This window comes from Channa argus, chromosome 17, assembly GCF_033026475.1.
Source record: "Channa argus isolate prfri chromosome 17, Channa argus male v1.0, whole genome shotgun sequence".
NCBI lineage: Eukaryota > Metazoa > Chordata > Actinopteri > Anabantiformes > Channidae > Channa > Channa argus.
The window spans coordinates 8,307,498-8,369,100 of record NC_090213.1 but is presented as its reverse complement, the minus strand read 5'-3'; the positions used below and the strand labels follow the sequence as shown (position 1 = coordinate 8,369,100).

General features: G+C 39.7%; 6 protein-coding genes across 15 annotated transcripts in view; 3 read left to right on the top strand and 3 right to left on the bottom strand.

The window, feature by feature from the left end:
* Positions 1 to 13,379: 13,379 nt before the first annotated feature.
* mideasa (mitotic deacetylase associated SANT domain protein a) lies at positions 13,380 to 24,309 on the bottom strand. 2 transcript variants are annotated; one of them, XM_067483010.1, is made up of 13 exons: positions 23,886 to 24,309; positions 21,705 to 23,432; positions 19,870 to 20,082; positions 18,544 to 18,877; positions 18,373 to 18,439; positions 18,063 to 18,205; positions 17,843 to 17,946; positions 17,535 to 17,610; positions 17,330 to 17,418; positions 16,651 to 16,794; positions 16,304 to 16,432; positions 15,718 to 15,884; positions 13,380 to 14,632 (listed from the first exon to the last, which is right to left on the bottom strand). In XM_067483010.1, exons 2-13 carry the CDS (start codon positions 23,169 to 23,171, stop codon positions 14,368 to 14,370), a joined length of 3,198 nt encoding a protein of 1,065 aa, XP_067339111.1. In that variant the 5' UTR covers positions 23,172 to 23,432; positions 23,886 to 24,309; the 3' UTR covers positions 13,380 to 14,367. The 2 variants fall into 2 exon arrangements, with proteins under 2 accessions (XP_067339111.1, XP_067339110.1); XM_067483009.1 differs by having other exon boundaries at positions 18,544 to 18,880; positions 23,886 to 24,308.
* A 2,203-nt stretch (positions 24,310 to 26,512) lies between these two features.
* On the top strand, positions 26,513 to 35,087 carry ttbk2b (tau tubulin kinase 2b). 3 transcript variants are annotated; one of them, XM_067483012.1, is made up of 15 exons: positions 26,513 to 26,852; positions 27,197 to 27,408; positions 27,536 to 27,683; positions 28,359 to 28,432; positions 28,530 to 28,670; positions 28,809 to 28,913; positions 29,193 to 29,258; positions 29,353 to 29,445; positions 29,522 to 29,647; positions 29,738 to 29,895; positions 30,148 to 30,337; positions 30,721 to 30,935; positions 31,023 to 31,485; positions 31,728 to 32,428; positions 33,936 to 35,087. In XM_067483012.1, the coding sequence occupies exons 2-15, from the start codon at positions 27,340 to 27,342 to the stop codon at positions 34,282 to 34,284; spliced, it is 2,898 nt and encodes a 965-aa protein (XP_067339113.1). In that variant the 5' UTR covers positions 26,513 to 26,852; positions 27,197 to 27,339; the 3' UTR covers positions 34,285 to 35,087. The 3 variants fall into 3 exon arrangements, with proteins under 3 accessions (XP_067339113.1, XP_067339112.1, XP_067339114.1); XM_067483011.1 differs by having other exon boundaries at positions 26,514 to 26,852; positions 27,295 to 27,408; XM_067483013.1 differs by lacking the exons at positions 26,513 to 26,852; positions 27,197 to 27,408; positions 27,536 to 27,683 and having other exon boundaries at positions 28,368 to 28,432; positions 28,513 to 28,670.
* A 698-nt stretch (positions 35,088 to 35,785) lies between these two features.
* On the bottom strand, positions 35,786 to 37,799 carry churc1 (churchill domain containing 1). Its single transcript, XM_067483019.1, has 4 exons — positions 37,643 to 37,799; positions 37,270 to 37,405; positions 36,714 to 36,784; positions 35,786 to 36,616 (listed from the first exon to the last, which is right to left on the bottom strand). The coding sequence occupies exons 1-4, from the start codon at positions 37,679 to 37,681 to the stop codon at positions 36,524 to 36,526; spliced, it is 339 nt and encodes a 112-aa protein (XP_067339120.1). The 5' UTR covers positions 37,682 to 37,799; the 3' UTR covers positions 35,786 to 36,523.
* Positions 37,800 to 37,896: 97 nt separating this feature from the next.
* Positions 37,897 to 46,162, top strand: znf106b (zinc finger protein 106b). Of its 2 annotated transcripts, none has more exons than XM_067483007.1 (21): positions 37,897 to 37,987; positions 38,425 to 38,555; positions 38,649 to 38,710; positions 39,201 to 39,404; positions 39,536 to 40,837; positions 40,923 to 41,277; positions 41,366 to 41,426; positions 41,946 to 42,100; positions 42,204 to 42,264; positions 42,348 to 43,125; positions 43,240 to 43,289; positions 43,381 to 43,514; positions 43,695 to 43,829; positions 43,940 to 44,056; positions 44,310 to 44,501; positions 44,663 to 44,725; positions 44,824 to 44,943; positions 45,092 to 45,163; positions 45,246 to 45,317; positions 45,512 to 45,658; positions 45,844 to 46,162. In XM_067483007.1, exons 2-21 carry the CDS (start codon positions 38,427 to 38,429, stop codon positions 45,898 to 45,900), a joined length of 4,266 nt encoding a protein of 1,421 aa, XP_067339108.1. In that variant the 5' UTR covers positions 37,897 to 37,987; positions 38,425 to 38,426; the 3' UTR covers positions 45,901 to 46,162. The 2 variants fall into 2 exon arrangements, with proteins under 2 accessions (XP_067339108.1, XP_067339107.1); XM_067483006.1 differs by having other exon boundaries at positions 42,345 to 43,125.
* Positions 46,163 to 46,175: 13 nt separating this feature from the next.
* On the bottom strand, positions 46,176 to 57,761 carry capn3b (calpain 3b). Of its 6 annotated transcripts, XM_067483014.1 has the most exons (23): positions 57,217 to 57,758; positions 55,348 to 55,417; positions 54,766 to 54,884; positions 54,445 to 54,578; positions 53,741 to 53,909; positions 53,352 to 53,435; positions 53,165 to 53,256; positions 52,850 to 52,927; positions 52,339 to 52,499; positions 52,042 to 52,211; positions 51,926 to 51,937; positions 51,374 to 51,582; positions 51,191 to 51,227; positions 50,576 to 50,599; positions 50,269 to 50,355; positions 49,376 to 49,453; positions 49,227 to 49,284; positions 49,079 to 49,146; positions 48,413 to 48,481; positions 48,240 to 48,318; positions 47,965 to 48,081; positions 47,675 to 47,733; positions 47,062 to 47,447 (listed from the first exon to the last, which is right to left on the bottom strand). In XM_067483014.1, the coding sequence occupies exons 1-23, from the start codon at positions 57,532 to 57,534 to the stop codon at positions 47,421 to 47,423; spliced, it is 2,319 nt and encodes a 772-aa protein (XP_067339115.1). In that variant the 5' UTR covers positions 57,535 to 57,758; the 3' UTR covers positions 47,062 to 47,420. The 6 variants fall into 6 exon arrangements, 5 of the variants coding, with proteins under 5 accessions (XP_067339117.1, XP_067339118.1, XP_067339119.1 ...); XM_067483015.1 differs by lacking the exon at positions 50,576 to 50,599 and having other exon boundaries at positions 57,217 to 57,759; XR_010911335.1 differs by lacking the exons at positions 47,062 to 47,447; positions 47,675 to 47,733; positions 47,965 to 48,081 and having other exon boundaries at positions 48,246 to 48,318; positions 49,079 to 49,142; positions 57,217 to 57,761.
* Positions 57,762 to 60,583: 2,822 nt separating this feature from the next.
* Positions 60,584 to 61,603, top strand: part of nrbp1 (nuclear receptor binding protein 1) — a 10,034-nt gene continuing 9,014 nt past the window's right edge. The window contains exons 1-2 of the mRNA XM_067481849.1: positions 60,584 to 61,186; positions 61,475 to 61,603. The exon at positions 61,475 to 61,603 is cut by the window's right edge and continues 130 nt beyond it. Of these exons, the coding sequence (XP_067337950.1) occupies positions 61,503 to 61,603 (101 nt within the window). The 5' untranslated portion in view covers positions 60,584 to 61,186; positions 61,475 to 61,502. The remainder of the gene's footprint in view (positions 61,187 to 61,474) is intronic.

The window sequence follows — 61,603 nt, the reverse complement described above, 5'->3', positions numbered from 1 at the left end:
GTGCAGGTTTATTACACTGAGGCTGGACAGACATTGCTATTGTGCACGTCCATAACCATTTATTAAAATGAGTGAGTTTGAGTTTCGGGCTGAGCAACATGTAAATCTGTCAGACAAATGAGCACCAGCTGTCAGTGGATGGGTTCAGAACAAAATTTTCTATCAGAAGACAACAGAAACTTGTCTCTAGCAAGTCATATTTTATTTTATGTTTATTTTAGGAAGGACAAGTTCATGGGTCCGTGCCACATACTAAAGCATTTATAGCCCAAGTGTTCATCAGCAGTCCCTCGGTCATGCAAATACACTCAAGCACATAATGGACCTGTCTTTGAAACATATTTTAATCTGAATTTAAAAGAATCCCAGTTATAAATCAGGTTGTGTTTCCCACAGAGTTCCCCTGTGGTTTCATAAAACGCTTTCAGGGTCACTGGTCCAGTAACCCTCAGAGACTTCACCCTGTTAAACAGATGCTGAGGGGCCTATTGGTTAAGTCCTTTACTTAATAATCGGCTAATTTAATGAAACAAAGCATTCAAATGGTAAAATGATGAAATGTTTAAATTGAACACGTTCCCCACCTTTTCTCACTGTCCACCTTCGAGCTTCACCTCAAGCTTTCAACTGTATCACACAGTCTTCATCTGAATCTTGCCCAGTTGCTATGGAGTTGAATGTATAGCAGTTGTTATGATTTTATTTATAGCACTTTAAGGACTTTTTGTTTTTGTGTTGACATAAAATTTAAGCATTAAGGTTAATTTTCACACTCAGAACTTAGAGGATCATCTCCAAGAATTCTGCAGACTCTATCTGATAACATGATTATCGAATGGCTGGATTTATGGTATGTCGAGCATATCAACCATAATATTAGCAGGCAAGCCCGCTTTAACAGCACTGACCATTTTTAGATGTTTCTTAAATTGTCAAAGGTAATCTGACACAAGAATGAAATGTACTTCTGAAGTGTTTTGCTTTTTTGCAAAGTGCAATTGTAGATTCCACGAGCCACAGCTAAAACAGAACATGATGCATTTACCTCCTGAACAATGTGTAATATAAAGTGTTAGACTAGATATTACACATTGAAAAACCATCCCAGATTACAAACTAGACTAAATGTGGCAGTGTAGGACAAGTATGTGAACTCAATTTAATAATACAACTCAAATGTCCTGACAAAAACGACTAGCTATAAGGCCCAACTCACCTTCACCTCACCTTGGACATTGCAGTGTGACAGATCCCATTAAGTAGGCAAGACTGAAGCCTTTCAATTAGTCTCTTTTAGCCTTTATGCCTTTTGGTCCGCCATTACACTCATGAGGAGTGATGTCACAGCAATTATGAAGACGGAGACACGCTGATAATCCAGGGTCCCGCGTGTAGCCTGGTATCTATCTAACAGGGAGGTGGGTCCAGGCCTTTATGCAGCCTGACCTCAGTCCTGTGCTCGCAACTCCTCCAGTTGTTCACTCACAGCAGCATCAGCTCCACCGGGAATTACACTATTTGCCGTTGCCAGATTGATTGGACAGGTTACGTGAGGTTGCAGCCTAAACACTGCAGGGTTGTTGCAAAGCTTTAAACATCCCAGAGAAGGAGGCATTTAGAACTTTACTGTCCACCTTTTGGAGTTGTTTAATTGCATTCCCCACCATCTGACAGTATTTTTTATATAATCTGTTTTAGTGTGTTCTAACTTTGTGTTGAATGTTTTGAGGGAGAATGCGTAATATAGTATTTATCTCTCCTGTGATTAGTTATTGCTTTAATATGCTGGTGAGACACATTTTGTAAAACAGTACTTTTGCTACAGATGTACTCATTATTTGGGAGTTTTGATTCAATCTGTGGACAGAACTTTCTCACTTAGAAGGATGTTAATGCATTTACTTGTTTTAAAGCAATATTTATATTGTTTTCTAAACACTTATATTTCTTTCAGTTTTTAATCACCTTTGCTCTACGTCAGGTACAAGCCCTGGTATACTTGTTTAAGGGTGTCTGAAATATTGTTTCTCTTCTACTGTTAATCACAGGCTCACAGGCATTATATGAGTTGAATTTACATTTCATTAATGTGTTTTAGAGTGACAGAGAGCTGAGCTGTGCTGGGCTGTTCCCGAGTAAAGATAAAGTGGGTAAGATAAAAAATGTTGAGCACATTGCTGCGACTCTTGATGATGAACTGATGCGTTCGCACTCTTTGGGGAGTAGCAAAGAGGAGAGCAAGGATTTAATGGAGGCAGTAAAAGAGGGCAGAAGGGCTACAAGTCCTGCTAATGAATGAGAGGAGGAGAAGAGGAGCAGAGAAAGTGAGAGTGAACAGAGGATGGCTGGTGGAGTGAAAGATATGAGGATTAAAACACAGCGTTCTGAAATAGATACACATGGAAACACAAAACACGTCGTCACATTACATGTACTGCGATCTACTGTTTCATTACCGTCTGATGACCCCTCAGATTTATCCTCTGACCCTCTGTAGCGGTTCCAACATTAGACAGAGGGTAAAACATTCTCTTCCTTGATCTGTCACAGCCACAAAATATTTAAAACATCAGTATCAGTATTAGCAATCCAATAAAGTTTTTTGAATTCAGGACGTTTACTTGTAATGAAAGATAGTATTTGGGTCTTTTAATTAACTAAATGACCTCAGTACTTCTTCCGACACTGCGAGCTAAGCGTATCATAATGCACTGTAACACCATAATAAGCAGAGAATTATTTGCTTTAAATGTTTTAGCCACAATAGCTTCAGACAGCTAGTATGATCCCTCAGCAACCCGTTAACACTAACTTGATTGCAGTAAACTAAATGTACCAGTCAACATACTCAGAATTACTTTAAAAAAACAAGTACAAACACATAATGCTTCACCAAGCACATTCAGAGAGTCAATTAAAGATACTTGTCAATATTTGCACCAGTTAGAGCACGAGATTTCCCTGAGGAGGTGATGGAAAGTAAAACAGATCTAAAAGGAGAAGCTAGTGGACACATTTCAGAAACACAACTCCAAAACAATATAAACGTAACTCGGCATCTGCTTGTTTTATGTGAATGTCTTTACAGTTTGTTTCTTGTTTCTTGGTATAAATATCAATGCTTTTTGTTTTTTTGTTGATTTTACATAAAATCTTTAAAACCTCATTCTCCAGCCTTCACCTCTCCCACACCTATATTGTCACTGACTGCTGAAATATTAAACACAGCAGTCAGGCACTCTGACTCTGACAAGACTCCATCTACACGGCCTCAAACTGGGATCCACTGTGTTCTGTGAAACCTGTCGATCACAGCCAGCATTAATTTTTCCCACACTGACCCCTGTCCACTGTGTTATTCAAACCAATACATTGTGTTCATGTTTTTGCTGATCATTGCACAGACAAACGTCCCACAGTTAAAACCCTGAAAACCTGCTGCCACAGTAGTTATAATTTTGTGATTGAAAAAAAAAAAAAAACAAGTGAAGTGCTCTGACCACGTGCACTTGAGACATAAATATACGATCTTAGCCCATAATGACAAAATGCATCCATGCGTTCATAAAAGCCCATCAGGAGTGAGGCTGAAAGTCACTGCAGCATGATTTTTTTCCCCCTATGAAGCATAAAACGTGTCGTTGATATTAACAGCCTTGGACACGAATCACGCGTGTAAATGTGTAGACTCAGCATTGCAGAGTCTAATAACTCATTATTGTAAATGTATTGAAACTCATTCGATACATGTGTCTAATTTAAAACCTAATGAGCTTTAATGAATTTGATTTTAGCAGCAGTTGTATTGAGATAGCAATCAGCCTTTTGATTTATTGAGACTTTGTGCATTTGTCCTCACTGCAGCGTTTACAGTGAATGAGGGTGGAGAACTGCTGGCTGTTGATATGGTGCGTATACAAAAAAACCGATGGATAGTAGCATCCACCTGATAAATATAATATGGATGGTGTTAATATTAGGACGACTGCCCTCAGCACCTGCAGAAAAAACTGAAAGGCAGACACAGTTAAAAGGTCATTTGTGAATAAGGGCAGTATTTATGAAAATAGGATGAAGAAAAAATGTATACATTCTTTGGGGGGGAGTGTTCCTGTCATTGAATGATAAATGTGACTCTATAAAGACAATTTACAAATCACAAAAAGTCCGTGTGAATGTGAATGAACCTGACAGCTGTAATGATGACAAACGATCAGGCACATCTGCTCCATCTCCTCGCTAACTACAGTAATAATGCCGAATGGAGGAATTGCTGTCCCCATTACCTCCAAAACTTCCTCCTAAAGTTCCTTTCACGTCAAAGTCTGGGAACAGGTTGGCTTCTCACAGGGTTATCTCTCTTTCATACTAATTCACTTTCCTCCCTTTCTGCACGACGCAACTAGATCTCACGGTTGTGTCGCCCTCATCGGGTTTCAGTGCGGCAGAGTCTGATACAAGCAGCGTCGTCTATTTGACATTAAGATGCAGATCGACTTTGCTGTCCTGGGACCAAAAGCACTTAGGAAACCTCTGAACAAAGTATTCAGAAAGTAATTGGCCATTACACAGCTAAGCATTATTGCACCCCAGCAATTTCTTTGATAGGCCTGGCACGACCTTGTGGATAATTGATTTGTGAATTTTATTTCTTGCAGGAAGATTGACGCGCATATAAATCTTATTTGTAAACTTAATTAGTGCATGCATCTTCAGTGTGTTCTTTTTTAACTTTCTGCATGTGAGTTTCTTCTTTTACCATATGATACAGTGACTGAAAAGAGCAGTGTTATTTAAAGTAAAGTCCAAAAACCTTGGAGGGGTGTTCTGGTCTGATGGTCCATAAAATTATTTTTTGGGGGATCTTGCCAAAGAGATTAATCAGTTAATCACGAGGATTTGTAACTGGCCTGATTCTAGGAAAAATGAAGTTAGCAGAAAGCTGATTTCTACTCTCGGATAAATATAATTTAATTTCTCAATTTAAGATTTCATCAAAGTGTAACTGCAATGGACAAGCACAAACAGAGATCGCAACGTTACTGATGTCACATCATCTCATATACAGTATTTTGCTGGAGTAAAGCTCATACTTTTATAGCTTGCATGCTTTGCTTTCATCAAACAACCTCCTGCTGCTTATTATTATTAGTTTCATGTAGAGGACACAGGTGAAGGTGTTGTTAGGACTGTGCAGAACATTTACATGACATTGATAGTGCATTACATAACATGTTTCCAATATAAGTAAACTGGTACAAACATAGAATCTCGTAGGCTGCGGAGAATGAGTGCGATTGTTTATGTTGGAGCCCAGATATTGAAGTTATACGAGCTGTCAGAGCAATTTAAATAAGATCCCAAAGAGCTGAACAAGAGTCTCTGTGTAATGGGCAGCGACAGTGTATTTACCTGAATATGTAAACAGAGAAAGCACTCTTGGACCGAAAAATTGTCTCGTCTAATAACACAGGAGACTACAATGTGGCCACTAAGTAAATAGAAATACCAGCTTTCTGCGTGGTCATTAGGAGACAAGAAGACGGATTTAGATAACTCCCAGATGCCAGCAAAAATGTTCCTATGGATCAAATGTACAATAAAATAAGTCGTTTTTCATTTTTGCATAAACACACGATCACTTCAAGTTGATACTGATAAAATAGACTGTTATTAAAAGTGTTGAAAGTAGTTTCAGTTTTTTTTCTGATATTAGTTCAATATAGCTATTTGTGAATGTGCTGGAAAAAATAAGGAAATAAAGAAATAAGTGTTTAAGACCAAAAGATGCTGCAATGGTGCAAACTCAGTGAATTTTAAATACGTTGGTGTTCTTGAAATGTTTTCTTTTCTGGATTAAGGTGAGAACACTCAGTGTGTGGGTTTGATTCATGAGTATATATTGCTAAAAACATGTAGTCATAAACTTTTTTTGACATCACAATAGAAACATTTTGGTCAAAGCATGTTAAATGGAACTTCTTGTGAAATAATACATTGATCATCATACAGTATGAAAACACATATGTACAAGTCAGTCAATACAATTAACAACAACAACACAAAAAACATACATACAATGGTAAAACTAATTATGTTTTTCAAGGAAAGGTAATTAATGTTATAATGCAACATTTTTTTAATTGTATGACAAGCTGCATTTATAACAGTACACCCACCCTATTTAAAATGAATGAGGTGGCCAAAACTTTAGAACCACTTCTTCTTATATTGCAGTGTAGTGGAGTCTAGTACGATTCCACTACCTACTATGACCTCAATAGTAAACAGAGCAACTGTATTGGATTGCTTTAAATCACAAAGGTGGTCATAATGTTATGCCTGATCAGTGTAAGTCAACATTTTCTCATTAAGTTAACAGAAAACATTACAATACTGCAATTAAATTACCCACAATTTTTTTTTTTTTTTTTGCATTTAAAAATACAGTAAGGTTTTTGTTTCAGAATGTCACACTGGAAGTTTTGGACCCAAACTAAAGGCTAAAAGTCACAGTGCCACTTCTGTTTCAAATTTCAAAAAATACTTTCTTGTATTATATCATATTCTGCCTGGTAATTCGGTTTATTTGACTGTTATTTTGAATTAGCGTCTGGTACATTATATGTAAATGTAACAATTTGAGAAAAGCCCCTGTGAGAAGCAGCAGTGGTCCCTCACTGAAACCCCATCGTGCAGCTCTCAGTACGGCTTGTTCACTAATGGAGCTCTGGCTGCATGCCCGGATCAATCATAAGACCATAATGTTGAAGAATTCCTGATTTCAACAAATCAGGATCCCACCCCCCAGTTTACATCCCTGCTGATGTAGGCTGACACTCCATCATGTCTGGATGTCAAAGTGCTGCTTAGTCACGTTGGTGGTGGCAGCGCAGGTGGGGGAGGGTAGTTCCAGGTGAGACAGATGGGCCGGGAAAACACAGGCAGACCAGAGCAAATAGTGATTCATGGAGGTGAATCTGAGCATCCTGGACTCTACATCACCTCCAGTCTAAGAGCAGAACGCTGCGCAGTTGTGACTTTCTGATGGATGATGGATTCGGTATCCTTCAGATCTGGTGATGGATCACAGCAAGAGTGAACAGGACAGTGGCCAAGCTAAAAACTGTTGGCTCAGGGGTTTGTAGGAAACATCCTCATGCAGAAAGAAAAACCGCTGATGTGGTTTATGTCTCTGAAATGTGTGTTCAGTGGAGCGTTTTTTTTCTTTTAGGTCATTGATCATATTTCAGCTCAACAAATAGAGTTAAAATGTGGTAGTTACTAATATAAATCTAAAGTGTTTAAGTGTTGTTTTATTAAAAGTATAATTTAACAAATCTATAAGCAACAACACTGACACTTTGAGAATAACTTAAACTTTGCTAAACAACATCACACTTTTATTTGCAGACATTCTTTTGTTTGCCATAATTAAAAACTACATCCAAGTAAAATTATGCATGCAATATGTGTATGTGTGTAAACAAGATAAAGTACTGCTTTTTAAACAGTATGGTGGCTGACAAACACATGATGATCAGCAGTGGATCCAACAGCTGCCTTTATTTTAATGGCACATTTGATGCACAAATTTAAAGTGGTTTTCAAAATGCATTAAGGACATTAGGACTAATGCCACCAGTGTCTTTAGTCTATTAGAACTCTTCGTCCATCTGTTGAATAGCTTTAGTTACCTTCTCCACCCACACTCTTCTGATGTAGAATTTAAAGAGATTGCGTCTGACAATTTCTTTAACTTACAGAGACTGACACACACAATATAGCATTCATGTGTCAAATTAACCAGGGATGTAAATTCAAGTTATTTTTATTAGGGGGCCATTCTCTGGGGACCATGAATATATGTTTGTTTTGTGGCAATCCATCAAATATTTATTGCAGTTCAAAGTGGTGGACCGTCCACCACTGGACAGACATTGCGATAATGAAAGAGGCATCTGCCTGATTTGCATTCATTCAATTTTTTTCTTTTTTTTTCAGTTTGCCTCTTCTGGTCTTTTTTATGTCTCCTATTTCTTTGTTACTGTGTGTCTCTTTTTTGCCATTTTGTGACTCTTTAACGATCAGAAATATATAGATATATATCTATATCGATATCTATATCGATATAGATATAGATAGATAGATAGATAGATAGATAGATAGATAGATAGAATATAAAATAACAGCTGGACCATTTAGTAATTTGTCCTTGCATCCAACACTATAAATGGTAAATGATCTGCTTTTATCTAAAGCGCTTTATAATGTTGCTTCTCATTGTTCCATTCACATGCAAGGTGCTCACCTGAGTCACTTGACTTGAAGTCAGGAGGGACTAGGAACCGCTGACCATGTGGTCTGTGCACAACTGCCTTGCCAACTAAGCTACAGTCACCTTTGTACACTGCTGTACTTTTTTATTAAAAGAGACATTAGGTAAAGCTTTGCAAGGCCCATTTATTATATTTAATAAACAGTTGAGCATGTGTATCTGTGCTTATCTGAAACGTTACGAGTTGTCCTGATGTGGCAAACATTCACTGCATCAAGCAGCTGAAAGCAAACATATGTTACATATAAAAATGTAATGTCATCACTACACTACAAATGTGTCTTCGTCATGTTCTTTGCCCCATTTCTAGTGAAGCAAGCTTCTTTTATTGGAGGGTAAGCAATAAATAATGCCCTTGTATAAAGACTGCCTTTGTTAAAGCATCGACTCAGTGAGGATGTGCCAAAAGCTCTGATTTTCTCATGGGAATATTGGCAGGCTCCAGGAAATGAGGACTGATATGAGAGCACTTACAGCGACTGAGTGCATTTGGCAGGGCAACTGCCACCACCTCTTTCACTGACAGATGATTTCAAATTTCAGCAAGATGGCCTCCCACGCTGCTCATTTTGCAGAGTCATAACAAAGGAAGAGTTCCTGTAATAAACAAAGAGTGACTTTATTGGGGAGGTGACAGGCAGATGGGCACAGCTTCCCTGATACAGTTGCAGCAGTGATTTAATTCCTCCTGTTTCACCATTCGCCATTCAAGCTAGATTAAATTCTCATTCCCACATCATCCACACCTGGTGGCTGCATTTTATGATTTAAATGTCTCGAAGCACCTTCTTCCTATCGCTGCCCATTAACTCTGCAATGTCATAATTAAAGGAACAGTTTGACAGTTTATTACAGAGACGGTAAAGAGAATATTAGGAAAATTATATGGTCTAAACTCCAGTTATATGGGGATTATAAAAGAAGCTTCTTATCTTTCCAAAGATGATGATGATGTTGATTTTTCTAGTAACTAATTTTTTGTAACTAACTTTTTTCTCTGCAATTATTTGACCTTTTGATTGTGCTTTGTTGAGAGTAGCTTAAAAACCTAGGAAAAAGCATTGTTTCGGCCTGTGCCACTAATACTTTCACTGTGAGCAGTTTTTTATTATTTGACTTGTCAATATGGTTCATTGTGTGTGATGGCTAAGGAATAAACTGAACTAAACATGAAGTTACCACCCGAGAAGAAGAATCCACCCAACAAGATACAGCTTTTCAGTGCTGAAGCTTTATAGATTAACTCATGTTGTTTGTTAAACTTATTTGCCCCTGTTTCCAGTCTTCATGCAAATTAAGGCTGCTGTTACTTCACATTTACTGTGCAAACATTAGAGAGGTTTTAATTTTCCTGTCTAAGTTTTGGCAAGGAAATTGAATGAGCATCTATTCTAAAATATTGATCTTTTCCTTCAAGCTGCTGGGTTTTAATATTACCCCTTGGGAAGGGCATAGTGGACAAAATCTCTTCTTGTTGTAGCTGACAGGAGAGAAAAAATACTCTTCACAATAAAGCCTGAGGGCAAGATGCACTGTGCATGTTCAAAAAAACGAGTAGCAAAAGCAGACTTCTCAAAACATGTCAACTGGCAATGAATGGGCTATCATGGGGGAATATTTGGATAATGATACGAGAGTGACGCTGCTGACTCCAGCTAAAATACTGACAAATGGTTTTAATTCCATTAAGTGAGCTACAGTGTAGCAACAGACCAGCCTCTGATCTATGGCACAGTACTGTGAAATGCTGGAGAGCTGTGGATAACAATGAGGGACAGATAACCAATCAAAGTGAGGGGCGTCACAGGCCAAGGGGTCAGCCCCTGCAGATGACACCCCTCAAGGTTGGTGACCACACATTGAAATCGGGCTGAGTGGTTTGTCAGTTATATGGCCGCCGTCATCATTACAGGAAGTGATTTTAGCTCTGCACCAAGGACGGCTACATGCAAACAACAGCGGAGAGATCATGAGCAATATAATGAGCATTACACAGAGCAGATTGCATTCAGAGGAAATTAAAGAGAGGCTGCTCATGTCATAACATAACGTAATGAAGATTATCTGTGTAGAAGGCTGTAAATGTTTCTGATAGATAGGATCTTAATTTAGAGTTGTGTTTGCGTTTAGTGTACAAGAAGTCAATGTACATTTTTGCACATAAAACCAAACGATTTGTTCATAAAATCATACAAAACTTACACAACCAATTAAATCAAAAGTTTGCAGCCATTTGTAATGGTTTTTATATGTTGTAGCTAATAAGGTCTAACAATAATAAATAAATGATGCTAATATTTTATATTGAAGCTAAAATCCATATTTTGGGTTGATTACAAAGGGGTTTAAATATATATGTATATATTAGAAAATAAATATCAATCAGGCTTTTATTTACCAATTTAAATTAGATAGACTGGTGGCCTGTACAGGATGGACCCCGCCTCTCGCCCGACGACAGCTCAGATAAGCTCCAGGCCATGGATGAACTTCAGTATTCTAAGCAACTTATTATTAAATAATTAAATATCACATGATAGGTGTGCTAGGTTTAAAGCGGAGCCTCTCACCCTCTTCTAATCTGTAAATAGACAGTAGTTACACTGTAATTACAACAAATGAGGGCAGTAATTTAAAGTGGAACCCTGTGTTTATCTGTATCTGTAAATATTCACACCTGTCATATAATATTTAATAAGTATACGAACTATAAAAAACACTGTAAGTATTTTTCCCATTTTCATCTTTTTACCCAGTTACTCCCCAAAGTTTGCTTACTGTCATCAAGTAACAACAAATATGTATAGTTACTGTGGAGGTACACCATTGTTACTAATAAGTACTAATACACCACACAAGCTTATAGTTACTACACACAACCTCTTTATTAAAGGTATCTTTCAGAACACGCTACTTTCTTTGGTTTCTGAGGTATTTGTGAAGCTATTTCACTTCCCCTAATAACGTGTGTTGTTTTCTAGTTGTAAATAGCTCACTGAGAAAATACTGTACACTGAATATAATGCTTTTGAAAATGTCCATCCGTCCTTTGATTGATGGATCAGACTGTACAATATGTGTTAAATGCTAGCATCTAAAACAAATGTAATCTTTAAATTTACCATATATTACTTCCTTATATTTCATTATTATTATGCTTTAAGTATCAAATTCTGATTTTCTGTGTGTCTTTAATATTGTGGAGTTTTTGTGTTTTTTAGTTATTTGTTTCCGCACTATTTTGGTGGCCAAAATTTCAAAATGTAAATGATTAGTGTTGACGATTGCAATATTCATCATCAATCATTCTCATAATTTATTTTAATTATTTTTTTAACTCGGGAAATTCAACACCTGTGTGCTTCATTAATGTGCATTTCGTAAATGTTTGACAGTCAGGCTTCATTTTCTTTTGTACTTTACTGTTAGGGTGACATTGACCTGCAGCTGTAAAGGTCATACCCAGAAAATAATCAAAGTTCTGAAGCTGAGTGGCTCATCATAAATATTCTTTATGAACATTTATGTTTTGCATTAGATTTGCCCCAGTCCAGGTGGAGAAGAACCGTCGATTTTCTCATTTGTCTTCCAGACATTTAGTGACATTGATCCAGTTTTGTCCCAGTCTGCATTGCTTTTCCCCAGTCTGCCTTGTAATGTCTTCATCTCCTCTTCTATCTCTAACTTATCTTACTGTGTCCATGTAGCCAGGGTTTCTAATGGGACTTTATTAGCTTGTCCAGTGCTTAGGAAAGTTATTTGATCCCACTGTAAACCTCTAAAAATGGACCCTCTAAGGACATTGAATGCACCACATTATCAGCTGCATTTAAGTGCTAACAGCAGATCCATAACGTAGACAACATGTCGATAAGGAGCAGCTGTACGTTTTAAGTGAAAACCATAAATTTCCAAAATTGTTTGATGTTTTTTAGGGGGAGAGCAGAGGGGTTATGTGTTTTTAATACAAGACCGCTGGTTTAAAAATGATAAAATGGTAAGAGAGAACAGAAAGATTCAAGGGCTTCAGGAGATAGAACGAGTCCTGTGGTTGGGTCCCTGGCTCCTCCAAATGCTTTATTATTGTTCAGAGATGGTTGCAGTCATTATTTAAGGTCCAAAGAATATACAAATGACATTGGTGAAGAATTTAGAGAAGAAAAGAATTTATTCCTTATTTCCAACAGGCAAATTTCTCGTCAAATGTGACCAAGTTTTTGGCCAAAGAGTTGATAGGAGCAGGGGGAATATACTGGAATGAATATTGTAAACTATCTGCTACTCAGTGATTATTTTTTGTCATAATAGTGGGTTGGCTCAAAAGATGACAATTTCAGTCAGTGAGTTTGAAATATCTCTACAAGAATTTATAATACTTTATACACACATTTGTGGTTCACAGAGGATGAATCATACTGACTTTTTCTCTAGTGCCACGATTTTGACATTATTCCCTTCAGGAACACTAAACTTAACATGCTGACCGGCTCCTGTTATTCTTTAAAGTGTAAAAGTGAGAAACCCCTAAAAAAGACATGAATATTTGGGAGAATATGTAACCACGAGTACTGTTCTTTTGTTTGGATTAGCATTTAGATCGACAGATAACAAACTTCCATTTTGTGATAAACTATTGTATACTGGAATACTTGTTCCTCTTGAACAAAGTCAGTGGATTTTCTCTTTGTTTTTGTCTTGGCACAGGAAGTTGGGTATAGCCCAGCTTTGCCAGTTCATTTCTGCACTTGCAGGAACGTAAACGAGAGCTGTCAGAGGCCAATTTGTCGGAGTGGGAGACAGAACCAGGGCCACTTTGTCCTCTGTGATCACACAGCAATAAGCCTCGCATTTCATCTCCTGAGGCCAACAAGCTACACATCCATTTGTTGATAATGTTTTCTAAACGGCTGAGTTATGTCAACCTGGATCGATGCCAAATATGACCACCTCCCCCCATGTCTTGAGATGAGCTGGCATCTTAGGCCTTAATCTAAGAATGATTGTTCCATAAAACATTTGTAGCAAATTAAATACAAACTGATTAGAGAACAGGGAATTCCATTTTATTGTAAACTTTGCTTAGCAGATATACAGTAGATACTTGTTTGGAATAGCATTTTAAGCATGAAGAGTTATGATTTAAGGAGATAAAATGACAAACAATTCTGGCCCAGTTTAGCAAACAATAATGTGAGTAATTCTCCAACAGAATAACCTTCTACCTCCACCTGCTGGTTCACCAGGGCCTTGCAGTCATACAGTACATGTGGCTGACAGAATTAAGAAAAAATAATAATTTCTTTCAAACGATATGAGAGATTTTAATAGACTTTTCAATTTACAAGTCTTATTGCAGATGAAATGATTAGTTTTCATATTACCAAATTATTGCAAAATGCAACATCATAAATATATGGCAATCTCATATATACTTTTTTGTACATATTAATTTCAAAAGTCACTTAGTTGTAGAAGTGCACAATGAACCAACAATCCTGAAGGACATCTGCAAAATTCAGCACAGTATTTTCATAAGAAAAAGATTTTAAATGCCAGCTCTCTTTACGTAAAAGGGCGGCTACTACAAAACGAGAGATGGATTTGATCTTGATGTTTTATTGCTAAGACGATATCCTTATTATGAAATATATAACCAACAAGTCTGCTCATGAAACTGTGTTATATTTGGACATAAATTCAATTAAATAAAGGATATAAAAAGGCAATGTTGGCAAAAGCAGAAGCACACAGTATAAGTGCATTTACAAAAAATAAACATCCTCTGAATTCTTAAAAGTTACAAATGTATAAATGAGGAGTGTGACTGCCTGGCTGATCGGTATAAAGCTGAAAACAGATTTACAAGCAGGAATGGAGTGAAGAAGAACAGGAAGACACTTGTGCCTGGTCTGCTCTCTATGGAGCAATATACGTTTTTCATCTCCTTTTCTGATTCGTTGGCCATCGCTACCCCTCCATATGCCCATCAATCCATCTCCTCATTGAGTTATTTTTGTTAGTTTTGTCACTCAGTGCCAGTCTTCATCATCATCATCCTCTCCATCAGATGAGTCTTCCTGGCTGCTGACCCCCGCCTGCTCTGTGACTCCATTCCCACTTCCCCCTTGATGGGCAGCTGCTGCTGAGGCTGCTGCCACCGCTGCCGCCTTCCTGGCTCGAGCCTCAGCAGCTGCCTGCTCCTGTTCCTCTTTCTGACGCAGCGCTGCAGCCTTCTTCTCCTGCTCAGCATGGCTCTTCATGTGGGCGCTTCGACTCTTGACTTTGTAAAACACCCTTGAATGTGGGAAGAAAATTATGCAACATTTTACACACACACACACACACACACATAGCAGCTGTTTGTAATTGTGCAACACTAAATGTAGACAAAAATCTAACAAAATTATACTACAAAGAAGTACTCTGAAGCATACTTTTCAAAAACCCGGTAAACAGTGACACATGCCTTTAACTAGAGCCTATCCCAAGCATCATGTGTGCATCAAGCTCACTCATCGGTCAAGTGTATACATTGTTTGATACCATCTCTGTTAATGTGCACTGGGTTATAAAAGGCACACAAAGGAGAATTACTTCTGTGCACTTATTCTAATGAAACCATAACTGAATGTACGAGGTAAATGCAGACAAATTTTAATATTCGTAACTCACATTTGTTAGTCATCTGTCTGCAGCCTGGATTAGCTTATTAATCTGTGACGCAGAGCTCCACTGTTGTCCAAAAACTATTAAAAAGGCATGAGGCTGACACACACCTCCACTGGGAGACCAAAATGTGTGGTAAACATAAACACATAAATATTGTCCAAACTGATATAAGCTGCAATAACTTGCACGTGTGCAGTTGACTACCTGCGGTACAAGACAGGTTTTGTTTAAATAAAAAGATAAATAAAAATGTGAACCACACGATTTGGAATGAAGAAACATGTCCCCCAGTAGAGCAGCTGATGAGATTTTAATCATTTTTGGACATCGACAGAGGTCTGTGGAACAGACCAGGGCCAAATTGCTGGACAAACAAAATTAGAGAAGATTCTATGTTGGTTTTAGCATATGTATGTTTTTTGTGGACAACACGATTATTTAAAAAAAAACAAAAACAAAAAAAACCCCAACACTAAAGTTATCCTTTAAACATTGCTTTATAAGATCACATTTTTGTTTTGAATCACCTAAAATTCAGGCTCTGACCAACACTCACCAGTCAGTGAGAGTTGTAAAATAAATGACTGAATTCAGGAAAGAAAATAGTAAAACATTTCCCACAAACCACGTTTTTGGAGAAATGTTGACCATATATTGATGACTGCAATATCAAGACATTAAAATGCAATGTAATGATAACAAGACAGTACCTGCTACATTTCTTGCATGGAAATACTGCGTCTGGATCCTGCGGTGGCTTTGTGGGCACTTTGCTCTTCTTTGCCGCAGGCTCGGCTCGAGGCCTATGGTGAGCTAACGGGGGATTACTTTCCTTATTCACACTGTCAGGCTCTTTAAACACCAGCACTGTTCCTGCCTGCAGCACCCAAAAACAACAGATGTTGGAATGACATGTTTTCTTACATACATACACTTTGATGAAACGAGTAACAAAATCACTGAGATTAGTGCTATGTTCAACTTCAATCCAACTGCTTTTACTCAGTCTATAGAAATCTCAGTGATGTACCAGATGCAATATTTGTGAGTGAGTGAGTGAGTGAGAGAGAGTGAGAGCACATTTAGATAACTAATTGAATCATTAAGTGACAATTGAAATGAACATTTTCACAATTTTACTAACAAAACATCCAACTGATCATTTGAAAAAAAATGTTTTTTGTCCTTTTCGGCTTATCCCTGGAGTTCAGGGTCGCCACAGCGGATCATTGTTCGCATGTTGATTTGGCAAAGTTTAAATATAATAATAATAGTAAACAAATAGGGAAAACTCACGTAGTCATGAGCCTGTAGTGACTGAGCGACTCTCGCCTGATGGCTGCTGTCATGGCTCTGGTCATGAGAAATGTATTCCTTGTTGTCCCCATCGGCATCTCCCTGGGCTGGTTTTGATTGCTGTGAACCCTATGAAACACACCACACAACTTACTCAAATGTTGAATTTAAAATTTTCGATGCTTAAAAAACAAAAACAAATAATTTCTTTCCAATAGTTAAGACAAAAAAAAAAAAAAAAACCCAAAAACAACAGACACAACCCACACATTTTTATATGACCTGAATAAATAACTTTTCATAACAAATTATTGAGGTACATTTGAGCCATTTTAGCTCCACTCTACCTTAACCTCCACAACAGTCTCGGTTTGCTTCTCCACTGGTGAATTCGGAGGGCCGAAGGTTAAAATCCCATTGCGACCAATCTTCACCTGTTTCTTATATGTGTAGTAGAACTCCACACACTGAGCCACAGTCTTGGTCTGAACCTTTAAACAACACAAACACATTTTGCCATGTAGAGTTTGTGTTTGACGTGCATGTGACATTCAACATTCTACTGCTGCACTTACTTCTGTATACAGAAATAATAGTAATAATAATAATAATAAGAAGAAGAAGAAGAACACTGACAGTTCATGTCCTATGCCAGAAGTGAGGTGTCTATAAATAAAAAACAAAAAACAACATTCCCAAGAATCCTGAAACTTTCTGCCACAAAGAGAACGTGGTCTTATTTTCTGCTCTTTTCATAGTTCTAGCTGTCTGTGTTGAAAAGAAGAGCGACCACTTCCTGTTCGCTATCAAGCACTTTCCATTACATTCAATTCTACTGCTATCAAGCAGTCAGAGCCCAGTGAAGCCTGATGCTGTCATTATGATGGTTTGTTTGTTTAAATACCTTCAGCATAAATGTCAAAGCAGATTTGTGATGTTACACAGAGCACATTTAATCAATTTCTTAAATCTTTCGATTTACAGTGATTCATGATTGCTCATGCTGCACGATAAGACTAAGCATACCAGTTTCTGCACCAGAAAAAAGTCCTTCCTGTAGGCAGAGATCCCCTTGTTGAAGTAACGCTTCTCCTCCGCAGTCCAACTGTCAGAGCCTGTAAGGAACTCATATGCTTTAAATTGTAATGTGTTCTTAGGAGAATCATAAAATCTATGAGGGTTGTAAAATATAAATTTCCAACTTTTATTCTCCTGCTGGGTCAACACTGACCTGAGTAGTGATAACCAGTGAGGTGATGGCCTTTGGGGAAAACGGGGTCCTGAAGCATCAGACGCTCCAGTGTTTCCTTAAAGTCAACATCAGAGTTAGTGAAAGTGTTTTGAAGTTGTTCTCCATCTGAGCTCATCAAATATTAACACTTCCTACAGTACCACATACAAGTGAATTTGCAAAATGTTCTAATAATGTAAATTAATGAATACATTTTAGGTTTGATTCAAATTCTGCTTCTATCACTCAAACATTTACATTGACTGAATTTCAATATGATCATCAAGGCTGCAAATCCCTATACTCACAAGGAAATTGCCTCCACATTCATGTAAACAGTGTAAAACCAGCTCCTGGTTGGTCCCCCCCCCTCTGAGCACACTGGAACAAGCCATGTTCATCAGATCCTCGACTTGAATGAGAAGGGGAAAAGAGTTTAAAAGATTAGGTGGGGAGGAGGTGGTGAAAAAAATGCTAACATGAAACAATTGGCTTGCGAGTAGATATCCCATAATGTGAGACACTAACTGCTTTCAGTCTCATTGTGTTTCAGGGGGGAGTTGTCCACAGGGAGCCAAACCAAGTCGGCCTTGTGCTCATCAAACTGGGAGGAAGGCTGAACTTGCAGCTCAGGAATTTCTGCTTGGTACTGCTGCCCGATGTTGATACGGCTGAACAATGCAACAAAACAGGACACACACACACACACACACACACACACACACACACACACACACACACACACACACACACAGCATTAAAGAATGGAGATATAAGTAAAGCTACAATACAAAAAAAAAAAAAAAAAAAAAAACCCTCAGCCTGAAGAAATACTCACGGTTCAAGGCTAACAGGTGCAGCATCAGTGATCAAGGGCAGGGCAGGAGGTGTAATTTCTGAACTTGCTATAAGATACAATTCAAAAAGCTACATTTTATCTGACAGACTCTCAATAGCGGAATTAACCTCTGACTGTTACTATAGCGGCCAAAAGGAACAACCAACTTACTGGAGCGCAACAGGCTGCGTGTTGCAGACTTGGGTGTAGGAGCCGGTGGCAAGATTTGGTGGCTTGCTATGTTGGTTAGGAAGGTGGAGAAGTAGAGTCCTGAGCCCCCACGCACAGGAGACAGGATCGGCGGTGGTGTGTAGGGGGGTATGCTGAGGGGGTCTGGCAGGCAAATTGGAGATCGCAGGTTGCTCTGGTAGGGAGTGATGCTGGAGTAGACCGATGGAGGGATGAAGGTGGATGGTTTGGGAGGAGGGATGATAAGAGGCTCCGGACGAGGTCTGCGCTTAAATTTGGATTTTCCATCCTCATCCAGCGATGGATCATTTTCTCCCTGCTAAATAGAAGGTTTAGTCTACCTAACTATATACATACGTTAAAATATTCTGGTAATCAATTTATTTTTTAAACTGTGGTTAATTTCAAAATATTTTAGAGAAAAGAACAGGTTTTATCTCATGTGGTTTTTGCTGTTTTTTCAGTAGGTTCACAGCTCAATTATTTTTTTGGATGAACAACCATATATTTTTTGGCCTGCAGCAATATCTTTCCTGTTTTTGAGAGGGCATTCTATATATTCTTAATATAATATTTACCACTGTTTGTGGCAGGGCCCTCTATTCCCAGATGGCCTTTGTTTGGCTACACTGTAAACAGCTACACCACTTCTGTTGTTCTTTATAGTACTAACTTAGCATTTACTAAGGTATGAACGTTATATTAACCAGCTAGTTTCACTGTGCTGCCATTTCCTTTCATTTCTGATTCAAAACTTGGACAACGCAGCAAAAATATCTCAGAAATTTAGTCTCACACATCTGTAGCGTACTTGCTGAATCAGGCTTTACAGTAAATGTACACACCCACTTATGACTGCTGGTCACATAGTTTAGTCATATTATCATCTAACTGACACCCTACTTATTGCTGTGTGGGATAGATTTTAGGAGAAGGTCTCCTAAGTGGTTATTTTCAAGGCTAAAGTGTTTAAGTTTGGTCACTACAACAGCAGCCTGGACTCATGTGTAACTTTACACTGCCATCACTTACACTTCGCCACATTTAAGGGGTCTTAAGGTACTTTGAAGGTGTGGTTTGAGTCTGACTAAACATCTGCAACCCTGCCTTTTTGTAAACATTTCATTGTGCCATGTGAAGTCCATAAATTACAAAGTCTCCTCAGTTGCTTCAAAAAACTCACTTGTCTACTGGTCACCATTCCATTGCAAAGCTACTAGCAAGGATTTAGAACTGCCTGGTAAGATACCAAAGGAAAACAACAACGAATAATAACCACACCAATGCCAATCTCTTTACAGAACTAACCTGACCAACACTCTCGGTAATGGAGTTTCTGATCGATCGACGACGAGCCACGATGACAGGTTTGCGGTCAGTCTGTCCTGCAGGCCGCTCAACTTGCCCGAGTCGTCCCTGAGCCCAGCCACCCTGAGTATCTATTTGAGTCCTGTGCACTGGTACAGACACGGGGATAATCAGGGGTATCATAGTAGCCTGCTTGCCTGAGGGGCCTTCTTCCTGTTTGAGCATTTAAAAAAAAAAAAAAAAGTGGGAACATGAGGGGAGACGGAAAAGAAAAAGTAAAAGGGAAACAGGGGAAGTAGAAGGGAAAATGGAAAAGAGGATGAGATAAAAAAAGAGGAAGACGTGGTGAGTGCATATGGTCAGACCCATAATGTTTCATTTTCAAATCAACATTTATTTTCCTCAACATTCATGTGCTGTGTGGTATAATAAATTTCTTTTTTTCTTTCCAACTAATAAAAACATTCTAACAGAAGCTGAAAGACATCTCTAAATGCCTTCTTACCCATAAAATTTTTCGTTTATAATATGAACTGTCAAAAGTCAAAAATTGCAGCATTGAGCGTGCTAGAGCAATCATAAATTTTGCTTCTTCGATAACTAACATTATAGTTCCCAATTAATTTCAATGCTACTGAATTCACGAGTTTAGAGACTTTTTGATATAAATAAAATAGCAAAGAAGTAATTACTGGTTACTTTTCCTCACATTTCGGATAAACTGTACAGAAAGCTGAATGACTTTAAATCCTACAAGTCCTAAAATCCTGAAATCTGAACCACCGGGCTGTGTCAGGAGTAAAACAAAGATCATGCTATTTTGAGATAAATGGTTCTTGTTGCTTTTCAAAACATTTGATCCTTGTATTCAGCAGGGTACACATCACCTTGGCATTTCTGGTCTGCCTGATAGAAATCAGGAAAACTAAATAACATTTATGATTTAAACTTCAGCCAAACTAAAGTAAAGACATGTGACTCATCTTCTACACCAAAAATGTGCTGCTTGCTGACTACAAGCCAACAGCTCTGGATTTGTGAACAGCAATAATAAACCTGTTTGGTGTGTGTTAGGGAGTACAGGAGTGTGACTGTGCAAGTTGACAGCTCAGCCCCTCCCTAGCTCTACTGAATGACTGAGAAAGGGCCTGAGGAATGTGGAGGTGTGCAGACATGCAGCAACTTCAACTGTACATCCAGCATGCACACTCTGCACACAAGCTGACAGTCCTAAGGGTAGAGCAGTAAAGGTCCCTGTAATGAGAAAAACACGGATAAAAACTTAAGTCTAGCTACTTTTTGTTTGCATGTTTAAGGAAACTGCTTATGGTAAAATGAAGTAGCCAGTTCCAGTGGGTGTGGCACTCACAGTGTAAACGTTATAAATCCTGATTAACAAGGATTAGGAGTATCACCTTTGTTACACTGATCAAACGAGAGCAATCTTTCAAAACCAAATGAAGGAATCAATAACAGCTGTTTTTCAGGTTGCACAAGTAGCTGGTGCAATACAAAGTACTGCATAGTTCGACTGTGCACAATCGAAGATAACTTGCTATAGCTGAGCGTCAACAGCTGTAGGAGTCAAGTAAACAGACCCAAGAAAAGGATTTTGTAAACCATAGAGAAGTTCTACATAGAAACAAGGCTGTTCTTCTTTGTACCGCTGCTTCCCAACTTTGCCAGATGAGAACATTTGCTTGCACTTGCACAGATTAGCCACCTCGAGTAAACTGAGCCAAAGCAAAATGTCTAATTTGTTGCTTTGCCGCAATACTGCCAGAAAGAAATTGGAATTTAAGTACAGGTTCTTTATAATGAGTGTATTTTTTAACCTTGACAGTTTTAGCAGGCAAAGACTCCATTTCTGATGCCTTCTGGGCCAGAGTCTCCAAGTTGATCTCCTTAGATGCCCTCCTTCTCCTACGAGTGGTTTGGATGACTCCTGCTATCACTTGGCTTTCCCCTCCTCTCTGTGCGCCTGCCACTCCATTCTGAGATGGGGGAGGCTCTTTGGAGGATTGAGGCCAGATGTTTGTGGAAGGGGGACCCAGTGGAGATTGTCCTTCTCTGGAAAGGCGGCGTGAGCGCCGAGGGGCCGTCGGCTGTGCGTCAGCGAGCTCTGTAGGATTTGTGGCCACCTTTTCAGGAGATGTATCAGATACAGATGACACATCGCAGGTTGGAGCTTCTGGTTCCTGCTCTGGTTCCACTGAGTGGAAATCTTCTTTTTTTGACACAGTATCAGGAGGACAAGGCTCGGGAGGTGGATAAGATGGAAAAGGTTGGGCCTGCTGCTGTTTTGGTGGCATCTGTAGTTGTGTTGTTTCTTGCTGGGGTACACTTTGCTCTTGCATTTGCTGCTGCTGCATTTGCTGAATTTGTTGCTGTCGCTCCTGGAGCTGTTGCTGGTGATACTGCTGCTGCATTTGCTGAATTTGCTGCTGTTGTATTTGATGCTGCTGGATTTGCTGTTGCTGCATATGTTGTTGTTGTTGCAGTTGAAGTTGATGCTGTTGATGCAACTGTTGCTGTTGTTGTTGACGAATCTGTTGCTGCTGCTGCTGCTGCTGCATCTGGTGTAGCAGCTGTTGTTGTTTTGTAGGCTGCTCACCATATGTCAGGCTCTGCATTGCCTTGTTTGTTGGAAAAACAGAGTAAAACCCAGATGAAAACTGTGGCTTGCTGGGTCTAAATGTCGTCTGGAAGGGTTGCAGCATGGAAGCCGGCGGCAAGGTATGAGGTGGCACATGGGGCTGACCCTGAAGCTCCATACCTTTGTGACCGTGCGGATATGCTTGCAGTTGCGCCTGGTGCATTACTGCAGCATGTTGATCCCATTCGTGGCCCCTACCCTGAGCTTGTGCCTGGGTGGCATCTCTGTAAACCTCAACAGGTCCTGGCAGTTGATTTTCACCTCCCATTGGCAGAGCTACACCTTCATGAACTCCTTTGTGGAATGCCATCTGACCCCTGACATTCACTGCACCCATGTAGGGTGTAGGGAACGTCAAATTCTGCCCCCAGCCTGTCACAGGAGCTTCCTGAGGCCAGTTGGGGGCCTGTATGGCGTCCTGGTGCATCCACTTTACTGGAGCAGCCTGCTGATAGTGCGGTAAACTTTGAGGCCCTTTCTCTGGGTTATAAACAGCTGAGCTGCTAGCAGAGTCACTGTGGCTTGAAACTAGAGTTTGAGGCCCCATACCATAATAAACGTCCCCTGAATGTTGCACAGGCTCTTTCATGGCTGCAGACCGAAGCTTGCCACTCTTGTCAGTATTAACTGGGGGAGGAAGACTCATAGTAATGTTATAAGCTATGAAAATGTTGGAGTCAGAGCTCTCAATCTTAATATCTGGGTGTGCAAAACTGTGTTATTTCCTCTGTAGTGTTTTCAATGCCTGTGGCTGAGAAATTCTTTGCTTAATTGTGTGTACAGACGTATTTGGAAGGAAATATAAATCCCAGGGGAAAGTGCTAGGTAGGGAGCATGCAACCCTCCTCCCAGAATCAAATCTGAAGTTTGCTGTCCATTCTTCTCATCCTCTTTAGGGTGCAGGACCCTATGAGAGAAAGGAGGGATTAGACATTTTCTATTTTTTCTTATAATGACAAGCATTTGAAGATTACACTCGTCTGCAGCAAAGAGGAAATTGAGGCCTACACCAGAAAATAGCCCTGTCACAAAAGTGAAAATTAATGAGAGCATGCCTAAAGAGGTAAACAATGGTAGAGTTTGACCTATATTTCAATATTTACATCCAGGCTAGTGCTGAGAGGAGGTTATATGCTGGTAAGTTTTGAAGCGGCAGCCAAAATCAACAAGGAGGCGCTTATAGTGAAGCTGCCATTTGGCATAACAAGAAATACAGGAAACGAAGGGGCTCGTGCAATCACCCGAATGATAGCCAGTGATGTTATGTCAAAAACCAGCAATAAGGAAGCGTGCGAAGTGCAGAGTGCAGTTAGGCAATACAGCGGATTAGTGAGCATTAGTGTATATACAGTGTATATACCTGATCACTGGTGCACAGAGCTCTCCCTGGCGAGCTCCATGGAGCCACTTTGGTTTCGATCAAAGTCGACTGCATGCAGCTCCATGAAGGGATTGTGCGCAGCAAATGTCATAACTCTGACAACTTTCCCTCGAGTTTCACGGCGCACAATATGGCGAACAGGCGACTTTACAATTCCACAAAAAAATACGCCAAAGTCCAAAAAGGCTGGAAAGGTTCATTAACGCTGAAGTTTCAGTGTTGCACGTTGAATCCGTGCACTTCCAGGAAACATGTCCACAACTTTCTCCACGCAACAAACGACTAAAACACACACGAGACGGTGAATGCGTTAGAACTGTGCCGTGCTGCGGACTGCTCTGATATTTCCGCTGATTTCAAAATCCTGCACTCGAATCTGCGCGTCCACAGTTGCCAGTTCGGTCTATCCAGATTGTGTTAAACGCTGTGAACCTGCGCACAAACGCAGAAAGTTGTGCATCCCCGTAACGCACCGCCTCACCCCAAACCAGCTCAACGGACATCCTGTTATCCAATCCGATTGTCTGGCCACTCCCATTTACTGTATCCGTGTGCGATTGTTTTACTGTCATGGCTTCTCCGGAAAGCGGAGTCTAGTTCATCACACGGAAAATTATTGTTGTGTGTTGTAATCACGATTTTAAACCGATTTTTAAAGCTGCACCTCCATACAGATTGTTCAAACTAGGAGAGATTTATTTAATTGTTCAATGTTTCCATAAATTCCCCAGACTATTTTTTATATCTAACAGCATCAAAATTGTTATTGGGCTTAAGATAGTTAGGGTCTAAAAATATTGGTTTTAAACTTTAACAAACCCACAATTTGCGCTTTAACATTATAAAATATAATCTGTGCCTAATGTGTGAAGTATACTTTAATTAGGTTAAAACAATATTTACTCTAAACCTGGATGCAAACAATATGTTCACCTGCTCAATGCACAAATTCACTTTCAGCAAGTCATTAAACCTCTCAAACAAACATACATCAAAAGCCTTAATCTACTGTGAATACTGGCTGGAGCATTAACATGAATGATATCCAAATCTTTATTGTTATTAATATTATTCTGACTTCTGTCTTCCATACATTTTTGGTGCCTAAGTATATATTTTTAGCTAGAAATTCCATTCAAACTTCAAACCGTTAAGCTTATAAAGGGACATTATTGGTATAGTTACGACTTTTAAAATTGAAATTTTTATACTTTTTAAGTTTTTTATACTTTAAAAATTATTGCTTTGGTGACTTCATCGATGGATTCATTAGTGACATCACATTATTGCCTTTTAAGTTTTTAAGGCTTACTAACTTTGATGTTTGCTTAACCAGTGCATAAGGAAGAAACACTTTATTTCAGCTATTTAAGCAAAAACAGTTTTTTCAGCTTTTTTCAGCTTTCCTTGGAAAATCCTTTCAACGCTGAAGCATTCACAGTGCATTTTCTTTTTCCAAATCCCTTTTCTAGGTTTGACACAAGATTTCTGACTTTACATGAGCAAAGGCAGCTTTGTGTCCATGTTCTTGGCAAGAAGTCAAACATGTTCGCTATGGGAACTGGGTCCTAGTAAGGTTGTGCCTACTTTATTTTTGGACAAAATCTCAAGCCACAGCTGAAGGGTTGTCTGAGTTGGTCATGTCAGGAATAAGGTTGTTATTCTGCTTGCCTTATCAGATGGATATGGAAGTAAATTGCATTAAAAAAGAACTCTTAAGACCTCATCTCACAGCATAATTTATATCTCATACTTATAAAGAACAGATGTCATCATTACTAAAAAATCTAATATTTACAAGATCATCTCAACTAATGGAGCTCAGTATTAGTGAGTCACTGCAAGTACATAGTAATAGGGAGCTATAAAAATATAAAAAAGAAACTGCGCTTAGGTTTTACTTGTTTATAAGCCCATTGTGCATTACTTGGCTCATACCAACAATGGAGCAACAATAAGTGGACAGTAATATGTATTATGTACTGCTTACTGCTGTTTTAAAGGTGGGGCCCCACCCAGCCACCAAGGATGACCCTGGTGCCAGTCCCGAGCCCGAATAAAATGGGAGGGTTGTGGCAGGAAAGGCACCCGGCGTAAAAACTCGTGCCAAATCAACCTGCGGAACATGTTCTCCTGTGGTGACCCCTGAACCCAAAAGCTGCTGAAATAAAACAGCAATAAACAGCACATAACACCAGTTAATAAACAGTATTATTGCAGCTTTGCTACTGTTCATGAATGGAGCAAAAGCTAGTTTTTGAGGGTCAGGGTTGTTGAGGTTTGTCCAACGTTGCTCGTTTGCAATCAGACTTCAGGGGGTGTTTTAGTTGAAATGTTTTAAATGGGAAATCAATGGGGAATTCCATCTTCTCATTTCAAAAGGAATGTACCGTCTGGTCTGAGGGGCAATTCAAAACAAATGAACACTGGAAATCAAGTTTGGGATAAAAATAATGAAATGGGATTGGGCATTTGTCAGGGGCACCAGAATTCCCTTCTGCACCCCTGCTGCTCTCATGGTCATGCTTTGAAATGAATTTGAAATACGAGCCAAGTATAACTTGACTGGTGTTGCAGTGTTTTTCTTTACTTGGTCCGCTGTTTAAGGAAATGTACTTGAGGATCTGTAACTTATACACAGTCTATATGGGTCCACTGCGGTGTCGACACTATTGCATTAAGTATTTCACAGATGCGGGAGTCTGCGGCTCTGCTGTGACGTCACCACCACCGCTGAGAACCGGAGCACGGTGGGCATCACTCCCTATGCGTTAGCAGGCTAGCGGGCTAACTTTAGCTAGCGTCAGACATGGTCCATCACCATTGTTTCATTACTATCAAAAAACACCGCTTGGAATGATCTGGCTCGCCAGGGACAGTGTGTAAACATGGGGACTGTTTGGATTTTACACACTCACTGGCATCACAGTGGTACTACGAAGCAAGGTAAGAAGTAAGGATGGCTCGCTACCTAACGGTCTTCATTAGTAAACATGCTAGTTAGCTAATTTACCGGACCACCGGAGTTGTCGCATTGAACACCGTCAGCTAGACAGAAAAGCGTCCTGACGGCTAATCTTTCTAAACGTCCGGGCAATCTTATTTATGTTATTGTTGCAGTATAGCATAGAGTCGGGTAAACGACACAACGCTAACACTAGCTGCTGCTGTTGTGGCGATCAGCTAGTGTTAGCATCTCGGTTAGCTTTTCCGCGCACTGAAGACTGAATGTGTCGCTCACGTAAATCTTTGTTGTCATTTAAACCTTATTCTCCACATGTTTATTTCAGGCACAAACCTATGCATCTAGTTCCAAGCATTGCAGGCTTAGTAGCTTGGAGTCGCCGTGAATGGGAAAACCGAACTGAATTTTGTTCACTGTTTTCAGTCGTGAACTGATGCCAGGTGCAGACTGTGGTTGAGAGCACTCAGGATGAGTGGGGCTGGGGAGCACACAGACATCCTGTCAGTGGCAGACGTAGTGAGAGACAGGTGGAAAGTGGTAAGTGTCTCTTAAGAAGGTTCTAAAATCACGTCGTTTCACTAAAACTCTGAGAAACAAATCACCACAAATCATTCCTCCGCATCTGAGGTTTGGGTTGATGATGAACAGTCTCTCTGTTTTTCAGGTGAGGAAAATAGGTGGAGGTGGATTTGGGGAGATCTATGAGGTTTTGGATCAGTTGAGCCAGTCCTCTGTTGCCATAAAGGTGGAGTCGGCTCAACAACCCAAGCAGATGCTAAAGATGGAGGTGGCTGTGCTGAAAAAGCTTCAGGGTGAGTGTTCCAGTCAGTTTGTCAGTCCCTGAAAAACTTATAAGGGAAATTGTGTTCTTAAAAAGATGGTTACTCCCAGGATCATAATGAATTTTGTTAATTTAGTGAGTAGATGATGACCTTGCAATAGCAGAGTATCTGGAGGCTATTGGCAGTAATGTTACAAGACATTTACAAGACAAGACAACTGTCGACATCTCTGCAGGAGGCTGTGCAAACCCAATGTGACAGTAATTGATGGCTGTATTTCTTTATTAATGTTTTGTTCTTCCCAGTGATTTTTTTTTACACATCAGTTTTTCAATGTGGCAAAATATTTTTTTTTTACTTTGTTTTGGTCAACACTGCAGAAACACTGAATTTAACATGGGACATTCCCTGTATGAAATAGCTTCTCTCAATTTTTTTCATGAGGGTTATTTTACTTACTTATACTTCATAAATCAAATGCATTTTCGAAGCCTATGAACCCTGAAATGTTTATTTACTCCACATAATAACTGTGATTACATACTGTTGCAATCAGGATGTTTATAAATGTGTATTTTTAAATATTTGTGTATTTGCTATCAGTCAGTGTAAATTGTGGGCATTATAAATGTAGTCTGTAAATAACAGCAAGGCCAACAGATCAACCAATCTACTTATTGATATGAATATGTATTTCTTGTACAGGCAAAGACCATGTTTGTCGCTTTGTGGGCTGTGGCCGAAATGATCGCTTCAATTATGTGGTGATGGAACTCCAAGTAAGATGTTTACCTATCAATACTAATAGTGTTGAATTTTGATTCTGACAGCCTATATTTATGAGTGTGACATGCAACAGTGATTTTCTGTTTGCAGGGGAGGAATCTGGCAGATCTGCGCAGAACTAGGACCTGCTGTACTTTCTCTGTCTCTACAACTTTGAGACTTGGCAAACAAATTTTAGAGGCCATCGAAAGCATTCACTCAGTAGGCTTCCTGCACCGGGACATTAAACCTGTAAGTTGACCTGCAAACTCAATGATTTATGTTGTCCTTAGATGTTTTTGTCTGGCCAAATTATTTTAGACCTCTCATAACATTTAGGGACCACATTTAACAACTGACAGTGAAATTGATTGTTTGTTAAAATTGCAGTCTAACTTTGCAATGGGAAGACTAGCCAGTACTTGCAGATGCTGCTACATGCTTGATTTTGGTTTGGCCCGTCAGTTTACCAACTCCAACCACGAAGTCCGTCCAGTGAGTATTCTGTGCCAGCTTCTTCAAAGAAGTATTTTAGCTTCTCTAATCAAAGGCAGATTTATGTTTCTCCCAATGGTAACTGTGTTAGAAAAGTTTGCAAATTGTTAAAATAATATCACAAAATGGAGTTATTACAAAATGAATCCAAAAGAAAACACATTTACTTAAAATCCGAAAATCAGAGTAAATCCTGTATCTTTTGACGTAATGCTTTGAGAAATGCTGCAAAGCTATGTAAAGTTATGCTTTAGGATGACATTCTGCCATATCTTTCAGCCTCGTCCTACGGCAGGCTTCAGGGGAACTGTGCGATATGCTTCAATCAATGCTCATAAAAATAAGGCTAGTATGGACGCAGTGCACATTCTGATAGCAGTCTTAATTATATTCACTTTCAATCCACTTGCTTGCTCACTCTATGTATCTCAATATGTAGGAAATGGGCTGTCATGATGACCTCTGGTCTCTCTTCTACATGCTGGTTGAGTTCATGGTTGGTCAGCTACCCTGGAGGAAGATTAAAGACAAAGTATGTTTCTTCTTCTTTTGAATATAGTCAATTTTTGCCCGCATGCATTCTAACTCTTTTGTTTTTCTGCTTTCAGGAACAAGTAGAAAAACTAAAAGAGACATATGACCATCGCCTCATGCTTATGCACCTTCCCTCAGAGTTCAGTAGTTTCCTGGATCATATTCTGACTTTGGACTACTACACTAAGCCTGACTACAAGGTTGGCTGTCCCCTGTTTGGCATATTTTGCACACACTGTTTATTTCTGTTTAGCTGTCAAACACTGATGCCTGTGGCTTCTCTTTTACAGCTACTGATGTCAGTATTTGACAGAGCTATGAAGAGCCATAATGTCCTGGAGAATGACCCTTATGACTGGGAGAAATGTAATACAGAGGATGTGCTGTCCATCACTGGTGCAGGGACCACCGCTCAGCAGCTCACTCGCCTCACACCTGCTTACTTGGGGTACTTAGATCTAAAGGAAACTTCATCATCATTGACGTATATCTATAGTCTTTCTGAATCGCTTTCACCTTATTGTAGAGTATAACTTGTGCCATTCAAGCTTCCTTCACACCGTGTTGGACATGTGTTCAGATATATAGGTGCAGCGTTTTTTAGTCTTAAAATCTGCAGAGTCAGATATCCCTGAGAAATCACTATTCTAAATTGTGCTGTGGAAATGAGCTGCAGTGTGACCTTCCCTCTCCTCCGCAGCATGGCCAACGCTTCAGTGCTGCCTGGGGAGCTGCAGCGGGAGAACACCGAGGATGTCCTACAAGGGGAGCGCCTTAGTGATGCTGACAACTGTCCCCCCGTCCCCACACCAACCATCCAGGGTGGAGATGTATGGGAAGAGATGGACCGCAACCGAAACAATAAACACACACAACCATTGATCAGGAAGGTCGGGGTATTACAGTTTATAGTAAACAGTTACCCACTGCTATAGTATTTTAATTACTGTGTGTTACTGTTTAATTTTTTGCATAGTGTGATTATACTTTAGTTGTAGTGCAGTAGGTATCGATGCAAAAAACTACTGAATACTTTACATCACAATGGAGGCTTTACATGCATTTAAATACCAAACTACACTCACTGCTGAGAGATGTGTGGAAGACTTAGATCCTGCTGACATCCATGCTTAAAAACCTCACTTATTGCCACCCACTCTCTTTGTCATAATTTATTAATTTCTTTGAACGGATTTAATCTTTTTTCTTTTTTTTTTGTATGTTACAAATGCACCTTATCAGTTTTTAAGCCTTGTTTTTTTATTTTGCTTAGGTGGTAAGTGAAGATGAACACAGCCAGAACCAGGGGAACCAGAGTCCTAACACCGGCTCAATACAGAGTTCCCCTAGACGGGTGCGGTCGGAAACAATGTTCTTGGAACGTGCTGCACCGCTGCTCAGGAGAATGAGACACAGTCAGAGCTTGGCATTTGAAAAAAGGCTTGCACCTGAACCCAAGCCCACCATTGAACGCTTCCTTGAAGCCTAGTTAGTACTCAGTAAAAATCAAATTACAAAAATTGCTTTGTTTAAAGAAAAAAAAGAAGTCTTAATGTTCAAAATTTCGTCTTTCAGCCTGGGCAAACAGCGTCCTGTTTTTACTCATATTGGGGAGAAAGCCATTCCGGAAAGATCACATGTACAGGTTTCCTCCAACAAGGACCACTTTGGAACAGCAAAGCCCAACCCAGAAGAGGGTGCAGCAAGCAGTGGCTTTGTGGCAGTAAATCTCAGTCCTGTGCCCCAGGAAGGAGACTCTCAGGAGTGGGTGGTGCTGGAGCTGGAGCAAGGCAGTGGTTTTGGAGGAAGCAAGACTCCAGGAGAAACCCTACATGAGTTAAAACCAGAAACTCGCACACCTGCTGAACCTGAGAACCAGTCCTCTGAGCCCCAGGATGGCCAGTCCACTGCGGTACCAAGCAGCCCTGTCCTGACGCAGATGGCAATGCCTGGCACGTGGTTACTGGGTCACAGGAGGCTGCCAGGAATGTTGGGACAAATGCCTTCTGTCATCATGGGAAGACCTCAGATGGAGCAGGTAGGGGTGACAAAACATTTTGTTTACTAAGAGCAGCATTTAATATTTGACCCAGATTTAAGGCCTACTTACTAGCTTGTTCTGGAGTTTTTAATTCTAATTTTAATGACATTGGTTTAAGATTAAATTAGTTAAGTGATTTTTCACAAAGTATTAGATAAAAATTACATTGAATTTCATTTGATGGAAAAGATTTTTTTCCAACTAATCTGACATTGTGTTAACTTTTAAATACTTCTTAGTCCTCTAGTGGTGCACCGCAGTCGCCTGCACAAGACAAGAGCAATGCTATACCACTCGACGGCCCATCTGGCAAATCTAACGAACCTGTAGATGACATCTCAAAAGATCGGGGGCAGTTAGAGCTAGCTCCAGTGCCGAGCTTAGCTAAAGGCCTCACAGCTCATCTAATCAATGATCGAGACCCAGAGAGTGATTCTGGTTTGCCTGATCGCTCCTCAGAGCCAAATCAGCAGCCTCAAGCTGACATGGTAGGAGGCGCTATAGAGAGTACTGTTACTGTCTCCTCGTCTCCGCCTCCACCTGTACTCAGGCAAAGAGACTCTTCCTCATCCCCAAGATTTAGCCGGATTCCCGTACGAGACCCAGGCTCCCTCCGAGAATCTCCGAGCAGAGACCTTAACATAGAGAGGCTTCACCGCTGGAGCAGTCCGATTCCGGGATCCCCTACCCATTCACCCTCCCCATCTCTGTCCTGTGACAACCTGCCCTGTGCTCTGCTGAGAGACCGGCTCTCCTCAGAGCGAGGCTCTAGATCTGACTGTGTAGGAGAAGACCCTCTCTCCCTGTCCTCCTCATCTGGTAGTAAAAGTAAGATCCCAAGACCTGTGAGTGCCACATTTGTACCCGAGCAGCTCACAAGCAGGTTTCTGCCTCGACCACCTCCTGGGAAACCACCCATCCGCCCATGTGTAGGCAACAGGTATGAGCCATGTATAGTCAAGGTTATGAGATTATGATTTTTAGACATTTGGCTCTTATTAGAGAGTATCATCCTTCAGGTTTACTTTATTTGATTACGAATGGAAAGAATTATTGATTCTTAGATTAATTGCAATTCTCCTCTGAACAATTCAATATTAATTTATAAAATCCAGAGATTGATCTTTGCTTCACATGTTCTCAGTAACATTAAACTAAAATCTGATTATTTCTTATATAGTACATAGTTGTTACATGTTGATTCAGTTAGGGCTGCCCGGTGTGTAAAATGTACAAAAATGTACACTGTTTTGAGCTCTGTTTAATGAAGAGCTATTATCTCTGACCGTAAGGGCTGCAGTGGCTCAGTTGGTAGAGTGGCCGCCCATCGGTTGGATTTTTTAGTTAGTTCGAGCACCTGCAGTCTTTGTGTGGGATAGCATTTATTTACATACATGTTAACATTATTCTTGTTAACAGTTATGCATTTGCAGGCCTACAAACTCAGAAATTCAATGGTCCAGTCATTTGCATTTGCATTTGCAAGAAAAACTTGTTCGCCAGGTTTTTAACCAGATAATATTTAAAGCTGTGTTGCTCATTTAATGAAAGAAAATCCCAAGTATTGGTAAGTGACTAATGCAGTATTGAATTCTTCTGATGAAAGTAAATCAAATTGAATTGAATCAAATGAATTGATTCTAGACAGTGCAAATGGAAATTGAATTGAATCGGGGGATCAGTTCCAATATCCAGCCCTATATTTGAGAGAAGCGTTTGGCAGCATCAGATGTTACTGTGCATTTTTTTTATACATCAAACACTTAAGCCGCTACTTTCTCAGAATTACGGGAGGTCATTTAGTTTATAGGTCTACATTGGAACCAAACACACTTAAGTGCATGGTCCTGTAATAGGAGCTGGTTGCTGGGAAGATGGAGGTGTGTAGCTTGTCACCTGAAATTCTTCAGCTCACAGTGGCTACTCCTTATTCCATTGCTTCTATGCAAAATATAAAGAAATTTTTACAGAAAATGCAAAACTCATGCTGTGTCTACAAAAATTTCGTACACATTTTGAATTATGATCACTAATACATTAATTCTGCTCTCCCAGATTCACAGTAATTAGCCTGTTTGTAAATTTATAGAAGCATCAGTAGGAAATGTTTGATATGCATCATCAAAAGTTACAATACTGATATGGGTGAAAAAGGGTGAACCATAACAGAGTTGCTAATACTTATGAGATAAAATTACAAAGAGTAAATTGGTATTTCATACATATATTGTGTCTTGGGCATCTCATGTAAGCCAAGAGAAATTAATCCAGCACAAGAATGTTGAACTCCGCCGCTAGCAGAGGTAATGAAGGAATGTATACTCTCGATGGCCATAAAGAATTATAAAACCAGAGTCTGTTTTTAGGAAAATCATTATCATAATAGTCATATCATTATAGTAATAATGACTTTTTGTGTGTGTGCGTGCGTTTGTGTTTTCTTCCAGACGGCGACGATTAAGAGTGCGTGCCAGCAGCACTAGTGATGCTGACTTCCTGGCCAGTCTGACTCAGCTGATGCAAGACCGCAGTGGGATCCTCTTCAGCCCTCCTCCTCACCCTCGCGGCTCCTCCTCCCTGCAGCGATCACTAAGCTCTTCACCCTCCCGGCAGGAGGTCCGTGAGGGTGGGGCGCTACAAGGACGCAGCCGCTCTCCATCTAGCCTCTCTGGCTCTCCTCCTCCTCGGCACGCTCACCCCCAAGACAGGTCTGGTGATCAAGGTCAGTGGGGTCACAGCTCCAGGGGAAGAGGCCTAATCCTCGATGGTAGAGGATCTGGGAAAGTGACTCGATGACTCTGTTTGACTGACTGATCCGGATGGTGCAAATGTAGCTAGACGCTGCCTCACATCCAGTCCCTGTTCGCATGTGTAAATATGGTATTTACTCAAGGGAATGTACTGTATGTAATGTAAAATGTATGATAAATTGTATTTATTATTTATTTGTTTGTTGAACATCTCTCAAAATACTTGACAATGTGGCTTTATATGTATAGTTGAAACAGAAAGACTGAGAAACCCTTGAGATTGCCAACTCTTACCTCTCATTTCACTCTCCACATACGCCTAATGACCAAAAAGATAATGACTAATACTTGACGTATGTAAATTTGATGCTAAATGTTGATATGTACCATTATGAAAATGGTATACACTAATAAAAACCATGTACTCCTATTAATAACACTATTAGTAAATATCACTACAAGCACTATTCCAAAATCAGCATTCATGTACAAACCAGGGCATGCAGTCCCATACTGACCTGTAAAACTGCTAGTTTAATGGTAGTGTGGAACAATGAATTGCTCATTTTGGCACATCAATGTATTAGTGTGCTTTTAATTTGCCAGAAAATATTTGTCATGGAAATGGCATCAGCATATTAGAATGTACATATAAGTGCACTCATAATTAATCATTGGAAAAGTGCATGAGTACCATTGCAAATTGTTTTTTTTATTAATTTGTACAATCAGCTAAAACATCTCTATTTTTAATGCCTTTAATCAAAATACATCATAACATTGAACAAAGATTATGTGCATTTTTATTTCTCTTGAAAATGCCATGGTGACAAAAACATAAAAAACAAACATTTTTCTATCCTGATGTTTACGTTTTTAAATCACTGTTTAAAACATGCAATTTACCACATTGTATCAATGCCAGATCAGAAAATATTTTTGTTGTCTATACATATAGTTACTAGTGTGATTAAAGGGGCTGTTCACCAACATTTTCTTAATATTTTCTAACTCACCCAAAGTAACCATAGCCGTATCCATAGTTTAGCATGTAGGTATTTAGACAGCTACACGTTGATTTTCAGGCTTCTGTGCATCAGCACATTCAATGTGAAATAAAATACTGTCTACTACAATAATGCGTCAAGTCTGAGTGTCAATTTGAGGAGATTTAAGACACAAAAGTAAGTTAAACCATAAATGTATGTGCTAATATGAATTAACTATATGATCATATAGTTAACCCTGTAACTCAAATTACAGCACAAACTGATGCATCCCTAGAGGACAATAACTCTGCATCCCTGTGAGCAAAAAACAAACAAACAAAAAAAAAAAACGCCAGGCTGGTGGGAAAATTGCGGTTGGGGTCAGGGCCTAAGCAGAGACAAGGGCTCCCTCTTTTGTTGTGGTCACTGTGATTATGACAACATGTAACAATAATTTTAAGAGCAGTAGCTGACAGGAAGTTTTAAAATGATCCTGGACAAAAACCTATTAACTGGGTTTTCTTGCTACACACCACTGATATTTTTTATATATATATATTTTTATTAGTGTTTATTTACAAGTAGCTGAATTTATTATGTATGAAAAGTCCAGAACAACAACAAAAGTCCCAATGTTGACACTATAGCAACATACAAACACATCAGAAACAGTTAGCAGATGGAGTTTGCCAAGTTGTCATGGTAATGTACTGAATATATCAAAAGGCCCATTTTAGTGATCACTTTAAGATCTTCTTTGTGTTGGTTTATAAGATTTATTCTTAACCTTTTTGTTAGTTTTTTTGTACTCATGAATACAGAGTAATGAATAATGAGAAGTCTCATTTACCAAAAAACTAATTTAAAAAGATTACAAATGTTTATAATTATGGATTATTAAATATAAACTAGTGGACAAAAAAATTGTCATAATTTGTCTTCGTAACTGTTATATGTTAATTTCTCTTATTCTGTAATTCTCACTTTGTAACATCAGATATGATCTGTCAATACTGTAAGTAAACTCCAGAGGTGAATCAAATTCTCAGTAAAAAATTTATTTAAAAAACATAGCTGACTTACATAATCTGATCACTAAAATGTAATAAAATATGTTTTCCTGTTCAACTGCGGTTATCGTGCAGTAGTTCATGAAGATCCATTAATTTCAGAATATGCATAGAACTTCAAACGGATGATTACAATAGAAGCCTAATGGGAGCAGCTTGCTGCAAGTTCATGGTGGTAAAGATCCAAAACATGAGCCATGACCTGCAGTTTTGCTGTCTTTGAGGGTTAGAAGAGAGGAGCAGACTGCCTGGGGTCATCTGGTAATACACTGATGGAGTCTTCTGCCTTTCCACATAGCATGCAGAGCATAGTGTACTCCTGGAAATTAAGAAAAAACATTAAAGACTAGCAACAATTGGTATATGGTCAATAAAAAGTCTATTTATGGAAAGTAAAAAAGGGATCCATCACTTACCTGATATTCATCAACAACAGAGAAAGTATATTCATGACTGGCAATGACATGGTCACAGTTTTTACAAACATCTGCAAAAACAACAGGGAATCAATGGATTATTCTGTTGTGCATGGGTTTGTCAGAAAACCTGCGAACCATTATACCACCAGACACAGAAAAACAAATACACCATGAGGCCAAAAGTATGTGGGAACACCTGCCACACCCATGATTGTAGCTCAGCTGCCACTCTTCTTTAAAGGACAGCCACAAAAGAAAGAACCTGGCTGATGGGATTTGCCCTTGTTCATCTACAGGAGCATTAATACATGGCTTACACTCAGTTTACCAGTTTAACCCCAGTCAGGGTTGTGCACATCAATGAAATATGCTGAGGCTTTGGCCTGTTACCTGTTAAAATACATAACTTTGGGATCAGGACATACAACAGTTTTCATCAATTGTACTGTTATATACTCATCTATTACTCCAAAGAAAATAATCAAAATAATTGGAAATAAATCCCTGGTCGCAGCACTACTGTCTTAAAGAAAGCACAAGAGTAGTGACTAACGATCATATGTGACTATTTCCTCCCCATCGTCATCCTCTGTGGCTTTATTGCTGATGAGCACGAAGTCCCTCTGATGGCAGTTAGCACAGCCAAGGTAGTTCATCAAGTAAGAGCCATTCTCCAGACAAGTGTTTCCCTAAAACAAAACAAAACGTATTTTCACACCATTGTGTTCAGCTTTTCATCCTTATATTGCAAACTTAATTTTATTTTTAAGCAGTTAACCAAAGGAAACAAACTCAGATAAACTAACGTTCCGTTACTGCCCCTCAACATAAGAAATTCGAGCCAAACTAACTAGGGCGCGATGATCTGGTTATTTACATATTAGTTAGCGTTTATGCGTTAAAAGTCTCTCATAGCCTCAACTTACCCGGTCCGGGTATTCTTTTTGCACACAACCGTTGCACATTTGTGCTTAAAACCTCTTTTTTTTAATTCAGCAGACTGTCAAGTCAAACAGCTAGGCGTTTTTCTTTTAACAAAAAAACCGACTTCCGCACGGAACAGCGAACGGTGTAGTTGATTAGATCTGTGAAACACACTCAATTTCGGACGTCGCTGTAAAATCTCTAAACATATCCGATCTGATCTTTTGTAGATCTACGAAAACAGTCTGCCGTCAGCAATTGGGAGACGTGGAAGTGACGTACGTGACGTAGGCAAACATGGCGGCTTAAAAATTTGTGGTGCCTTGATTTCATGTGAAAATTCTTTGGTAAATATGATCTTTTTTACAATTCATACTTAATATTCAGCTTAGAAAAACTGATAATAATGTGCATAAAAGTTGTTCATTCTGCCAAACCGCGTGTGTAAACTATAACGTTACTGCAGTTAACGTCAATCTGAAAGTGTTAAGTCAAACTTAAACGTGTTAAGCTTTCAGTGAGCCGAGGATAGTTCTGACCTAACAACCACATTGTGCTGCTGTTTTTTTAGGCTCAATTATTGCAGTGTTATATTGATTATAAGCCAAATGTGGGTTTAACCGAAATGCCATCAGCAGTCTTCACTCTATAGATATTGTGTTCAATCTGTAATACTATCTTGTTATTGTGAGACTGCTTCTAGGCTTTATTTATCTAATATTTAATGGTATTGCAAGGCTTTCTTTTCAATTATGTGTTATTACCTATTGTTCTTTTACATCAGAAATGGCAAAGGGTGAAACCCTACAGAAGAAGGTCGGTAAAAAACCCATAAAGAAGAACAACAATGCACAGCCGACCTGGAAAGCCAAAAGAATCTACTGTATTTTGTGTCGCAAGTATTATACCAGACATGTAAGTGGCTCTTATGAATGTGTAGCAAATAGAGGATGTTTCAATGTGCATCTTTTCCTAACTAATTTTGATAATATCTTCCTTTTACTCCAGGAAGCTCAAGAACATATCCATGGTATGTTGCATCATAGGGAGCTGGAGACAGTCCTGGGCAAGTGAGTAACATTAGTCAGATACAATCGTCCTTTCATTATTACTTTGATATGACAAATACAAAAAAAAAGTATTTGTTTTGTAATTTAGTACACAAGCTTTGATTAATCTGTTTGTTTACTCACTTTTAGTCATAGTCGTATTTCAGTCATAACTTTGCCAGTTTACTATAGACTTTTTATATAGTCCTCAATTAGCCCTTGTAGGTCTCCTTGTCTTTAGAAAGCATTTGGTTTTCTAAAAATAATTTTGTCAACAGTTGTTGTTTATTAATTGAGAAATATATTGAAAAAAATATTGAAATTGTCGTTTTTGTCATTTTGGTATTTTCAAAGGATACGCAACCAGAGTATGCCCCTGCCAAGCTGACTCAACATAACCATAACTTACATTTATTTCATAAATCATTTGAAGTTAGTTGCAAATTTAAAGGTGCGTTTCTGATGTTTCTGCATATCTGACACCAATGTTTTCATGTTCTTCCATAAACAGAAATTCATTTCATGAATGCCAGGCATGTAAGGCGTCGTCTATGCATTTAAATGAGTACGCCCAGCACATTTCCACTCCTCAACACATGGCCAAGTTGAAGAGCTTGATGTCTAAAAATGTTAAGCCTATCTCTCTACATAAGACTCTGAGCACTGAGACCATCAAACAAATCCTGGAGAGAAACAAGACACTAAAGAAAGAGGAGTAAGCTTTTTTTTTTTTTTATCTATTAGTTTATTGTTATGTTAAAATGAAAACATTAGATTTTTTTTCATTCCCTCCATCATGGGATATGTAGATTTTGGGGTTTGAAAAACTGTTTTTTTCTGTCACAGGAAGAAAGCAGTGAAAAAGAAGAAAAAGAAACTGAAGCAGATAGCTGGTCAGAAACGTGCAGAAATGCTGCAGCAAACCACCAGCAAAAACACAGTTGCATCCAGTCAAGTGAACACAAGTACACAAATGCAAGAAACCCATCAGAGAGGAAGCAACAGTGCTATTGTTCAAAACAAGGAAAACAAAGTAACCGGTCTACAAAGAGGATTTCACCAAAGAGGAGTATATTTCCAGAATCAGAGTGGAAGAGTAGTTGGTTTGTCAGGAGAGCCCACAGGTAGAACCTGGCATCAACCTAATGTCCGGGATCAGTTCACCCATTCAACTCATCAACTGAATTACGCGGACGACTTTTCTGTCAACAGTCAGTGTATCAATGTAAAAGCGGAGAGCTCTCAAACAAACAGAAATCTTAAAAGGTCATACAACACCCAAAGATGTTCCACTAATATACCAGAGCAAACATCATGGCCTGCTATCAGCCAGTATGATCATTACAACAGGCAGTACAGTACTGAAATGGATAAAGACTTCACCAGTGATCACCTTCCTCAGAATGGATCAATCATCTTTGATGACAACTACAATGAAAGTATAAGATCCTCTCAGCCAAGACAAGAAAATGCACATTGTTCTGCTAATCCTGCTTCGACAAACAAATTAGTGAGTGCACCTCCCATACGGGATGTTGACGTCACTGCAATGCTGAGGCAAATCCGACGAGCACTGGGCGTGAGGGAGCCTTGTAGAGCAGATCGTGAAGCCAAGAAGCAAAACAGTGAGGCAACTGTCCGGGTGGGTGGAGCTGAGAGGGAGCCACCCACAGGTGCCTCCTTCAAGGACCACACAACTTCTGCTGTAACTACATCTGTGCAATCTCCAGATGTTAACAGCCCTGCTCCTGCAGCCCATTCTGTGGTTTGGGCTTCTAATATTGCTCATGATAAGCCACAACAGACAGCTTGCAAAAGGACACAGGACAGGCCTCAGCACTGCCACCAGGGTTCAGTAGTTTCAGGCGGACTGCCCAACAGCAGAGAAGCTCAAGGGGTCCTCAATAATACAACTTCACTCCCCCAACATTTGGGCAAGACCACATCCCCTGAGCCCAAATTGACAATCAGCCGCAGGGTTCGAATTGCCCATGAACAAGGCAGAGCTCTGGGGGGTAAGGAGGCCGGACCTAAACCAACTTTGAACAAGATGCTTGGTTTATCAGGGGCCAGGAGTAGGTTAAGCTGGAGCGAGATGTATGAGGGGATGAAAAGGAAGAAACAGGACAGCATCAAAGGCATGCCCAGGTGAGGAAGAAAACTTTACAGGAGGTTTTTTTTTATTTTACCTCTTTTTAATTCTGCACTTTCCTTTTGTTATGTGCGTTTACAGGTTTGGAATTGAGCTGCCGAGCCCTTCAACAGTCAGAGAAAGCTCAGCACAACCACAGGAGAATGATGTGCCTCTGTCTGAAGGCTTCCACTGGGAGTCAGTTCCAGACACTCCTAAAGGTCCACACCTTACTTTACCACCTCCACCCCAGGACCCAACACATCTGGACACTCGAACAGAGACACAGTCAGAATGTCTCCAGGAGCCTCTGCAGCAGTCTGCTGCAGCACAGCAGGAAGGGAGCAGTTGCACAGTAACAGCAGCTTCTGTAAAAGTTGAACCAAACTTGAAGATTGAGAGTTGGGGCTTGAGAGAAAAAAGCAGCACCAGAAAGAGGAAATGCAGCACAGGAACAGTAAGTGGTTTAGGGGGGTAAAGCTTAAATGTCCAGTTTGCTGATACAACATGTAATGCTGAAATGTAATTATTGTGTATTTTGGAAGGATGAGGGTGTTTCTGACAAGGAGCCGAGTGGAAAAAAGAAGAAAATAAAGTCAAACAGGGGTAATTAAGATAATTTCTGTGCTTTGTTATCAGTTCCTTAGTTTATTTATATAATTTTGTGAAGCTTAATTAATTTTTATTTTAAAGAAGATTTCTAGATAATTATACAAACAAGTCTGCTGGATAACAGCATCAATTCAAAGGACTTCGCTGGCACACTGACGCCTCAATACACTGTTTTTTGCTAAGTGCTGCTGCCATTCCTTTTACATTTCACTACAGGTCTGGGGGTGTTTTGTCAGACGTGTTATTCAAAGCCTGCTCCTCACCTCTGCTTGTAATGTAAAATCCAGGTTTTGACAAGGAAGCAGAATGCTGTGATTCTGCTGGTGGTCAGGGATCTTTTAAAACATGTTCCTATTCAAACATTTCTCCAAGCTAATAAATGGTGAGCAGTAATTTTAGATATTCTTAGATGCTTGTTACGTAGAGTAGACCACTGCTGATTAGATCTCGGTAATGTTTGAAGTTATTTCTAATTGTCATGCAGTCAGTCCCTGCTTGTTTTTTCACCGGTAGACCAGAATCAAATGGACCAGCTTTTAGCGGTGTCACTGAGGGAGGATGAGCTGAGCCTCTCTTTGCAGGATTTGGACAAATCTCTACTTGAGGCTCGCAACGCTCTGCAAGCTGCCTACACAGAAGTGCAAAGACTGCTGCTGTTGAGACAGCAGGTACCAGCACAAGTGTAAAAAATATCCATGTATTCTTTCTTTTTTACATTTCCCACATGTCTTTTTACTGCTTTACATTAAGTTTTTCTCTGTGCTGTTTCAGTTCATTGCTGAGGTCAATAGTCTGAGGGCCAAGCGTATTGAAATTCTGCAGGGGATGCAAGGTACATTAGAATCACCTCCTGTTCTAACTTGACTGATATGCAACAAAGTGTTTGGTTAATTCTTTCTTAATCTCTTCCAGAAGGATATTCTGAAGCATTTAGTAGAACTGAGAAAGCCCCTGCCCCAACAGTAGGAGTTGCTTCTGCGCAAGCAAGTCTCTCTCCTCTTTCTTTCTGTGTTGCTAACCAGCAACCACCTGCCACGACCCTGACGTCATCTTTCACCCAAACTCATCAAACACCCATCGCTCTGTCAGCTGTGTCAGTAAAGCAAGAAATGCACCAGCCACCCCCAGCTGTACAGACCAATCAGTTTACACAAGCAGTCTTGTCGAACACTGATGCACCTCAAGTACCTCTGAACCAACCCGTGGCCTTGTTTCCCCCTGATTTGCTCCCTACGCTGCTGCTCAGACCATCGCAATTAGCTGCTCCTACAACTGCTGCTGCCATATCGATGAATATACTTCCCTCGGCCGAACCATCTGCCAAGCCACAGGAGCAAGACGCAAAAGAGGGTTTAAAGGAGCCAACTGACAGTGATTCTGACGAAAAGACAGGAGGAAACCTTAGCAAAGAACAAGTTAAACGAAAAGAAATGGTAGCAGACAAGTCTGTCCCCGAAAGACATAAAACATCATCTGCTGCAGCACCCGACAACAATGATGGGAGCGAAAGCGATGACTCCATCGAAATGATGGAGCCCTCCTACCCAGTGATCATTGACATTGATGAATCAGACAATGAGGACCATGAGACCATCTCAGATGCTCATGTCAACCAGGAGTCTCCTCGGACATCTGCCAAAATGGACTTCAGCACTACGGGCACACAGACGTCTCAGCGCACCGACGAGGATAGGTAAGATCCATTCCAGGGATCGTGTATAATTTTGACCATTACAAGGATTCTTTAGCTGCAGATCAGGGCAAACAAAGGAGGAATGTGACCAGTGTTTGTCTTTTAACCCCTTAGAAAAGTTCCACTGTCAGCTCTGCCAGTGAAAGATGCAAGTATTACTGCAGGTGAGCTGCGCATTTCCTGTTTGTGAAGATGCAAATACAAACCTGATATCTGAAAAATTTTACAATTACAGCAAACGGTCTTTTATTTCAGAGTTAGTTGAGAATGAAAAGCCGTCCTTGGGAGCATTTAAGAATCACAGCGGCCCCGTCCATGGCCTGCAAATACATGACGGCCTGTTGTACACTTGTTCAGGGGACAACACAACGCGAGCATACAGTCTGGTTGTAAGTTGGTTATAGTCAAAAAATTAAAACAAGGAATTAAACCCTGTAAAATTAGAAATCATGCAATCCATGCTGTATTGGATTACATTAGACTGAAGAAGTGTACTAGACTAAATCCATGCCACTTTTTTTAAAGAAATACTTAGCAACGCTTACAGCGTTTTGTCTGTGTTTATCCAGACCAGGGAGATGCAAGCAGTGTTTGAGGGTCACACTAACAAAGTCAACTGTCTGCTGGTGTCATCCCCCTCTAACATGCCTGCTCGCCTTTACACCGGATCCAGTGACCAGACCATCCGCTGCTACAGCATAAAGGTACAGAGCATTAATACATGAAGCCAAACTGTTAAAACAATCTAAACGAGTAAATCAGCCCTTATGCTGAAGAGTAGTATCCCGATGAGTATGGTCTCTCTCACTTCTAGTCTAAGAAGTGTCTGGAGCAGCTCTCTCTACCAGACAGAGTACTGTGTCTGCACATAGCCTGGAACGTTTTGTATGCAGGGCTCGCCAATGGATCAGTTGCTAGCTATGATTTGAAGGTGAGTAACAGTTGATATTAATTAGAGCTGTGGAGTGTATTTTGCTTTGGTATACAAAAGAAAACCCTCATGTGCTGTAAGCTAGTCATTGGAAGTGGATTTGTTGTTGTTGTCAGATTGTGTCTCTGTTTTAGCTGTTTCCCAAAAACTTCAGTAACCAGACCAGGAAAAGGATTCTCCCTACCTAGACTGTACTTTTTCATTCCTTCGCCATCCCACTTATTTTCTTCATCTCTTCTTCATGTCTTTTCAGACTCTGAAACAGCTGGATGTGTTTGAGTGCCATGGCCCAAGAGGGGTGAGCTGTTTGGCTACAGCCCAGGAGGGCGCCCGCCGAGTGCTGCTGGTCGGCTCCTACGACAGCACCATCAGCGTACGAGATGCCAAGAGCGGCCTGCTGCTGCGCTCACTGGAGGGTCACACCAAAACGGTGCTGTGTATGAAGGTGAAGCAATTCTTCACTTTTTCAATTGTTGAACTTAGGAAACAAAATGATTGTAGATTTTATGTTTTTTCCATTGGACACATGTTTCAATCAGTGCTGTAATGGAGCCACTTAAAAGTTTAATGAGCTGAATTTGACTGTACTTTCTTTGTTGTCTGCAGGTAGTAAATGACCTGGTTTTCAGCGGCTCCAGTGACACATCTGTTCATGCCCACAACGTCCATGTAGGTGTCACAGATCAGGGTTGTATACTGTATGAATAAAGGATTGTTGACCTGGTACTTGTAGGCATTAGATTTTTGTCATTCATTGTCTTTTGTAGACAGGCGAGCTGGTTCGTATCTACAAGGGTCACGATCACGCTGTCACATCAATTGTCATCTTGGGCAAAGTGATGGTGACAGCGTGCCTGGACAAACTGGTCCGAGTTTATGAGCTACAGGTATTTACATTTCGTTTACGTTTTCATTTTTTACATTGATACATGGCAGCAAACTTTGGATGCCAAAAATTTTTTAATGATCAGTTTATACACATTTTTACATATGAATTGTTTTTTTTTTCTCCCTTTTTTCTCTTTCTCTCCCTAGTCCCATGACCGCCTGCAGGTGTATGGGGGTCACAGTGATATGGTGATGTGCATGGCCATCCATAAGAGTGTGGTGAGTGGACTAAACCATGTTTGTGCGAAAAACTTTGTGTAGTTGTGGCATCTTAAAATTGCTGGTTTGTTATCCCACACAGATCTACACAGGCTGTTACGATGGCACTGTTCAAGCTGTGAAGCTCAACTTAATGAAAAACTGCCGCTGCTGGGTAAGAACTAATACAAATATTAGTCATTTTTATCATTGTGCATAGACCACACAATCATGTCCATACGCATTTATTTTCGGTGCTGTCCCTCTGCTCTGGATACGAGAAGAATATCATCTTGAAAATACTTAATCATTAAAAGATGTTTTATACTTTCTGATCGACTTGTGTCCCAACATTTGCATATTGTTCAGTGGCAGAACTGCTCCCTAATATTTGGCGTAGCAGAGCATCTTGTGCAGCATCTTGTGGGAGATCACAGTAACCCGAACCTGCAGACGGTCCGATGTCGCTGGAGAGGCTGCAACACTTTTTTTGCCACACAACAGGCAGTTTGTCAGGTAACGAACCGTCAATAGGCTCGTAGCAATGCGTCCTCAAGTCTTACTAGCTTACTTAACATGGAGTGTGTTCACACCAAGCATGTGTCCTTTCTTTCAAACTCGTGTAGTACATTTGAACATCACCATGAACAGTGTAATTTTCAGGACAAATGGTGTCACCTTTGTTTGGATTTCTCCTGCAGGAGCTGCCTGAACACATGAAAAGCCATGTGGAGAATGAAAACAGGATGCAATCTTGAGTGGAGTGAAGGTAAATGAAAGGACGCTGAGGTTTCATCCATTGGTAGTTTCAGAGCTCCGTGGCTGAAATTGTAGCCTACAGCGTAACTCAGAGGCTCTGATTGGGCTTGTTTTTGTCGTGCAACTCTTGCAACACAGTACAGGAAATAAACTCATTTTTAAGTGGATAGTTTGTTTTTTTCTTCTGTTTTTAGCATTTTAGCTGTCTATCTCATTTATTTGGTTTGACCTCTGTTGTCTCTAAACTGTGACAGTAAGACATGACACTGTATGAAGAAAATAAGTGTGTGATACCGGAAACAACCACACTTAGAACATTTGGTTGAACACTGTTCATGTGCATTTATTTTTATTCTTTGCAGCCACCTGTTTAAGTTTGAGTAATTAAGCTTTATCACTTGACTCAGTACTTTAGACACAGTAAACCTTTTCAGAAACATCATATGCAAAACTAATCAGAACACTTAGAAAACAATGCAGCACTGGCTTAAGCACCTGAGTAGCTTTTGTAAAGCAGCTTAAATAGCCTGAGGGTAATTACCTGAATAGCCTCCGTGGTCTACGATATCATCAAACTGCCCATCTAAGAGCTAGTGTAAGGATACCTGAGATCCCATACCCTTAAACATGCTCATCTCTCATGTAAATCTACTGGTTTTTGAGGACTCTTATAAAGTTTTTGACAGTTATACCACTGAGAGTGTCGAATTTGTGTCACTGCATTTAAGTTTCTCTTGTTTGGATTCTCATTACAAACTGAGTTTGCTTGTTCCTTTTGTTGACTAAATGATCAGTTTAGAGATACTGTATGTGTAATAACTTCCCGGCTTCCCCTGTCTCCTCACATCACACTATGACAGCATAGAACTTTAAAATGAGTTCCTCATGTAAAGACTGAGGGATGTGATGTTTTTTCAGACCAAAATGTCCAGTGACTTAACTTGTCTGGTGTTCTATTAAACACCTCAATTTTTGTATGCTATACTGTACAGTATGTATTTAATTTTCAATTCATATCTACTGTATGTTACAGAAATAAAAAAATAAAGATGTATATAATTCAAAATCTTCACCTCCAGTATATTTGAAAAACAAGAATGTCTATAAAGGTACGCTCAGTCACTGAGAGCTATATTAACCACTAGTCATCGTAGTAGCTTGGCAGTGCATGGGAAATTCAGCAATCTGCAATGAAATCACATCAGAAGAATATCTAGGCAATTGTCAGGGTAACCTGATAATCATGTTTGACTTCACTTTTAATCAAACTTTTTCTCTTAAAAAAAAAAAGCTGTTCAAAGATGTCAATAAATCAGCTCAAATAACATTTAAACCATATCTTGTGGATATTGCCTAGACTGGATAAATGATTAAAATACCCAATCTCACATCAAGACTCGGCTGTAATGCATTGTAAAATGCAAAAACACATTTGGCTCAGTAAAGCTGATGAAAAGAAACAAAGTTAACTGTGTCTAGTAAGTGATGGTGCAGCTACTCCAAAAGTCAAATGGTGACATTAAGAGTACATGGTCAGCTGAAGCCACTGGAAAAAGAACAAAAGATGAGAACAGAGAGTTTCATGTTAAATATATATTTACATATAGACTTGTTTCTAAATCTGGAGACACACATACTGCACTAATGTTTTTTGCAGCTTTGAAGAACGTCTGATATTTTATGGAATAACTGATGCCCTTCATCACAAGCCTTATGATGCTGTATGTAATAAAATATAAACAGACACAATAGCATGTTGGGAAATTGGCTTACCTCCAGGACATTAAGCTTGATTAGTCCATCCCCATCTTTATCAAAGGCATTGAATGCCCCTGTAAGTCACAAAACATAGTTTTCATGCAATTGGTCAAGACTAAACAACAGGATCCATAAGTTAAATTTGGCCCTGTAAAGATTAAAAACAAATATGTAAAGATTTCAGAATTTTATTACCAATAACACTAATTTCATGAGCTGTGTAAGATATGTTTAATCACCAAGCCTCCAGGCAACATAATATAAATGTTTGTGGGTTGTTTCAAATGCGTGAGGCCTGGACTTACTGAACATGCCCTCTAGTCTCACAAAACAGCAGATGTAGCTGTCAAAGTCGATATTCAGGTGTTCATCTGCGTAGCGCATGGCTAAGATGTCATACAGCTGTTTGTTGAGCTGAAACCCTTCGTGTGGAGAGGATGAAACAGATGTTCAGGTTTTTAAATGGTTATATTGAGAATAGATGTGATTTCTAACAAAAATAACCATTAGATCATTATGCTGTTATTTTTTTTTTATTGTGCCAATCATGGAAAAACTGGTACTTCGTCATGCTGCTCACCTGCATCATTGACAGCGTTCCTCATCTCAAAACTACTTATGGAGCTGGATTTGTCTTTATCATAATGTTTGAAGATCAGCTGCAACACAAAAGGCCACATTCAGACCAAACATTTGTACCCTAGCGTAGGTAGATATGAACAGAAATTATTGTGGCTGAGCGATCATTTTAACCTGCCACTGCTTGATCTTTTTCCACAAGTGTTTGAACTCCTGCAGGTTCAGCTTTCCTGTGCCATCAGTCTGAGAACAGTTTTATTAATGGAAATAAAACATACACGAGTACTTGCTAATCCATATTTAATTGGGTCACTGTGGAGTTTTCTAGCTCTAATTGTGCAGCCGTGCTGTTATTCTGTGAGCAGGTCCCACACACTGGACACAGAGTCTTGCCACTGCTTTCACACTGATCAACGGGTGATTGTGATGCACCAAGATAAGCAGCGAATACAACTGCAAGTCAGTCATCAGGAAAGTATGCTTCAAGTACTGAAAGTACTCATGCAGATTATGCAGATAATTGTGTACATTACTTTTTTGCTGCAAGAGTTAAAGGTGGTACCAACTTAATTTAGTACTGTATACTGCTGTGCAGCTGTGTGATTTCCCATAGTGGTGATCAACTTACATCAGCCTATAGTAATATGTCATAGTTTATCTGTTAATTGTATTTCGTAATGTTAACCTGAAACCTGAATAGTGACATATATGTAATGGAGTAAAGTGTACAATATTTCCTTCTGAAGGTACCTTAAAAATTGTGTGTAAAAAAAAGTACAGTAATTTCCATGGCTGGTGGTGCACACACTGCTCTAATTTGGGAACTCACTCAAAGGATACGTCCATCAAAGCGATCATACTCCGGCATGTCTCAAGACTGAAACCTTCTTTAGTCTTAATTTCACTATCTGTGGAAAAAAGACTTGGAATCAGTGACGACCACATGACACAGTCTGCAATGATGAGCTCGAGCTTTGCAGTGACGCACGTTTGGCGAGTATGTTCCTCATGATCATCTTAAGTTCGTTGGCACAGATCTGCATGTCCTGGTGGAAGGAGGGAGAATGTGTTTCATATAAGATCAAATAAAACACATCATGTTTAGCTTGTGTTGACTTTATTTTTGCTGGCACTCACCTCACCAGCAATCTGTTGGTAAATGGCTCTGAACTGTTTTTCCTCCTCAGTCTCCTCCTCAGGTTGTAACAGTTTTTTCTGAGGCACCAAGAGGATAAATCACTTATTATTAGTTATTAGTACCAGCAGAACATATCAAAATATTTTGAAGTGGAATTGTCTAGTATGTTTTAAAAATAAACTAGGAGTCTAAAGGTCAATTTGTCCTCACTATAGAAACAGTGACATCCGAGAATGTGTGTAATAGTTGTATCTGGATTATGTATCTGTATTTTTTAAATGTTTTTTTAGGCGAAACATTCTGAATTTGGACAAAAGAAATGGCCTCAAAGTTTGGCTAACAAGCTTTAGAATTAATGAGACTTGTTTATCTAGTGTTTTCTTATGTGGTAAATCAGCTATAGCTAAAAGTTTGTTGTTGGCCTGGTTTTAAAAAAAATATAGATTTTTAGAGCAAAATTATTTTTTTCAAAATTAAAAATGCTTGTCTTTTCTGCCGAGCTAGTTCTACTTTTTTGGTCTTTCCAATTTACATGCATGATGAAGGAAAGATATATTAATATACCAATAACAGACACACAATCTTTAATACTCTCCATCTGTTTAGTGACCACATGACTGACCAGAAGTGAGGTCTGTATACACTGAGGCCTTACAGAAAAACAGGTGCAGCTGAGTCACTTGAGATTATATGGTTTCAAACTCAGTTGCTTCATTGCCAGTGATGCTATTTGACCTTGTTGAGATTATATTTCAGTGCAGTCAGTCTCCAGATATTACAACCAGTCAAATGTCACAGTGAGCTATTTCTTGCTTAGCTGCAGTCTGTGTGTGTTTCAGCTGAACAGTGACAGTGTCTTTTACAATCTATACACAGTCTGCAGGGTAATTACCTTTGGTTTCTTTCTCTTTTCCCCCTGAATGCTGTCATGCTCAATTTCTTTGTTGGCACGTGCTCTGTCTGACACAAACACAATCGGCTGGCAGGTCGGTGATGTTGGGTGAGAGGAGAGGAGGGTTTAACAAGACAAAACAGACAGGAGAGAGTTCATTTATATTTATTCCGTGTGTACATTCAATAATGGAACAAACTATACTGTAGGGGCCAACAGTGCTTATAGCCGACATATATACACAATGCAGAGAAGCAGAAGAGTGTAAAAGCAAACTACTGATGCTACTGCCTCATTTGTACGTTACCTTTTCTTTCTTTTTCTTGTCTTGCTGCTTGCCAATAATACAAGGAAGGACAGACGGATGAAATGAGAGGAAAGAGAGGAAAACATTTGGATATACAAGACTGTTAGTAAAAAAAAGAAAAGTATGCTGTGGGGCGAAGCAAAAGATTTCAACAACAAAGTTGATTGAATATGTAGGATTTACAGTATATCAAATTCAGACTGATACTGCATTGTGATCATGCGATTCAGAGGCAATGATTTTGCTGAAGGAATCCACTCAGCTGGAGGACCATGTCCTGTGGGGTTGAATGTCACCGACACCTGGCTTTAGTAGTGATGTTTCATTTCTACCTATAGTTATTGAAAGATGTGCCTGAAAGTCTGTGTAAAAGTGATGCGCTCCCTGAAGATCCTGCTAAAAACAAGATGGCTTCAAAGAGCCCCCACTACCACACTATACTTTCACTTAACTGCTTCACAGAAAACATTATTTACACTCTTCAACTAAGGAAAAACAGGGGTAGAAAGTATTGACTCAAAGGGGACTGTATTTAAATTAATTCACCAATGCAATATCAGTCACAACTATTTGAATATAATGTCACCCCACTACTTCTTCAGTCGTGTTGCAAACCTGCGTTATTGTAGACCCGATTGTGCTCTCAGCTTCCCTGTGGGGAAACACAGAAATATTATGATTCATTCTGTTAAAGGCCTCAATATACATTTTGCATTTTTACTGTCAACCATGTCAAAAATAACATCCGCTCCTCCATCAGATATACTCTACATGTAGCTGGTGCAAGGTTGTCCTTACTCAGACGTGCTCTGCTTCTCAGAGAAGACCCTGAGGATGAACTCTCCCTCTTGATGGGCTTCAAAGGTTGTGGGGATGATGACATACTCTCCTGGAGGCAGGCGGAAACGCTCCGTTACCTCCCGCAGGTTAATGTAGGTCTTGCATTTAGCTATGGAGGCTGTGTACAGGAAGAAGTCCTTCTGCAGGTGTTGATCCTGTCCACACATCTATGGATGGAAAAAAGTGTAGATATTGTGAGATCATAAGAGTGGTGAGATGGACCAATATTATGAGTATAAAATCATAAAATAATCAAATATTACAATCAAATGTGCGGCAGGTAACTTTTACTTGAACCTATCCTATTTTCAACAGATGAAATGACAATGAAATCATTAGTTATTCATAGTTCCTCATTTATTTTTGAGCGCAGGAAGTATTCTGTCCTGTGTTTTGAGGTTTATATTAGATGCTTTAAAACATTTAAGTCTGAAGTCAACACACACAAGACACAGGTCAAAACAGGAAACAGGGACCTCAAAAAAATGTCCTTCTGCAAGATGGGCATACCTCCTTCGGCACCTACAGAGACAAAGAATAGGTTAAACAGGAAGTTCGACTTGAATGTCCATCAGCTCCTCGATGGTGGAGGAACACCAAGGTGTTGAGGGTCCTGAGATTCCTACCTCATAGATGGAAAATCCAATGGTGAGAAATTTGGCCCCTTTATGGCGTTGCATCCTTCGTCCTTTCTGCATCAGAGCCACAACAACAGTACAGACCACCTCCCCATCCTCTGGGTCGTCATCCTCTTCATACAGCTGCAGCCGATACTGAGGGTTTGTCCAAAATGTGTCTGTAAAACACAGAATGCGTCAGTCTCCAGGTGGATACAGAAGCATTGAGGACCACGGTTTTATCAATATTGGATTTTAAAGGCACAAAAAGAGCAATAAACGTTGCAACTGAAGAGCAAAACCTACCTGGGAAGTTCCTGCAGCCGCCAGCCGAGCTGCCTCTCACCCAGCGGCCCTCATTGACTGACACCGTCCAGCTGTGCCGTTCATCTCCCTGCAGTGTGTCGGGAGTGAGGTTACACATTTCCAGCTTAGTGAAGTTCTTCTGGAAATCATCAAAGGACATCCTGATGAAAACACAAAAGAAGAAGCTCATAGGAGAAAAACCTAGTGGAAGAATCCCTCCACGCTGTGCTCAGGCTCACTTGTAATGTGCAGATCTTTAAGCTATAATTATCCCCATCTCACTGGACTATCCCTAAAATACATAAACTATACGTTTTATAGAAAAAAAGTCAAAAAAGGTTTGATTAGGTCATGTTAGCAGAAAAACATTTGCATGGTTAACTATTATTTTGCACGTTAAAGTAGCTACAGCTGAAGTTGAGAAGTAAAAATTGTGGCAGATAATTTAGTTTCATGGTTGATGGTGACATTTCATTTTAAAGCCGTACTGAAGTAAAGTGGTTTCTCTCACCAGAACTCACTCGACTCTACAGTCTGTTTTTTTAGGTTCTCTTTGTCTGCGATGGAAATGGTCGACCACTCCTTTGAACTATGGAAAGAGAAAACCACATTCATTACATTGTGTTAATATTCTGTATGTAAATGTACAATGGAACTCCAAAGCCAATAATTTACATGGTGCTTCATGGCACCAATTCACAGGACCCCTAAATATAAAAAGGCAAAGACAGTTCTACATCCGAATATACCGTTGTAACTTAACATGCACATAATTGTGTGCAAATGTCATGTGAGTGGATGTTTTTGTCAGGAAAACTGTCCTTACTTTGGGCTCCAGGGTCCCTTCCACAGCACCCAACCCCAGGGATTGCGTAAACGTATCAAGCGAATTCTGGAGTCCTTTGCAACCTCGTCACACTAGAGACAATACATCATCAGCACTGGAAAAGCTCTTGCGTTTGCAAATAACAAATCCCCATTTACAGTAATTTTAATATTCAATGGTACTGTACCTCTTCTAGTGCTATGATAGAGTAGGCGTGACCTTTGACCAGCCCTTGGTCAGTTCGAGTCTCCATTTCACTGGCTGAACGAATCTGACAAATACAACACACACACACAGATTTTGTTGATTCACATGTGATGTACAGTACAGTTTAAAAACCCATATTGTGACAAAATTGTTGAAAACAAGAAAAAGAAGAAACTATCCAGCGCTCAGTGCCTGGGTTTCACCACTTTTATATCTATTTACCTTCTTCAAAGCTAAAACTGATGTCAGTTTAGGCTTTAGTCAGTTGTGTTAAGTGTTGCTTTTGCATTGTTCATAGCTTTTTTTATTTGCTTATTTGCGTTTGCATGGGGCCACTTTATGGTTTGTTTTTATGTTTTCTGTTCTCACATCTATAGAGCAGCCCATCAGCGAGCCTCTCTCCAGCGCCTTCCTCATGATGTTGTAGAGGTCTTTGGGTGAGTCAGACAGCTCAAAAAACTCAGTAACTCCACCTGTGAAATCCTCCATGGCTTCCAAAGTGTTCCCCCCTTTCAGTGCCTCATAAGAGCCATGCAACCTGAGATACCAGAAGAGAGAGTGGTCAGTCATTCTGGTAAATGTGCTGACATGTCTGTTCTCCAAGGCCGATTCTTCACAGGTTCTGTTGCCAGTTTGTGAAACATGAGGACACTCGAGTTGCCCTGCAATGTGACTACACTGCAAAAAATATGCACCTTAATGAGGTACTTTGTCCAGAATTGGCTGCCAATAATGAGTGATTTGGTGATTTCAGTGGTTTTAGGAGTAAATCAGCTTGTGTGACAGATCCTCTTAAGCCAAGTGTCATTACACTGATGGCAGTGAAGTCATTTTCCTTTTTCTCATGGGCACGGGTAAAAATAATTGTTAAAATCAGCGAACCTTCTCTTTCAAGACGGCTGGCATTGTTTTGTGTAGCCAGACTTTAATTTTTGAAAAGAGGCTTATTACTGGTAAATATGACAAACTTTTGCAGTGGACTGGGTGAGAGGGTAACAGCAACACATGTGAGGTGAAAATGTGACGAGCTGCACGCCTCCAATTTGCAGAGGACATTAATAGGCTCTGCTTACTTGGCATAAGCTTTTTCCAATAGAGCGCTCCAGAACTCATTCTTTCTGAAAGACTTGGTGAACACCAGCTGGTTCTTAAACGTGGGGATGCGATCGTCCACAACAACATCGATCCATTCACCATAACGCCAGAACTGACAACAGGAAACAGGACATATGATTTCACAAGCATAACAAGACTTTCACATTATGTAAAACCCATTCCACCTGTAATAAACATAGACATTTAGAAAATTTTACATGCATGTATGTAAAAAACTAAATTATCATATCACTCTTATTCACTCATATTATCTTATCACTAAGATATCATTTCAGAACCTGGAAATGGAAGATGCCGGCATAGTTCTCAGTGAAGCTCTGGTCCTGGGGAATCACTCTGTAGAGCAGCTTCTCATTCAGTGTCAGACAGGCGATGGCAGCGAGTAGCCAGCAGTCACCTGTCATGAGAAGATTCATGAGCTATGATCCAAACATGCCGCTGCATAAAGTAACACAGTTGTCACAGATTAAAACCACATTCCTACAGATATCAGTAAGATATCAAATGCTAATATTTCCTTTTTTTATTACATTGCCCTTTAACATGAATGACTCTGCTTGTAAAGAAGTTATAAACACACTTTATGTACTAAAAGAATTATCTGCACATTTTACATCCGACACCTGGAGTGGTTCAGTGTTATTTTTGTGTGATTTCCATGCTTGCAAACTCTATTTTCTATTCTGTTTTATATGTATTTCTTGTATTGGTATAGTCTAAACATGCAGCTTTAGGTAACAAAAACATGGCAATATTTAAAAGGAACAGTTAAAAGTGACATGTGTTTGTCAGGACGCACTGTGTGTTTAACCACTTACAGTATTTGAATGAGATTTATTTGAGTGCTTTGAAAGTTTTACCCAGTTCTCCTTGACAGATGTCTGTTCTATTGGCTCCATCTACGATGAATTGGGGGTTTTCACAAATTTCCTGTCAAAGAAAACACCATTCTGAAGAGTTTGTCTGAACATGCTGCAACTTAAATTGGTAAGAATATGTGTCAAATATTTTTTCTCATTATAAAAACCCATGGAAGATGAAAAAAAAGATAAAATAGGTCAAATTAAAATAAAATAATACCAATGACCTCAAAGTATTCCATCACAAACAACTTTTTGGTATTGAGCAACATTTGAACGTCGCAGTCATTTAAAATCTACTGTATTTACTTAGATACTGTGTACAGGATCTGAACTGAAACTAAAAAGCCACTTGTAAAACATTATTTCACTGGAATAGACCTAAGACCTTAGTCCTCTGTACAAGTGATAAAGCTTTGTTAAATGTGGAGAAGCCCTCATTTCATCTCAACAATCAACACCACAACATGTAAAGAGTCTGATAATGTCATATAATTATCAAGGTCAAAATAATAACAGCATTTTTATCCTTCTCGTATATCTGAAATGTAGTCTACATTCCTCAGATGTTGGAAAACAAGTTTTTATTTTAAGAAATTTATCAGAAATCAGATTTTATGAATATCTTATTTAGAATTCATTACATTTAAAAAATGTAGCCTCATGTTCTACATTTGGATGGTGTCCTGAGCTGACCCTGGAATTTATGTATCACTAATCTCAACTGAATGTTTAAAGTGGTAGTTATCATCTGCCCATAAGTAGCAAGTAGCTCCCATGCTTCAGTGTTGTTTTGCACATATTCAGTTTACATGTGTTTATTTTAAAAATCATTTGACATTACCATTATATTTGTATTTATTGCTGCAGTAATTAATGAATCTCTTTTAGACATATTTGTATTTGCTTTTATAGAGAATTAAAATTGATTATCTTTAAGAAGCTAAGAAGTAGCTTAGCATAAAGACTGGAAACAAGGGAAAACAGTTATCCTGTCTTTGTCAGATTGTAAATAAACCCACCTATTTGCACCTCTAAAGCTCATTAATTAACACCTTACATACTAATGTTTAGCTAAGCTAATGCTTTTAAACTTCTCTGTGAAAGAAGGCTGACCAAGATTACAATCTCCATAATGTGAGCAACAAGAAAACTTAATATGAACTGAAGGTGTCTTTAAAGTGATGTCATCTGGAAGCATTTTTCAGCTAGAAGTAGAGACATGGTTTGATATAGGAAAGTCAGAGGGAGGTTTAATGGCATTTATGTACATGTCCTACTCAAACTACAGCCAGAAGAAGGAAGTTTAAAATCAGTGAAGCTGTCCTTTAAGTTATATTTAGACTGCAAGACTTTTGCTGTAATGCAGCAGTTTCAGACTGTAGTTGCCTTTTGCTATAGAGTGTCAGATGCTGCTGAATGTTTGTGGCATTTGTCATGTCTGCATTTCTGTCTATTAGTATTTACATCTGTGTCAGTGTTGGCAGGAACTGTGACGAAGGATGTTTCTAGTAGACTATATATGTCTTATGACGAATGTGCTTCAGGAATACAATCAAAGGTAGAATACTGGACAAACCCTGGTGCAAGCCAATGCCAAACAAATATGTGTATATGCAATTCTACATCCAACAGGACATAGTGTCCCCCTGTGTGACAGTCAGCTGTCTGTGATTGTAGAAGGTGATAACTGAGTGTAATGCCCTCACAGCCATGCAACCGTATCAACATGACAGCCCACCTCCAGGTTGTGGAGCATGTGATAAGGTACACTGGAATTTTAGAGAAGAGCCTTTGTAAACATGTTAGCACCACTTTCACATTAAGTGTAACTTGGCCTAAAGGATATGATGAAAGACTGGCACTCACTGAGGGGCGTTTCCACTCAAACTTCATTGGAGCTTTTTGACTGTAGAAGAGTGAGGAGTCATTTGCAGGGAAGAGAGGGTCTTCAAACAAAACCTTCTTGTTTAAGTATTTGTCTCGCAGTTCCAAAAAAGTCTTAAGACGCTTGGCATCCTTGACAGCGTCATTTCTGCTCAGAATCGCAGAGTAGATTGAGTTTGTCCCAGCAGATGGATAGTCAGTTTGACTATCAGGCCCAAGTGTTGCTTCAGTTTCATAGAGAACTTTGATTTCTGTGTCCTCCACAACCAGCACATTTCCTTTATGATTCATGTCCCCCATTTTGCGAATGTCTCAGGCTGTTTCAGAGTGCAGTTATAAACTAGAGAAAAGAAACTCTGAAGTCCTTCCTTTGTTGCAAAAACAGATGATACACTTGCAAAACTGCTATAAGAAGCTTCCTGTCTCCTCCTTGACTCCAATGATCACTTTTAGTTCCTTAATTTGCTGGAAAAATTATGCTACTGCTGCTGCTCATGAAGTCAGGAACCAAACTTTCACACCAGCACTCCCAGTTGAGTACCCTAGAGCTTGCTAGATCTAAATATAGGTCCCATTAAAAAGGGGTGGTGGCTTCTCAAAGAGAGACCCTTACCCTGTCCCAACATTCAGTGACTACATTTTTGCAATATAATGAAATAATACTACTGTGCAATTCAAAAGAAGACTAAAAAAGTGTGGTCATGTGACCAATTGTCCTTTAACTATTTTAATCAAATATGGATCACTATTATAGTGTGTGTGTGGGGGACTTTAGGATCCTGCAGTTAGTAGTAGGAACCAGGTTAGAAAGGCTGTTTAATTAGTGGACCAAGCATGAGACCCAGCACAGGTCACAAACCAGAAGCCTTCTCAGATTGAACAAAACTAGCTAAAGTGGACAAAGGTTGCTAGGAACCCTGTGGCTGAATGCATGTATGTCCTTTAATGTTTAGTATGTATAAATGAAGTAGTTGAAAGCTTGTTGTAGAGAGATGACTAAAATAGTTTGTTTTACAATCCTAATTCAAAAAAAGTTGGGATAATGTATAAAACGTAAATAAAAAGAGAATGCATGTCATGGATTGGACACTGGACTCTACTCACCCTCACCTTTTGGCCTTCCTTGCACCAATCTACCCACTCAATTACCCTGACAAAAGAATGTCAGTTCTTTTACCTGCACTCCCCCTCTCTGCCCCTCCAGCTCTGTCTCTTCCTCTATTCCCATCAATCTCTGTCCTTCACTCGTTTCCCCTCTCACCCTTTTTTCCACAGCCCTGCTTCCTGTTTCGCAATTTCTATTTTGTAATCCATCTGTTTCACTTACTGTCTAGTCAGCAACTTCACCACTCATCATCCGCCCTGATTGTCTTCACCTGTTCCTTTGCTTATTTAAACCCAGCTCTCCCCACAGTCCCCTGCCAGATTGTCTCTCTGTGTTCCTTAGGGTCCAGTTTGATCTATGGCCTGCTTAGCTGTACCTGACTTGTCTTTGTGGACTGAGGTTTTGTCTTTGACAAACTCTGTCTGTTGGTCTCTGTTAAGTAATGGGTTATTTGGCTATACAAGGTTTGGTTATCTGTTCATCCTCTTCTTTTCTGTTTTATGATAGTTTTGTTAGCTCTGGAGAGGAACCATCCAGCTTGTTATCAGAGGAATGTTCAAAAGGCTGCATCTCTGATGGTATGGGGGTGCATTAGTGCATGTGGTGTGGGCACATCTGGAAAGACACCAACAATGCTGAAAAATACATTGAGATTTTAGAGCAACATATGCTCCCATCCAGACAACATCACCCTGCTCCTTTTTTGAGATGTGTTGCTGCCATCAAATTCAAAATTTGCTAATATTTTCCATGAAATGGTAATATGTTTGTTTCAAAATCTGAAATGTTGTTTATGTTCTATTGTGAATAACATGTGGGTTTATGAGATTAGCAAATAATTACATTCAGTTTTTACTTTTACATTTTTGAATTGGTGTATTAAAACTTTATAAAAAAGTAAGACAGAATAGTTAAATACATAATTACAATGTGAAAATAGTCTTTATTTCTTAAATCCTAGAGCACTACGGAGGCTTTATTAAAGGGGTAGGAATTTGTAGTCATTTTATATCTATGAAATTTTCCATCCTACTTTATATTTGTATGACAAAACCATTTATCTTGATTCATTTTTCAGTTGGCCTAATTCTCTGTTAGTCTGTGGGCTTATCAAATAAGAAAGGGAGGCTGTGCAGTGCTTGGTTGCCATGTTTGGGGGAAACCTGTATTCACATCTACGTTTGAGTGAATGGCATAAGGGTATTGGTAGACTGTGGTGTGTCATATGAAAAACTATTCTGTATGTATTTCAGTTATTTATAGCCATAATGCGTAGCCATATTACAAAAGTGCATGTGTTTTTATTTGTTTCTTCAGTAACATGTTGTGATATAATTTTTTTTAATTCAATTTTATTTTTTATTATGGTTTTCATGTTCGATCTGAAACGTGGTGGACTCAGCAGAGCAGGTGAATTCATTTATAAATTTTTTGAAATGTATTTAAAAAGGACATCGGGGGCCTGGTGCTCAGTAGTTAGAGCTTCGGGTTGGGGATGCAAAAGGCCACTCCGTCAGGTGTGGCCCCGCCCAGCCGCCAAGGGCGACCTTGGTGCCGGTCCCAGGCCGGGACAAAATGTGAGGGTTGCGGCAGGAAGGGCATCCGGTGTAAAAATGAATGCCACATCAATGCGTGGGACATGTTTCGCCCCCCGAAGGGACAAGCCGTTGATCTTATATTTAAAGGGTACCGTGTGCAATATTAAACATACGTTTTTTCAGATGATGCATTGCACTGGAGTTGGCAAATTTTCATCTGCAGTTCCCCAGGCAGGTCACATTAAAAACACAATTACAACGTCAAAACAAAAGCAGCCCAGCTGACACAATGACCAACAATCAGGAAAACATGATAAACCATCAGAAAGACAGCAAAACCCTGAATAGCAATAACCCCAGTCAGTGGCTTCAGATGCTACCACTTACTTAATTCTCCTGAGTTGCATATTGTAGCTTCAGTGGGACTTATTTGGAAAGTTGAGATTTCATGTTGTCCTCAGAGAAAGTTTTTAATAAATTTTTGTGAATCAGATTGTGAGCAGATTGTGAATAATGTGACTGTGACACATTTAATTTGATTAATGCCTTTGAGAAGAAGAGCAAACCTTCTGTGTTGTCAGGGGAACTGACTATTCTTTTAATGTAAACTTGAAAAAGTGTGAAACTATCCTTTAAATGTATTTTATTTAAAAACGGGGGACGAGGCTGCCTGTACCTGGCAACCAGTCTTGACTATGACGTCACTTGTTCTTAGCGCAGTGTGCAGCTGGCAGCTGTCGCCATCATATCAGGAGAAATGTTAACCTCAGTGTAAAGTCGGTCAACAGTTGTGTTCGAGGATATAAAATTATTGATAACATTAATATCTCTTTGTTTCTTTTGTCGATCTTCTTTGAAATCTTGTGATGTTATTAACCAGTCAACGCGTTTAGTGCTGTTGCAGTTTGTGTGGTAGCACACATTAGCAGAGCTGGAGTCTTGAGACGCAGCAGGAAGGGGCGGTGGGCTGCTAAAAACGCTCGCTTGCTAGTTAGCAGCGAACGAGCTAGCCTGCTTCCTGGCGAGTAAATAAAACGTACAAAGAAACATCGAGTTACAGATATTTCTCAATAAAGTCACGACTGTGAACGCTGATACCTGAGTTGTCGCCGGTAGTTTCCGCTGCTGTCTCGTGCTACGTTTGTAACGCACCGTAGGCAAGAAGCTAGCTGCTACTCTGCTGAGAAACCAAGAAGATTCAACGGCAACTTAGAGCTAACAAAGCAGAAAGAGCCAGCTGGGCTCGGTCCTCCACAGTGTGAGTCAGTTAAGCTGGAGCTGGCTTCGTCACATTTCCCATCTTTAACACGTATGTCCAATGATTATTTTTTACTGCTTTACTTTTCCTTTTGTTGTTGTTATGGCCTTTCCTGCTGAGTGCTAAGTGAGCTAATGTTAACTTTGTTTCAAAGTGTCACCGGCTACTCCTCAGCAACAGCTACTGCATGTTCGGCCGCTACAGCTTCCGAGTGCATGCAGCTGTTGCCAAAATCGTTTAGAATTCGATCGAATGGCTCAAATTATTTAACAGAGCGCTAAAATCAGCCTTCTGGACTATGATAGTGACCTTGTGGTTGGGTATTTCTGTGCTATGCAGCAGGCTATTTGGCCTGACGACTGAAAGAATGTCTGAGGGAGAGAACAAGCAGGGCCCGGACACTACCCAGGAGGTGAGACCAGAGGCGATGGCAGCTGCACCCGCAGGTCAAGGAGTGTCATCAGTGTC

Bases quoted from the DNA above. Each gene is read 5' to 3' on its own strand.
- mideasa (XM_067483009.1), bottom strand. From the start codon at position 23,171: ATGAGTCTTCCTCCCCCAGTTAATACTGACAAGAGTGGCAAGCTTCGG. The intron at 16,433-16,650 runs GTAGAGTGGAGC...TGTGTTTCATAG, and splicing joins AGACTGTTGTGGAGGTTAAG to GGTTCACAGCAATCAAAACC. The intron at 15,885-16,303 runs GTGAGTTTTCCC...TGGGTGCTGCAG, and splicing joins CACTACAGGCTCATGACTAC to GCAGGAACAGTGCTGGTGTT.
- ttbk2b (XM_067483012.1), top strand. From the start codon at position 27,340: ATGAGTGGGGCTGGGGAGCACACAGACATCCTGTCAGTGGCAGACGTA. The intron at 29,446-29,521 runs GTATGTTTCTTC...TTCTGCTTTCAG, and splicing joins GGAGGAAGATTAAAGACAAA to GAACAAGTAGAAAAACTAAA. The intron at 30,338-30,720 runs GTCGGGGTATTA...TATTTTGCTTAG, and splicing joins CACAACCATTGATCAGGAAG to GTGGTAAGTGAAGATGAACA.
- churc1 (XM_067483019.1), bottom strand. From the start codon at position 37,681: ATGTGCAACGGTTGTGTGCAAAAAGAATACCCGGACCGG. The intron at 37,406-37,642 runs GTAAGTTGAGGC...GTTTTGTTTTAG, and splicing joins AAAAAGAATACCCGGACCGG to GGAAACACTTGTCTGGAGAA. The intron at 36,617-36,713 runs GTAAGTGATGGA...CTTAATTTCCAG, and splicing joins CTGTTGTTGATGAATATCAG to GAGTACACTATGCTCTGCAT.
- znf106b (XM_067483006.1), top strand. From the start codon at position 38,427: ATGGCAAAGGGTGAAACCCTACAGAAGAAGGTCGGTAAAAAACCCATA. The intron at 39,405-39,535 runs GTAAGCTTTTTT...TTTCTGTCACAG, and splicing joins AAGACACTAAAGAAAGAGGA to GAAGAAAGCAGTGAAAAAGA. The intron at 41,278-41,365 runs GTAAGTGGTTTA...GTATTTTGGAAG, and splicing joins GGAAATGCAGCACAGGAACA to GATGAGGGTGTTTCTGACAA.
- capn3b (XM_067483014.1), bottom strand. From the start codon at position 57,534: ATGGGGGACATGAATCATAAAGGAAATGTGCTGGTTGTGGAGGACACA. The intron at 51,228-51,373 runs GTAAGGACAACC...GTTTCCCCACAG, and splicing joins GAGAAGCAGAGCACGTCTGA to GGAAGCTGAGAGCACAATCG. The intron at 49,454-50,268 runs GTAATTACCCTG...TTGGTGCCTCAG, and splicing joins AAAAGAGAAAGAAACCAAAG to AAAAAACTGTTACAACCTGA.